The 72,089-nt window shown below is 41.3% G+C and overlaps 1 protein-coding gene across 1 annotated transcript; it reads left to right on the plus strand.

The window, feature by feature from the left end:
- Nucleotides 1–2,953: 2,953 nt before the first annotated feature.
- On the plus strand, nt 2,954–50,584 carry LOC132385316 (uncharacterized). Its single transcript, XM_059957335.1, has 9 exons — nt 2,954–3,082; nt 4,447–4,743; nt 6,419–6,748; nt 7,140–7,232; nt 29,805–29,832; nt 36,068–36,111; nt 45,716–45,775; nt 45,853–45,953; nt 49,712–50,584. Exons 2-9 carry the CDS (start codon nt 4,740–4,742, stop codon nt 49,847–49,849), a joined length of 798 nt encoding a protein of 265 aa, XP_059813318.1. The 5' UTR covers nt 2,954–3,082; nt 4,447–4,739; the 3' UTR covers nt 49,850–50,584.
- Nucleotides 50,585–72,089: the final 21,505 nt, after the last annotated feature.

Below are 72,089 nucleotides of genomic sequence, written 5' to 3' on the forward strand. Positions count from 1 at the left end.
AGGAAGTAGCCCAAGAAATAGTGGATGCATTAGTGATAATTTTTCAAAACTCCTTAGATTCTGGATTAGTTCCTGAGGATTGGAGGGTGGCTAATGTAACCCCACTTTTTAAAAAAGGAGGGAGAGAAACCGGGGAATTATAGACCGGTGAGTCTGACATCGGTGGTGGGGAAAATGCTAGAGTCGGTTATCAAAGATGTGATAACAGCACACTTGAAAAGCGGTGAAATCATTGGACAAAGTCAGCATGAATTTGTGAAAGGAAAATCATGTCTGACGAATCTTATAGAATTTTTTGAAGATGTAACTAGTAGAGTGAATAGGGGCAAGCCAGTGGATGTGGTATATTTAGATTTTCAAAAGGCTTTTGACAAGGTCCCACACAGGAGATGAGTGTGCAAACTTAAAGCACACTGTATTGAGGGTATGGTATTGATGTGGATAGAGAATTGGTTGGCAGACAGGAAGCAAAGAGTGGGAGTAAACGGGACCTTTTCAGAATGGCAGGCAGTGACTAGTGGGGTATCGCAAGGCTCAGTGCTGGGACCCCAGTTGTTTAAATATATATTAATGATTTAGATGAGGGAATTAAATGCAGCATCTCCAAGTTTGCGGATGACACAAAGCTGGGCAGCGATGTTAGCTGTGAGGAGGATGCTAAGAGGATGCAGGGTGACTTGGATAGGTTAGGTGAGTGGGCAAGTTCATGGCAGATGCAATTTAATGTGGATAAATGTAAGGTTATCCACTTTGGTTGCAAGAACAGGAGAACAGATTATTATCTGAAAGGTGGCCGATTAGGAAAAGGGGAGATGCAACGAGACCTGGGTGTCATTGTACATCAGTCATTGAAGGTGGGCATGCAGGTACAGCAGGCGGGGTGAAAAAGGCAAATGGTATGTTGGCATTCATGGCAAAAGGATTTGAGTACAGGAGCAGGGAGGTTCTACTGCAGTTGTACAAGGCCTTGGTGAGACCGCACCTAGAATATTGTGTGCAGTTTTGGTCCCCTAATCTGAGGAAAGACATTCTTGCCATAGAGGGAGTACGGAGAAGGTTCACCAGATTGATTCCTGGGATGGCAGGACTTACATATGAAGAAAGACTGGATCAACTAGGCTTATGCTCACTGGAATTTAGAAGATTGAGGGGGGATCTTATTGAAACGTATAAAATTCTAAAGGGATTGGACAGGCTACATGCAGGAAGATTATTTCCAATGTTGGGGAAGTCCAGAACGAGGGGTCACAGTTTACGGATAAAAGGGAAGCCTTTTAGGACCGAGGTGAGGAAAAACTTCTTCACACAGAGAGTGGCGAATCTGTGGAATTCTCTGCCACAGGAAACAGTTGAAGCCGGTTCATTGGCTATATTTAAGAGGAAGTTAGATATGGCCCTTGGGGCTAAAGGGATCGGGGGTATGGAGAGAAAGCAGGCACAGGGTTCTGAGTTGGATGATCAGCCATGATCATACTGAATGGCGGTGCAGGCTCGAAGGGCCGAATGGCCTACTCCTGCACCTATTTTCTACGTTTATATGTTTCTAAAACTGGACAGTGCTAGGATACAGAGCTGGGCTGAGAAGTGGCAGATGGAGCTGAATCCAGAAAAGTGTGAAATGATTCACTTAGGAAAGTCAAACTTGAAGGCAGAATAGGCAGCTTATGAATATGTAAACGGAATTGTTTATGCAGCTAATTCATAAGTTTTACTCATAAGTGCCACAGAAAGCGATGAGCTGCTGGTTGAATAAGGTAAAAAAAAACAGTTTATTCACACTGATTTTACTAGTGTAATTGCAGGAAATGAGATCTAAGTTTTGTGAGAGTTTTTCAAAGGTGAAAAAATTTTTTGATGCAAAACAATAATCCATCGGAACTGACCATAAAGGTCATTGAACACATACTGACGGAGCTGAAGTTAGTATAGATGTCGTGACTGGAATCGGTTCCACTTTATTTTCCCACATTTCATTTCCGTAGCATCTCACTGTTGGTTGAACTAAGAACATTTAAGAGTGGGGAGAGAGCGAAAAGCTTCACCTCGAACGTAACTTCCTCCGTTCAGTACATCCTCTGGTATTTCTCAGTCTCTGCTGATCTCCGCCTGGAATGTAGAAATTACTTGCGGGCAAAACATCCACATTCTTTACTGCAGCCCGAACATTTTGAGCTGGTTAAGGGGGCTGAGGGTTTAAACCGTACAGGGACCGTTCGAATCAGAAGGATGCAATTATTCCTGAAACTTCTTTTCCTCTTACAGGCATTAGTCCGAGGTAAGTTACTTTGAGCTGACGATTACACTCTAACAAAAACCTGTGACGAGAATCATAATTTTGGAACATTTCTGCATTTAAATGTTATTACGGAACGAATCTGTTATTGAGATAGCTAATCGATTAAAATTTCTACTCAAAGGTCTAGAAAACCTTCACAAGGTTTCGCCTCAATTAGATCTATATTTATTTAGGTTGAAAATGTTTTGCGTATTCGTTGAATCCAGACGCTAATTCGGTAACTTAAAATTGTATTTGAGGTAAACATTTGGTTAGTATAGCACCATCCTGGAACTTGAATCAAAGTTAATCTTGGCTACACCCTGAACTGCACCCTCACCACGCTGCACCGCTTTGCGAATGCTCAGTGCATTTAAACCAAGCTCAGGCAGAATGTTGGATACCAAATTAATATAAAATTTAGGACCAAATCTGACAAACTTTATTTCTTCCCATCAGGGGCTCCAGTGATCTTGGAGGTGAACCAGTCGCATCTCGTCAGTGTCTGGAGAGGGGATTCAGTCACGTTGAACTGCATATTTACTCATAATGTACCTGAGGCCGACTGGTTCACTGTTTCCTGGTATAGGAAATCACCAGGGACTACTGATGTTCGTTACAAAGGGAATAATACGCATTGTGTCCCTGACGTCTGTCTGCATGGATTCAAACGCTGTAATGCATCACTAAAGATTGAACATGTCTCCTTTAGTCACTCTGCTAATCGCTACACCTGTACCGTGAGGGTACCTAGTGTCTACCCACCAGTAGAGGCAAAAGGCCAAGGAACACTGCTACAGGTTTATGGTAAACGTTTTTTGTCATTCTACAAGTATAGTTTCTGCAATGTGAATCAGTGTCAGAATCAGGTTTATTATCAGTGACGTACGTAGTGCAATTTGTTGTTTTGTGGCACCAGCCATTATTCATAACAGGCCAAGAAGCACTGCTGCAGGTTTATGATAAAACATTTGTATCATTCTGCAAATATGCAATCTTTGCACTGAACGTTTATTTAATACAATAATGTTAAACACGGTGGCATTTGTACCAAGCCATATACTGAAACATTGGTTGTGCTTGTTATCATGTATATCAATGAGAAAGCTTACCTTTCATTATGTTTCAACCTCAGCAAATAGGGGTAAATCGGTGTTGGTGTTTTGAGCGAATTTTGCCAGATCTGATAGGTAATATGTGGTCTCATTTTAATAGAGGATCATAAATCAGCTATGAAGATCAAGTCTGAAATTGATATTATATTTCTTCTTTTACTATCTATTTAGAATCAGAATCAGGTTTATCATCATATGAGGAGAAATGCCCTGTTGCAGCAGTACAGTGCAAAGCCATAAAATTAAAGCCATAAAATTAAAGCCATAAAATTAAAGCCATAAATTTAAAGAATAATTTATACTCCAGTGCCAATCATTCTATTTAATATTCCAAATAGCCAACAGTTCTTTCATTTCCAATATATTAACAATCCAATGAAATGAAAATAAGTATTATAAATAAACACCAGGCAATGGTAAAGAAATATCCATTGTACACAGTTTGGAGTTTAGTGGCGACATCATGACGACAAAAAATGACTATGTGGCAGAGTCTGGAGCTCACCACCTGAATGGGTGATCAGAGGTGAAATTCTCAACATGTTTCTTAAGTGCCTGTAGAGCTTTGAACCTGAGAAATGAGATTAAAATCTATTTTGGCTCTTATATACACCAGGGGTCTCATTACATGCCATGATTTTTTGATTGCATTAACATTTACAAATAGAATAACTCAGAACCCCACCAATTTCCCACTGAATTGACTTATTGTGCATTAAGATGATCTTGTAATTAGTACAGACTATAGGGCTGCTGCATGTGAGTTTGATCCAACAATTGCTCTTGTGATATTTTGGTATATAATCCAATTTAAGCTTAAACATGGAGTAATATTATACTTTTCCAACATATGTTTGTTCCTTGACACTTCTCACCTAAAGAATAGGTTGTTTTATCATTTGATACTACTCTTTTAAATTAATATATTCTGTATCAAGCTAAAGCAAATTTACTCTGTGAATCAGCTTCACTAACATCAAAATATATTAGTGAAGCTTGTTGACAGATACAGTCTTTATATTTTAATACAGTATATTGTGCTTTATTCTCTTTTAGAATCTCCTAAAATTTCTGTTCTGGATGGTCCTTTGGTTGTTGATAAAGAATCCGTCCTCAACTGCTCAGGCAACAGTTTGTTCGCTGAGGACATCTTCTTTTCATTGGCATGCTCAGGAACAAACAATTTTACAGGAGTTGCTAGACTGTGGAAGAATAATAATGGCATTTCTGTTGCCACCAGCCAGTTTAAGCTGGTTCCAAGAGTGGAAGACCATGGGTCTGTTTGCAGCTGTGAGATTAATCATAACACCTTCAGACAACCAATTAAAAGTCATATCAAACTAAATGTTATGTGTAAGTATAATCTTTGTTTTGTATGCTAATCTTCAAACTCTTATTATATCGACATTATTCTCTGTTATGACTGAGATGTATTTTGCTGTCTGTGATACTGCAACTGAATTTCCTATGTATTTGCTGTTTGTGGACCCAATTCCACTACTTTGATCACCCATCCACTCTTCACAACACTTTTTCCTTTTGCACCTTGCCTTGCTGTATACTTCAGTGTTCTCCATTAAAGTTCCCATTCTCTAGAACAGAAAGTTGATCCTTTCTGTGACTCTTGACCCACTAATTACTACCTCTTCTATGCAGGGTGAATTCCAACATTGTAATACATTCTAGTGAGTGTGGCTTTCTCTACACGGTTCCATTTTGATCCATTAGATTTTAATCACAGCTCGAACACCTCGAACACCATCATGTATCATTACATGGCCTCTTCCTGTTTTTCACCTAACCTCCCCTATTGCTTACATTATCCAAAAAATATAAGGCTTCAGGCATGTGTCCTTACTTCACCACCACCTTCTACAATCTCTCCATTACATCTTTGCTCATAGACTGCCTGTCCAAGGTACAACCCTGGAAGATTTGCAATGATTAAACCTTGGGAAGACATTGTCTTTGGCTGCTGCTAAAGTTCAGTGTCCCTCATCTTATTCTAGTGACAAAGAATCATTGAGTCACATAGCACAGAAAAGGCCATTTGGCCAATCTGGTCCATGTTTCCCATCTAAGCTCACGCCATATTCCTGCATTTCCCCTATATCCCTTCAAGTCTTTCTTAACCATGTACCTGCCCAAGTACTTTTTAAATATTATTAATGTACCTGCCTCAATCACTGCCTCGTGCAGCTAATTCAATGTGCTGACTTTTCAATGTAATTTCAATCACATCATCACAGAGACTCCCTACATCCACTTTTTATCTCCTCTCTCCACCTTTACTTTGACTCAACTGCTAATCCAGTCTTTTGCTGCAATCCGACTTGATTTTCTGCTAGCTTGTATTAGTTCAAAGATAGATTCTCACTTGCACTTTAAAATGTACACTGAAATAGATCATCTGCGATCAACATGAAAATGTACAAGCTCCTTACAAACAGCGGTGGGAATTGAACCCCGATCAGTGATCACTGGCATTGTAAAGTGATTGCATTAACTTCTATGCTACTGTAAATAAAGAAAATATCCAAATCTTTTTCAATATGTATTAACACCACAGATTCCACTCTTATGCTTCTTCTGTAATTGAAACCTTTATTGTTTCCAAATCAACAATTTATTACTTTTGTACTATTAGCTTATGGGCAGATCCCTCTATGACCTACCCTCATGGTAAACCCCTCACAGCCCTATAACCCCCCTCAAGAATTCTACATTTTTCCAGCTGTAACCTTGTGGAATCTCAACTTCTTTCATGTGATTGCTGTGCTAAGCTCTTGAATTTACTCACCATCCATGTGTACATCCATAGGCAGGAAAATTATCTTTAACTAAACCGTAGTTGCAAAACTTTGTTTTGGTAGTGGTCTGAACTTTAACACATAGATCCCTTGGAATTGCTGACCTCTCAGATGTGCTCAGTTTGTTGGTGACCAGCTGCTTTTATTGTCCACTCATGCATCAATTGTATCTATATTGCTTCAATCTACAATAAAGTGTGTATTGTTTTTATTGTTAGATGGACCACATGATTCAATAGTAACATACAAGTTGAATACCATGGATAATTACCTTCCTATCAACCATAGTGAAATCAGTGCTGTCATCGGTTCATCCTTGTTACTGAATTGCTGTATGATGAGTAACCCCGCTTCCACTGTCATGTGGACAAAAGTCAAGGGAAGTCCAAATGGAACATTACAAAATGACATTGGATTAAACTGTGCAGAAATACAGATACATTTAAAATTTGAAGATGAGGGAATCTATTGCTGTGTGGCGTACAACAACTACGGTAGCAGAAACACAAGCATTCGGATTAAAGCAATTCATGAAACCAATTATAAATGTAAGTATGCATGTATGTACAGTACAGTACTTATTGAGTTTGACGCAATCTCAGGAAATGAGAGCTCAGAATAATTCTGTATCTTTTTTGGTCTTTGTATGGTTGATGATTGTTATATTTGTTTGCATTTTAAAATACACATTCAGTGCTATAAGCATCAAGCGCTTGTGATGTTTTTTCACTGTAGGGCAAATAACTTCTAAAAATTAAAATGCAATTTTGTTTATTAATCCTCTAGGACTGTTGGAAATATTGAACCTGCTTTCAAATTGAATAAAGCAACTGCATTTGTTTTATTTTTATCTCTCTCACATATATCTCCAAACATTTTATTTTGTGAAAATGTTGACACCTTGAATTTTTATTTTGTTACTTATTGTATTTTTCACAGATTATCAACTTTATTATGCTGTGGTCCCCGTAACTGCAGTCATCATTACGATGATAGTGTTTTTTTGCCTGATCTGCAAGAGGCAACGGAAAGGTAAATCTTGAAATAAATCATTGGTTGTAGGTGTTAACCTTACTATTGACATCAATAGTGAGCTGAAAACGATGTGGTTTTCAATAGCCTGCATGATTGTACATTGCTTTTCAATTTTGTGTGTTCAAATGTTCGGTTGTTTTTATGACAAAATCTTCCTCTGTTAAGTAAGCAAATCATTTGAAGTTAGAGGATCGTGGAAGATCTTGTTCAATGTTTGAAATTTTATTACTTGTGCTCTTGATATCACCATAAAATTTATGCTAAAATGAGTAAAGATAAAGATAAAAGTATTATTTTAGTCTTCACAGAAATTATGCTCTCATTTTCTGTTAGATACTAAGCGTTTAAAAGTCTTAATTGGATTAAGTTGAAGGAAGTGAATGAAAGGTGATTTAAATTTTGATTTCGGTGATATTGTTCAGCGTTTGACTGGAAATGATACTGAAAAACTGATTCAACAAATCAGAGGGAGATAATAAAACAGGCTGTGACCATTATTTTCCAGAAGTCTTTGGTAAAGAAACATGATGATGAGATTCACAAAACTGATTTTCTGCAAAAGAGGAGATAAACTAGATTTCAGTTTAATTTGCTTCCGATGTTAGCATAAAATTTGGAATGAAACTATTAACAGGAGATAGTAAGATTTACTGTTTTTAAAGGCAAGTTGTGCAGGTTGCAGTATTTTTTACACCAGAGAGAAGCTGCAGTGATTGTGAGTTTAAATATATTTTTGTGAAAAAATTTTAAAGTTGGATCTTTATGGTAAACAGATAGCACACATCTTTGGCAACAGAACACTAATAAGGAATAATATTGAAATGTAATTTCTTAAGAGAGAAATGGCTCAGTGACTAATGTGAACATAATAAATAGGGGCAAGAGATGGTTATCTGGCCCATTGAGCCTGCTCTGCCATTCAATCAGATCATAACTGCTCTGGCCATGAACTCATCTCTACCTACCTGCCTTTTCTACATACCCCTTAATTCCCCTACTACGCAAAAATCTATCCAACCTTGTCGTAAATATATTTACTGAGTTAGCCTTTACTGCATCATTGGGCAGAGAATTCCACAGATTCACCACTCTTTGGGAAAAGCAGTTCCTCCTCATCTCCTTCCTAAGTTTACTCCCCTGAACCTTGAGGCGATGTTCCCTAGTTCTAGTCTCACCTACCAGTAGAAACAACTTTCCTGCCTCTAACTTTCATAATTTTATACATTTCTATAAGATCTCCTTTCATTCTTCTGAATTCCAGTGAGGCCACTCAGGCAACTCAGTCTCTGCTCATAGGTTAACCCCTTCATCTCTGGAATCAACCTGGTGAACCTCCTCTGCACTGCCTCCAGAGCCAGTATATCCTTCCTCAAGTAACGAGACCAGAACTACACGCAGTACTCCAGGTGCGGCCTCACCAGGACCCTGCACAGTTGCAGCATAACCTCCTTACTCTTAAATTCAATCCTCTAGCAATGAAGATCAACTTTCCATTTTCCTTCTTGATAGCCCGCTGTGCATGCAAACCAACCCTCTGCGATTCATGCACAAGGACTCCCAAGTCCCTCTGCACAGCAGCATGTTGCAATATTTTACTTAAATAATAATCTGATCTTCCATTTTTATTTCCAAAGTGGATGACTTCACATTTACCAACATTGTACTAATACAATAGGACTAATGCTCCTATTTATGTTGGGTAATTTTATTTACTCTTTATTGATAAACAGTAAGATTGGAATGCTACCATCTACTGGTTCACCTGCAAGTCACACACCATCCTGGAAGTATATAGTCAGACCTTTATTATCACTACATCTAACTAGTGGAACTCGCTAACTAACAGCACAGTGTGAATAGCCTCTAAGAAGAACTGCAGTGGCTCATAAAGATGGTTAACCATCACCTTCTCCAGGACAGTTTGGAAAGGGCAATAAATGCAGGCTTAAATAAAGCATTTGTCAATTCATGAAATAATATAAAAAATGGTTAACCATGTGGAATTGGAAGATTTGCAAAATTAGAATCAGGACCTACATTATAAAAACGTAAGAAATAATATGACTAGCAATGTGGAAAATTCTGAGAAACTTTTCAAACTTTGGAAAATTTAAGTAAGACATTTTGTGGGAAATGTTCAGATTAAGAGTGGCTTTAATCTGTTTAATCCATGAGTAAATTAGGCCAAAGGATGGAACTGTTCAATATTGCCTTTGCAGGCATAAATTTTTTCATTAATTCACATGATGTAGGAGCCCCTGACATTTGTTGACCTTTGTAAAAGAAAAGGGAATGATTTTGAACTTATTTTACTTGCTGAAGTTAGAGCATTATATGCAGAGGAAATTCAGTAATGGAAAATTGCAACATGGATTCTCCAGAACGCTATCAGGATGTGGAGTTACTCTTAATAGGATTAAAAGAAAAGGCCTTTGTTTTAGTTCTCCTGCAGAGGTCAAATGTTGTCTAACAGGATTTATGGGCAATATGACTAATGAGAAATTGCTGCAATATCTCACAAGAAGTTTTTGAGATGAAAACAATTTGAAGCAAATTTCAAAAAAGAAACTATGATTCTCAGGTTGATGTTAGTATAGTTTATGATATGCTTGAGAAATAATTAGTTGTTTGAAGAAGCGAAGCCTTAAAATACAGGTCGGCCATTGAGAACAGCGGGAAGACTTTAAAAGTGGGCAGAGTTAAAAAGGTGATGGTTATTTCTTCAGCAGTTTGAACGGGGCACAACTGTGCAAGCGCGTGGAGGTCGGCCAGTGAGAACAGAGGGAAGAGTTTAAAAAGAAAACAGCTTTACGGAGCGGGCAAGTGAGTAGAGGTAGAGAGAGAGTAGAAAGGCTATGGCAACATGTGGCTTCGGCGATAAAGGGCCGAAGCGAGGTAGGTTATCTGACTAGAATACAGACAGAAAGAATGTGTGTGAAACCAGTTTTCTGTGCTCAATCTCGGGTGTAAGAGGTCCTGGAGTCTCCCAGCCTCCTGGACGGCCACATCTGCAGCAGGTGCGTCAAACTGCAGCTCCTTAGCAACCACGTTAGGGAACTGGAGAGGCAGCTTGATGACCTTTGTCTGGTCAGGGAGAGTAAGGATGTGACAGGGAGTAACTATAGGCAGGTAGTCACTCCGGGGCGTGGGGAAATAGATCAGTAGGTTACAGTCAGGAGAGGGAAGGGCAAGAAGCAGGTGCTAGAGAGTACCCCTGTGGCTGTTCCCCTTAACAGTAAGTACTCCTGTTTGAGTACAGTTGGGGGGGGGGGCAGCCTACCTGGGGGAAGCAACTGTGGTCGTCCCTCTGGCACAGAGTCTGGCCCTGTGGCTCAGAAGGGTAGGGAAAGGAAAAGGATGGCAGCAGTGATAGGAGACTCTATAGCCATGGGGTCAGATGGGTGCTTCTGTGGACACAGGAAAGAAATGTGGGTGGTAGTTTGACCTCCAGATGTCAGGGTCCAGGATGTTTCTGATCACGTCCACGATATCTTGAAGTGGGAAGGAGAACAGCCAGAGTTTGTGGTACGTATTGGTACTAACGACATGGGTAGGAAAAGGGAGGAGGAATTGAAAACAGACTACAGGGCATTAGGAAGGAAGTTGAGAAGCAGGACCTCAAACGTAGTAATCTCAGGATTACTGCCTGTGCCACCAGACAGTGAGTATAGGAATAAAATGAGGTGGAGGATAAATGCGTGGCTGAGGGATTGGAGCAGAGGGCAGGGATTTAGATTTCTGGATTATTGGGACCTCTTCTGGGGCAGGTGTGACCTGTACAAAAAGGATGGGTTGCACTTGAATCTGAGGGAGATCAATATCCTGGCGGAGAGGTTTGCTAAGGCTACTGGGGAGGGTTTAAACTAGAATTGCTGAGGGAAGGGAAATGAACTGAAGTGACAGAGGAAAGGGAGGTTGGCTCACAAATAGAGAAAGCTTAGAGACAGTGCGAAAGGGAGGATAGGCAGGTGATAGAGAAGGGATACACTCAGACCGATGGTTTGAGATGTGTCTATTTTCCTGTGAAGAGTATTAAGAACAAAGCGGCTGAGCTTAGGGCATGGATCAGCACTTGGAGCTATGATGTTGTGGCCATTACAGAGAATTGGATGGTACAGGGGCAGGAATGGCTACTTCAAGTGCCAGGCTTTAGATGTTTCAGAAAGGACAGGGAGGGAGGCAAAAGAGGTGGGGGCATGGCACTGTTGATCAGAGATAGTGTCATGGCTGCAGAAAAAGGAGGGGTTGTCTACAGAGTCTCTGTGGGTGGAGGTTAGGAACAGGAAGGGGTCAATAACTCTACTGGGTGTTTTTTACAGATGACCCAATAGTAACAGGGACATCGAAGAGCAGATAGGGAGAAAGATTCTGGGAAGGTGTAATAATAACAGGGTTGTTGTGGTGGGGGATTTTAATTTCCCAAGTATTGATTGGCATCTCCCTAGAGCAAGGGGTTTAGATGGGATGGAGTTTGTTAGGTGAGTTCAGGAAGGTTTCCTGACACAATATGTCGATAAGCCTACAAGAGGAGAGGCTGTACTTGATCTGGTATTGGGAAATGAACCTGGTCAGCTGTCAGGTCTCTCAGTGGGAGAGCAGTTCAGAGACAATGATCACAACTCTATCTCCTTTACCATAGCATTGGAGAGGGATAGGAACAGACAAGTTAGGGAAACATTTAATTGGAGTAAGGGGAAATATGAGACCATCAGGCAGGAATGTTGAAGCATAAATTGGAAACAGATGTTCTCAGGGAAATGTACGGAAGAAATGTGGCAAATGTTCAGGGGATATTTGTGTGTGATTCTGCGTAGATACGTTCCAATGAGACAGGGAAAGGATGGTAGGGTACAGGAACCATGGTGTACAAAAGCTGTTATAAATCTAGTCAAGAAGAAAAGAAGAGCTTACAAAAGGTTCAAAAAAGTAGGTAATGTTAGAGATCTATAAGATTATAAGGCTAGCAGGAAGGAGCTTAAGAATGAAATTAGGAGAACCAGAAGAGGCCATGAGAAGACCTTGGTGGACAGGATTAAGGAAAACCCCAAGGCATTCTACAAGTATGTGAAGAGCAAGAGGATAGGACATGAGAGAATAGGACCAATCAAGTGTGACAGTGGAAAAGAATGTATGGAAACAGAGGAGATAGCTGAGGTACTTAAATGATCTTTGCATCATCAATGGGGACCGGAGAGGTTCCAGAGGACTGGAGGGTTGCGGATGTTGTTCCTTTATTCAAGAAAGGAAGTAGGGATAGCCCAGGAAATTATAGACCAGTGAGTCTTACTTCAGTGGTTGGTACGTTGATGGAGAAGATCCTGAGAGGCAGGATTTATAAATATTTGGAGAGGCATAATATGTTTAGGGATAGTCAGCATGGCTTTGTCAAGAGCAGGTCGTGCCTTACGAGCCTGATTGAATTTTTTGAGGATGTGACTGAACACATTGATGAAGTTAGAGCAGTAGGTGAAGTGTATATGGATTTCAGCAAGGCATTTGATAAGGTACCCCATGCAAGGCTTATTCAGAAAGTAAGGAGGCATGGGATCCAAGGGGACCTTGCTCTGTGGATCCAGAACTGACTTGCCCACAGAAGACAAAGAGTGGTTGTAGACAGGTCATATTCTGCACGGAGGCCGGTGACCAGTGCTGTGCTTCAAGGATCTGTTCTGGGTCCCCTCTCTTCATGATTTTTATAAATGACCTGGATGAGGAAATGGAGGGATGGGTTAGTAAGTTTGCTGATGACACAAAGGATGGAGGTGTTGTGGATAGTGTGAAGGGCTGTCAGAGGTTACAGCAGGATATTGATAGGATGGAAAACTGGGCAGATGGCAGATGGAGTTCAACTCAGATAAGTGTGAGGTGGTTCATTTTGATAGGTCAAATATGATGGCAGAATATAGTATTAATGGTAAGACTCTTGGCAGTGTGATCAGAGAGATCTTGGGGTCAGAGTCCATAGGACACTCAAAGCAGCTGTGCAGGTTGACTCTGTGGTTAAGAAGGCATACGGTGTATTGGCCTTCATCAACTGTGGGATTGAGTTTAAGAGTCGAGAGGTAACATTGCAGCTATGTAAGACCCTGGTCTGACCCTACTTGGAGTACTGTGCTCAGTTCTGGTCGCCTCACTACAGGAAGGATGTGGAAGCCATTGAAAGGGTGCAGGGGAGATTTACAAGGATGTTGCCTGGACTGTGGAGCATGCCTTAAGAGAATAGGTTGAGTGAACTCGGCTTTTTCTCGTTGGAGTAACAGAGGATGAGAGGTGTACAAGATGATGAGAGGCGTTGATTGTGTGGATAGTCAGAGGCTTTTCCCCAGGGCTGAAATGGCTTGCACAGGAGGGCATAGTTTTAAGGTACTTGGAAGTAGTCACAGAGGAGACGTCAGGGGTCAGGTAAGTTTTTTTTTTTGTGTAGAGAGTGGTGAGTGCATGGAATGGGCTGCCGGCGACGGTGGTGGAGGCGGAAACGATAGGGTCTTTTAAGAGACTCCGAGATGGATACATGGAGCTTAGAAAAATAGAGGGCTATGGGTAACCCTAGGTAGTTCTAAGGTAGGAACATGTTTGGCACAGCTTTGTGGGCCGAAGGGCCTGTATTGTGCTGTAGGTTTTCTATGTTTCTACAGCAGAGTAGGAACAGATTAGATGGAGGAATGCCACAGATTTGATTGGACTTTTCTAAATAGGAATATATTATTCTTGATATAGAAGAACATACTGAGTGTCAGTCAGAATATTATATGTATATGTGAAATTGAAGCTTAAATTAACTAGATGACATTGGTGTATTTTTCCATTGTGCGTTGAGAGCGATTTAAATTTATGTTCTCATATGACTAATGTTTCATTATTAGTGTGCTGAATTTTCTCCCCTTGCTCCTCTTGGGTCCCAGTCCCCCATAACCCATGAGTTTCCTGTTCTAAGCTCCAAGGATGCAATGAAGTCACCAAAAATCCTCATGACTGGAAACCTTTGCCTTCCTCTGCAATGCAGATTGAGTGCAGTTTACAAGATTTTGTAACCAAAGCGTGATGTGATCTGACCACTAGTTCTGAGATTTCTCATCATCTTCTATGGTCTTTTCAAAATTAATATACTGCATTTTCTCAACTCATGTATGGTGCTATCTCAGCATCTAAAATTTAAATGCATTTAAATACATTTCATAAATTTGGGCCATAGCCAAAGTGAACGCATGCAGTCTTTAGTTGGACACTTTGGTTGGAGCAGTTTGGCTGGTGGGCCAGTTTCCATGATGTACTACTGTTTGCCATGGATTTCTTAAAAAATGATATTCTGTTCTGTGTGTTGTATAACAGGACCAAGGTTAGAGGAAATTTATCTGAATTACATCTACATCAATGTGGGAACGAATCCAGTGGTGTTTATCTATTAGATACATTGTGCAGCCCATGAAAAGACATTTTGAACATATACTGGGAATATATATCCTTAAAACTTCCATTTCTAATAGATACAGCTTACTCATTTGTAGTGTTTCCATTTTATATTAATATTGCCATACACACCCCTACCGAAAGAGAATAGAAACTAATTTTAATAAATGCTTTAAGCAAAATCAAAGGATATCTTGCATCTAAGTGTCCTTTCTCCGGTTTTCTGGACTGAATTTGAAACAGAGTTATTCTCTGTTCTTTGGCAGGATATTCCAAATTTTTGGCTTTTCAAGATTCTCTCTGAAAATTGTTATATCTTTCTGCTGTGAATTCCATACTGGATGAGTCCCCTGACAAATACATTAGGATTTGGTGACTAGTTGTATTCTCTGCCAAAGGGTTGCCCTTTCCATTTTGCATGGCTTGTTTTGTAGTTTATTTGGGGGCTGATAGACTGAAGGTCAGTGGATGGCTGCAACGGGTTTTAAGTCAACAACATAGGCACGACTTAGTGAAAAGGTAGAAAGCTACATGCAACAGTGACACCCAATGACAACCATCATGACAGACACACATGGACAAACTATTGACTAGGATTATCTTGTCAGAAGTGAAGACATTCCACCCATTTTTCACTAGAAGACAAGAGGAGTTTCTGCTCCAATGATTATCATACTCAGGGAAGATAAGCTTAGCTGAGTATTATCCTAAATGTAACAATGCCAAATTAAAATTGAAGCAAATTATGTAACAATTAAAAATGACTCAAACAACTTACATATTTGTGTTACTCTTCTAAATTAACAAAATACATATTCAGGATAATGGACACTGAACAACAAAAATATTTTCCGCTTCATTGTTAATTACTGAAGCAAATGAAGTAGGCTGTTTAATCTTAATAATAATGTAACCTGCTCCTTGATACAGTCTCTTCTGCTTAAAGAGTTTTGATTGAATTGAATGATCTTTATTGTCATTATACACAGGTACAATGAAACTCCATTTGGCTTCCTCTCAGGCAATCAAACAAAGTGGTAGATAAAAACAAGACAGTAATAGAAAAACGGTATTAAATAGATAAGTAGCAGTAATGCACAAAGTGCCGTTAGTGCAAGTATTTGAGTCCTTGCGTGTGCTCACAGTTTCAGTCACTGTTCTGTGGGAGTGATGTGATGGAGGGCATAGCTCTGGGGTAGAAGCTGTTCCTCAGTCTATTTGTTCTGGTTTTCAGTGTCCTGAACCTTTTGCTGGATGGCAGCAGGTCTAACAGAGAGTGGCCAGGGTGAGTGGTGTCTCTAGTTATGCTGATTGTTTTCCCCCTGAGTCTGCTGGAGTAGATGGTGTCCAGTCCTGGGAGCTCCATCCTGACAATTCGCTGGTCCGCCTTTACCACGCGATGTAGATCTTGTCGCTCAGTGGCTGTGCAGCTAGCATACCACACTGTGGGGTTGTTGGTCAGGATGGATTCAATTATGTTTCTGTAGAAGTTAAGCAACAGCTTTTGTGGGAGTTTGGCCTGTTTCAGCTTCCTGAGAAAGAAGTGTCTTCGTTGTGTCTTTTTTACAAGCAGCGAGGTGTTGGTTGTCCATGTCAGCTGTTTTGACAACATAACTCCAAGGAACTTCAGGTTTTCCACACATTCCACTACCTCTCCTTGTATATAGAGGGGGGTGTGTACTCTGATCTCCTGAAGTCAATGATCATCTCTTTTGTTTCAGAAGTTTTAGGGACCAGGTCGTTGTCCTTACACCACTCTGTCAGATGATCCACTTCGAGCCCTGTAGGGTGTTTCATCCTCGTCCGAGATCAGGCCAACCACTGTGGTATCGTCCGCAAATTTAATTATGGAACTGGAGGTGTAGATGAGGGTGCAGTCATGTGTGAAGAGTGTGTAGAGCATAGGGCTCAGCACACAGCCCTGCGGGTGCCTGTTTTTAAGATGAGGGTGGTGGAGGTGTGCTTACCAATTCTGACTTGCTGTGGTCGGTCTGTGAGAAAGTCCATGTCCCATGAGCACAGGGAGGACCAAGGCCAAGAATGTTCAGTTTGCTGACCAGTTTATGGGGGATGACTGTGTCAAATGCAGATCTGAAGTCCACAAATAACATCCTCACATAGGTGTTCAGTTTCTCTAAGTGAGTCAGAGCAATACAGAGGGCTGTTGTGATTGCATCCTCAGGGGAGCAATTTGCCCGGTAGGCAAACTGGTGTTTGTCCAGATCAGGTGGGATTATAGCCTTAACGTGTGAGAGCACAACTCTCTCAAAGCACTTCGTGGCAATGGGTGTCAGCGCTACAGGGCGATAGTCATTCAGGTACTTCACAGCTGATTTTTTGGGCACTGGGATGATGGTGGAGGTTTTAAGGCATGTTGGAACAGTGGCAGTTGGTATAATAGGACAGTACTTGAAAAGAACTGGTGTTCTATACATTAAATTGCCCTTGTGAAAGAACAGTAGAGATAAGAAGTCCATAGAACAATCGCAGCCGTCATATATTCAATCACATTTTGCTTCCTTGCAATGAACTGTTACGAGAAACCATAGAAAAAAACCAATGACTGGAAAAGTCACTTGCATTTGCATTTCAGCTTGCCCTGGTTTGGAGCCACAGTTCTATGACTTTAAGAAGTGTGGTTAACTGCAGCAATTGTAAGTGAGATGTGTGGTATGCAGCTGGGTATGCCTTTAGCATAGGCTTTGGTGACCACAGTAGAAAATTGTAAATCGCTATCAATTAATTGTCAAGCTGTCAATCGCTACACTTTGGAGCCACAAGAGACTGCAGATGTTGGAAATGTGGAACAAAAATCAAACTGCTGGAGGAACTCAGTGGGTCAAGCAACAGCTGTGCAATGTCTTTTCTTTCTTTTCAAATTTTTTATTAATATCAAAATAGTGGATATAACATAATATTGCTACACAATTATTGGGATTACATTGTTAATGGATGACATATTCAGTTAATACAAAAGTAATAGCCCTCCCAAAAATGTTCGAGTACAAATGTAGAATGTATAAAAAAAAAGAATTAACATATCCAAAAAGGAAAAAAGAAGAAAATATACCCCCCAAAAAACTAATCTAAACAAAAATAACCAAAAAAATTTAAAAAAAAAAGAACATGGGCTGTTTATAACATCGAAAAAAATGGATCATTAGTGTCATCAACTCTGAACCTCCCTGCATATATTAACACAAGAGAGTAGATTTGGAAAGAGGTCAGATCACATCATATGAAAGTGTTGAATAAAAGGCCTCCAAGTCTTCAAATTTTATAGATGGATCATATATAACACTTCTGATTTGGGAAAAAAAATTCTTCAATTTGTTAACTCATCCTCTATATGTGCTAAAATTCGTTGATACGGTCAAAGTAGTGCACACGGCCCATATGTCTAAGGATAAATTAGCTCGTTATTATTCTCATACAAGTCCAGTGTGTGATAGGTGACAGTCTGAGACAGCCTCTTTAACCCATATGTTTTGGTCATGTTCCTCTTTGGAAAAAATATTGGGAAGATACCTTTGACATTATTTCAACTGTTTTGAATATTGATTTACAACCTCATCCTATTACTGCAGTCTTTGGTTTACCAATGATAGAACCACACTACTTAACCTCTTCAGCATGTCGGATGATTGCATTTCTTACATTAATGGTTAAAAGATCTATTTTGATGAATTGGAAAGAGATTAATCCTCCCACCACATTTCATTGGTTCTTTCAAACTATGTTATGTTTAAACTTAGAAAAAATCAGAAGTGTTAACAGCTGTGCAATGCCAATTTGTCAAATTATTACATTTTTACCATTTTTATTTTGATTGCAAATAAAAGTTAACAAAAGTTCACCAAGCTTGTAAATGTGAAGATTAGAGGAATGTCTGGATTGAGATCTACAATTGTAGAAATCAATAGCATATAGTGTGCAAGTTATGGTTTTAAATAAGATAGCTTGAGAGGTAATATTTCATTCCAAAAATGAAGTGTTGCCCTGCCTTTGTTTATCGCAGCATGTCACCTATTATTACAGATCAATAACATTAAGAAATGCATTGTTACAAAAATCAGTTTATAATCAATCAAACCATATTATTAAAAAATCTTAAAGTAAGCTGGGAAAGATAAGATGTTACAATGAGGATGTCATTAGTTCCAGTCTTTGCAAAGATTATGTTCGGTTGGTTCAGGTTATGGTCTAATTCAAGTAGTCACAAATTTGATTGACTGTATGAAGGCTGCTGGTATTGTGCAATATTTTTTGTCGCTATTTGAGAACAAGGATAATTTACTGTGTGCAATATCACAAATTTTCAAATACGTTTTAATGGAAATGGTGAATTTATAGCAGTGGCTTTAGCAACTAAAAATTATTTGTGCATAAATGATTTCACAGTCCCCAAGCCAGTTAAGTAAATAACTGAATTTGTTGAGATAGTTGAATTTTTGTCAACACTCATACTCTTTCCAAAACAGGAATGAGAACACATAGGAGATAACTGATATTGGATCCTGTGCAATGCTGTTTTTGAAATGTGGATTGTGAATGCTTATGAATTGTAGGGTGACACTGTAATGATTACTGTAATGCTTTATATCTCCACCTGCATGTTCTCTCTGTGACTGCATAGGTTTCCTCCAGCAGCTCTGGTTCCACCCACATTCCAAAGATGTATGGTTTGGGGTTACTATGTTATGCTATGGGCATGTTATATTAGTCTTGGAAGCATGGCAACACCAGCGGACTGCCCCCAGCACATCCTATGACCGTGTTGGCCATTGATGCAAATGACACATTTCACTGTATGTTTCGATGCTTCAATGTTCATGTGACAAATAAAGCTAATCTTTAAGCTTTATCTCTTTAAATTGCTTGACTCCAATGAATTTCACAAGGAAGTCATCTCCTAAACTGGCCCAGCTCCATTATAGGTATCATACCAAAAGCTCCTCCTAGAGAACTTGTCCTGTTTCATTAAATATATTTTCCCTTCCTTCCATTTCAAAAAAAAATTGAGATCTGATGAAGGTTCTCAGCCTGAAACATTGACTATACTCTTTTCCATAGATGCTGCCTGGCCTGCTGAGTTCCTCCAACATTTTGTGTGTGTTGCTCAAAAATACTTCTGTTCATTAACCTGAATAATCATGTATTAGGAATGTTGCCAAATGTGTTACCATACCAATCTGAACATATTAAACAGTTCTATCCCCAGCCTATATTGATTAAGATCATTCCAATCATAAAATCAAGGTCTAATGTTTTCTTACATTTTAGTTTGTAATGTCCAATGTTTTTATTTGATTTTCACTCTTAAATCCTTGATTTTTGGAATACTTAATTTATATCTGTTCTCTTATATTTTAATGCTCTATTTAAAGCTTTTGTAGTTCCTCCTACCCCAATTTATTACTTAATCTTCCAATTGAAAGCTGACTTTCTAAACACAAGAGATTCTGCAGACGCTAGAAGTCATGAGCAGCACATGCAAAGTGCTGGAGGAATTCAGCAGGTCAGGAAGCAGAAATAGAGCAAAATATACAGTTGATGTATTGGCTTGAGATCCTGAATCAGATTACATCAGATAGACTTTCTAATCCTTATCTGATAATACTTTAGCACTGTCTATCATTTTTAATAGATTTTGTGAAACCACTTTAAATAAATATAGTTTTCTGAACATGTGTTTTCCCCATCTCCCCTCCATGGACTCTGTCTACGCTTATTGCTGCCTCAGTAACGCAGTCAGCATACTCAAAGACCTCACCCATCCCAGACCTCTCTTCTCCCCTTTTCCATCAGGCAGAAGATACAAAATCCTGAAAGCACATACCACCAAGCTCAAGGACAGCTTCTATCCCAGTATTGATCTGTTGAATGGAACCTTATTTCAACAAGATGGATACTTGACCTCATAATCTACCTCGTTATGATCTTGTACCTTATTGCCTACCTGTGCTGCACTTTCTCTGTAATCGTAACACTCTATTCTGCATTGTGTTGTTGTTTTACCTTGTCCTACCTTAATGCACTGTTGCAATAATTCATCCAAGTGAATGTACGAAAGACCAATTTTTTACTGTATCTCAGTATATGTGACAATGATAAGCCCATCAACAATTAATTATTGTGATCAACTCATAGATAGACATATTCACATTTTAATATATTAAGGTAATTATTGTCAATTAACTGACCAAAAGCACGATCTATTTAAATTGGTAAACTATGCTGCTGATCTCGTTATGAGTGCATGATCTTGGATTATGTCTGTAGTAAAAAATATGACTGTATATGTATTATTTCTGCTGATAACTTGTTTCTTTATCTTTATCTGTCTGAGCCATTATGCACATATTCCTCATGCTTGGCCTTAACAAAAAAGCCTTTTCATTTACAGATTTTATTTATTCTTCCATTTTATGAAGAAGTTAGTTGTTTTTAAATATTTCCCTTAGAGAAAATATCCATTTCATGTGTTTAATTTTGGTTGTGTTCTTGTCATCAGTACGGCTGCATTGCCACTTTCAAATATCTACACTATTACATTCTTCTTTCTTTTGCAATTTTTTATTAATATCAAAATAGTAAATATAACATAGTATTGCTACACAATTATTGGGATTACATAATTAATGGTTACATATATAAATATATAATCAGTTAATACGAGGGTAATAAACCTCCCAAAATTGTTCAAATACAAATATAGTATACATAAAAAGGAAGGGTTAACATAGCCAAAAAAAAAGAAAAATAAAAAAATATATACCCCAAAAAAACCTAATTTAAACAATACTACCAAAAGCTAAGCAAAAGAAAAGAACTTGGGCTGTTTATAACATCAAAAAAGAAAGAACAATTAGTGTCATCAACTCCGATCCTCTCTGCATGTATTAAAACAGAAGAATAGGTTTGGAAAAAGGTCAAATCACATCATATGAAAGTGTTGAACAAAAGGCCTCCAAGTCTTATTAAACTTAATGGATGGATCACATATAACACTTCTGATTTTTTCTAAGTTTAAGCATAACATAGTTTGAGAGAGCCAATGAAATGTGGTGGGAGGATTCATTTCTTTCCAATTCAGCAAAATAGATCTTTTAGCCATTAATGCAAGAAATGCAATCATCCGACATGCTGAAGAGGTTAAGTGATGTGGATCTATCATTGGTAAACCAAAAATTGCAGTAATAGGATGAGGTTGTAAGTCAATATTCAATACAGTTGAAATAATATCAAAGATATCTTCCCAATAATTTTTCAAAGAGGAACATGGCCAAGACATATGAATCAAATTATTTTAGCAAGTCCTATTATACCTAACTTTTTTTTTATCCCTCTATTATGGACCAAGCCTATTTGACTTGGAAAACTAAAGGTATATTACGATTTTGTGATTTATTTTTGGATAATTGTTTCATGTCCTTTGAACAATTAGCTAACAAATATAATTTACCTAGATCCCATTTCTTTAGATAATTACAGGTTAGAAACTTTTTAAATACTGTTCTTCCTACTTTCCCGAATCTATATTCTATGGATAGTTTGGAAAAATTTTTAGATTTAAATCCTTTTCAGAAAGGTGCAATAGCAACTATCTACAATATAATTATGAAAATCCATTTAGATGTATCTAATAAAATTAAAAATGATTGGGAAAGAAAACTTAAGCTATTGAAAAATGGGAAAAAAATTCTTCAATTAGTTAATTCATCCTCTATATGTGCTAAACATTCGTTGATACAGTTTAAAGTAGTGCATAGGGCCCATATGTCTAAGGATAAATTAGCTCGTTATTATTCTCATATGTCCAGTGTGTGATAGATGTCACTCTGAAACAGTCTCTTTAACACTATTACGTTCTTAATTATCTTTCAATTTAACACTTAAAAGAACACATTTTCTTTATGTGTGTTCGTCATACTTTTTAGCAATGTTGATTAATAGGTATCTTTGCCCTTGTTCATCTTGTATTGCTGTTGATGATATACTTTTATTTTGAACATAGCAGCAATCCACATAATGTTGGTTATTTGTATTAATACAATAATGGTAGGTCCTCTTTTTTAAAAAATTTAAAGTTTGCATGAAAATAATTGCAGAATATCTTTCACATAAAGATTACTATCAACCATACTATGAAACATTTCATTTGACCATTTACTCAATTGTCAATGTTTGGAAGATATAAATGAGATTTATAGCAGATATAAATATACCCTGGTGCATTTGCAGTAAATCGACATCCTGAACTGAATAACAAACACAAATTGATCAAATCCTTTGTTACAAGCTTTTGTCCATTTCTTCAAATTTTTGAGTAGCACTCCAAACACTTGGTGCTTTATGTGATGTAACGTATTGCTCAACATTTGTCCAAAAGTTGATGAATTTAGAGCACGTAAATTTCAGTAAATTCATCATAAAGCATAACTTTAACAAATCTTTAAAAGAAGCACAAAATTAAAGAGGTACAATTGTCACTTGTACCCAGTGAAAGGAACCAATAGAAAATAAATAACTTGTCCAAGAGTTGTGATCTAAACTCGAGCATAAGTTGGGCTGTGGGCTATCTTTCTAACTGAGGTACTTTAGTTACATTTTCTAAGACCTGAAAGGAGACATTTCAGCCATTTTCTGCTAGATTGATCAAAGCATTACACTGGCACTGGAAAATAACCTTGTAGTGAGTAACAAACAACTCATTTTCAAATCAAAAACTTAAGTATCAATCAGAATCACTTATCAGTAATTGTTTAAGTCAGATATCAGTGAGCTCAAAACATTTCAGGCCTTAAGCACTTAAAAAACCCTCATGGCATTCTCAGAATATTTCACAGCATTTTACAATGGGTGTTTTTTTCCCCAAATATACTGCTACACTTATTCACCATGGAAATGGGACAGATAATTAGCATCTAGCAAGATATTCAACTAAAGAATGACTGCATTGTTTGATTTTGCTCATGATGATTGAACGAGGAAACTTTGGGTAAGCATTGTAAAACACCTTTCTGTTAGCTAAGTGGTACCACATAATTTTTTGTCATTATCACAACAGGAAGACATCATGTAATGTAATCAACCCACCTGGCTTCTCCTATCACATTCTAGCTAGCCTCCTTCCCCTACCCTCCATCTTTTTATTCTGGGGTCTTCCCCTTCATTTTCAGTCCTGAAGAAGGGTCTTGGTCTGAAAGGTTGACTGTTTATTCATTTCTATAGGTGCCGAGTTCCTCCAGCATTTTGTGTGTGTTGCTTTGGATTTCCAGCATCTGCAGAATCCCTCGTGATTCGTGATCATGTAATGCTTCCTGTACTTAAGAATCAGATTCAGATTTCTTACCACTGATACGTATCATACAAAATATGTAATTTTTGTGGCAGCAGTACAGTGTGAAGCTTTAAATTACTATCAATTTAAAAAAAAATGTAAGAAAAAGGAAGTAATTAAGTAATGCTCAACGACTATTTAGAAATCTGAGTGGAAAGGGCAGAAGCTGTTTCTAATTGTTGGTTGTGGATCTTCAGGCTGATTCCTCCATCCTGATGGTAGAAACAAGATGAGGACATGTCCCAAATGTTGAAGATCCTTAATGATGTATTCAGCCTTCTTGAGGTACTGCCTCTTGAAGATCACCATGATGGTGGGGAGGGTTCTGCCCATGATATACCCCTCTTGCAATCCTGTGCATTGGGGTGTTCATACCAAGCTGTGATACAACCAGTCAGAATGCTCTCCACTGTATGTCTTTAGTAATTTGTAAAAGTCTTCAATGATATACCAAATCTATGGAGTAAAGCCACTGGTGTGCCTCCTTCATGATTGCATGAATGTGCTGAGCCCAGGATAGATTCCCAGAGACGTTGACACTCAGGAACTTGTAGCTGCTCATCCTTCCCAGCAATGACCCCTCAATGAGGACTGGTGTGTGTTCTTCTGACTGACTCTTACTGAAGTCCACAATCAATTTCTTGGTCTTCCTGTTGTTGAGTGAGAAGGTATTGTTCCAACATCATTCAACCAGCTGGTCTATTTCTCTTCTATACAATTCTTCATCATGAACTGAGATTCCACCCATAATGGTGGAGCCATCAGCAAATTTGTAGATGGTACTTGATCTGTCCTTATCCACACAGTCGTGAGTGTAGAGAGTAGAGCAGTGGGCTAAGCACACATCCATGAGGCAACAAAACAGCATCCACAGAATGACATTGAAGTATAAGCCATGGATATTTGGAGTCTTTTTCAAAAATTCAGCAAGATGGATAAAATGTGTCTCTGGGTAACAAAACATTTGTTATAGCAACACACACAAACTGCTGGAGGAACTCAGCAGGCCAGGGAGCATCTATGGAAGATAGTACAGTCGAATTTTGTACCGAAACCCTTCGGCAGGACTGGAGAAAAGAAAAAGATGAGGAGTAGATTTAAAAGGTGGGGGGATGGGAGAGAGAAACACAAGGTGATAGGTGAAACCTGGATGGGGAGGGATGAAGTAAAGAGCTGGGAAGTTGATTGGAGAGATGAGGTGAGAGAGGGAAAAAGGAGATGGGAAATGGAGAAGGGGGGTGGTGGGGGTCATTGCTGGAAGTTTGCGAAATCAATGTTCATGCCATCAGGTTGGAGGCTACCCAAATGGAATATAAGGTGTTGTTCCTCCAACCTGTGTTTAGCTTCATCACGACAGTGGAAGAGGCCATGGATGGACATCTCAGAATGGGAATGGGAAGTGGAATTGAAATGGGTGGCTACTGGGAGATCCTGCTTTCTCTGGCATAGAAGCTCAGCAAAGTGGTCTCCCAATCTATGGCGATTCTCACAGAGGTACAGGGTTTTGGCCTGAAACGTTGACTGTATTTTTTTTTTCATAGATACTGCGGGGCCTGTTGAGTTCGTTCAGCATTTTGTGTGTGTTGCTCGGATTTCCAGCTTCTGCAGATTTTATCTTGTTTGTGGTTTGAAAACATTTGTCATATTTGTGCTTATATTCAGTTCTGCACATTGCTTGACCACAAATGCATCAGGGTATATTTATATCAGATCTATCTAATTGTTCCAGGGCTGAGATTAATACTGAGCAAGCCAATTATGACTTACAATTAATAAGTAAAGAGGTATGCATAGTGTTGGTGGAGAGACTATGAAAGAACACTTGGCTTGCCTATTCCACAAATACAGGCGGTATTAAAGATCCAGTAGTAATATTTTAAAGTGCGCATATGTGTTGTCTGGTAGCCCCACACAGTCTTTCATCATCATTCACAATAAAATTGTTACTGACTGAATTTCTTGGTTTGGCTTGTGCACTCCTGCAACTAATCTGGGATACAGTACATAGAAAAGGCAGGAGGCCTTTAGAGTTAGAGTCAGAAGGCAGCTAAGCCAGTGATGATGCAGTCAGACAGTTATCAAGGATTCTTTGAGTAGAACATCCCTCCATGCTCTAGTTAACTGTAGCAGATGGTGGAAGCTTTGCCCACTCTCCAAGCCTGTTGGACTGATTGCTTCCTGATACTGTGAAGGACCCTTCACAATTCCATAATGGAATAAGTAATCTTACATATTCGTGGCAGTGTACTGGAAGAGAAATAATTTCATCAAATAGCCTTTTCATGTGTTAAACATGCCATTATGATTCATGCCTTATGTACTATAATTAATATCTTGAAGAGAAAAACATAGATTATTGCAGCCACTGCTTGAAAATCCAATACATGGACCTGTTTATAAAGTTCCAAAGTTGAGCCAGTAATCCTGAGCAGACCTTTAGAAGAGAGAATCTCACTCTGCTGATACAATGGTTTATACATCTTAAATATAAAAATAATGATAACTTCAGGTTCAATAGATAAAATCACCTACTTAACTTTAACATCTTGAATATAGTCAGGTAACTTTGCAGAATTACATATTTTAAATCACAACTAGCAAAACTTTGAACTTGGAATATTCAATACTGATTGTGTTTTTTTTCTGAAAGCCTCTGAGCACAAACTCTAGACACTCAAAATATACGCCTTTTTTATATAATGTTGATGGATGGCTCCTTGAATATAAAACTAGTCAGAATATTAAGTGATAAAACAAAACAGTGGCCTGAACTGCACATTAAGTCGTAGGGATACACCTTTAACAATGTGTTAGTACAAGAAATGGTCACTTAATGCCTTCCTGATCTCATTCTGAAGTTTTCCATGATCACCAATTCATTAGTTGTCTTCCCCTGCATAGATTTAAACGGGACAGAATTAGAATATCCCTATGGCCCTAACCCCATGATTGGTGCCATGGGCTACAAAATATCAGTGGAGGCTTGTGGACAGATTGTATTTCCTGGTTCTCATTTGAATTAATAACTCCTATAGTCACCTAATTCCATAAGTCCTGAATAAATCCCAACAGACTATAAAAATAATAAGCACTTTATGGTAATTAAAGTACACTTTGGAAGATTGAAACTAGCATCTGTATAATGGCATCTAAAAACCCAAAACATAAACATGCTTATGCTTATGCTTATGTTTACCTGCTGATTTTTTTTTTCAGATTTTTGCTCCGTTTTTTATTTTCGTAAATTTGAATCCCAATGTTCAACCATGCTGGGTCTGCATCCATGTTGGAGACTGTATTTTATAAATGTGGCAAATGGATTTCAATTTACACTAAGACAAAGTTATTGTTTTGTATCTGAATAACCTCAAATGGAGAACTTCCGATGAAGAAGAAAGTTGGGGCTTTATGTTCAGTAAGCTGTCACAATCGGGTACAGAAAGTAATCAAAAAGATGATTGGATGCAATTTTTTTATATGCAGAGTCCAGTGGGGTAGATGTTATGCCTCAACTATATAAATATGTGATTGGATACCAGGAGCACTTTGAACAGATCTTGGGGAACACTCCTAAATTTCCTTTGTGTAGTATGAGTTCTGGATAGATTCTTAACGTCCAACGAAGTCCATTTGCAGAACATGCAGATAAATGCCCATGGGACATAGAGAAATCAAGGTTTAACTTTTATTCAAGGATTCCTCAAGAGTTTCTCGCTGGAACTTAATATAGTTACCATTACAGCCCAGAGAGCTGTTAGTCACATGGTATAAAATTTAGTAATATTAAAATGACATATATTGCTCAGGATCAAAGATATGTACATTACAACATTAGATGAAATGACATGCAACTTTATCAGAATGGCATCTAAAACCCCTAGGTTTAAATTATGAGACGAGATTAATCATAACAAGTATTGCATTTACTGAAATTGTGAAGGCTAAAAATTGATTTCAGTTCTTAATGTAAGATGCAAAACTCAAAGAAGATATTAAAAGGAACGTGTGGCTGCCACTCAGGAAGTTACACAAAGTATATAGTTTAAAATCTTGATGCCATTTGTATTGATTGATTCATTGCTTTTTGAAATGCTTATTTATAAAAGATGCTTCAACAAAGATTTTGATTATCTCCATAATACTTTGAATCTGTCATTATGATGGAATTGCCTTCAGGCATGCCTTATGTAGGGCTAAGCTTCTAAAATAGTACACATCATCGATACTTTTTTCACAAATTTAATATCCAGAAAATATTCCAAACCACTTCTCAGGGATGTTATCAAGCGATGCTGTTACAGCTTGGGGCATTCCGGAGTTCAAAGTTCAATTCCGGCGCTGTTCTGTAAGGAGTCTCTGTATGTCCTCCCCGTGGAATGCATCAATTTTCCCAGGTTCTCCAGTTTCCTCCCACAGCCCAAGATATACTGAATAGGTTAATTGTTATGTTATTCCTCTCCACGCCTTGTGGCGCATCAGGTGGCAATCTCGCCATTTCTTCAGCATTTTGTCTTTTTTTATGAGGCCGAGTTGCTGGCTCAACCCAGCACCAGATTCGAACCCGAGACCACTTGCCTCCAAGTCTGGCGCTGATGCCACTGGTCGGCTGGAGTAAGTTAGTTGGTCATTGTAAATTGTCTTGTGATTAGGTTAGGATTAATTGGGGTTGTGGGTTTGCTCGGATAGCACAACATGATGGCCCAGTAGTCCTACTGCACGTTGTATCGCTAAATGTATAAAATAAAATTTGGCACTAAGGCACATTTGGACAGACACATAATGGCAAAGAGGTAGTGGTTATTAAATACCTTAAGAGAGCGACAACTATGTAGAGAGATTTAGGTGGGAACATTCAGAATTGAGGGACTTAGGGTGACCTAAAGGCATGCCTGTCATCGATGAAATAATTAAACTATTCCGGCCTGTTCAAGAGGTCAGAATGGAAGAGTTAAAAGAGAACTTAATTTTAGCATTGCTTATTATAGGGAGGAGCAATGTTTTCCAAACAGTTATGCTGGCGTCATTCAAGATACTCACAACTCCTAAATCTGAAGGATTTGATTATTGCATTCTCTGTTGGAATACTGAACCAGAACAGAATTTGAAGTGCTTTGACTTTAGCAAATACTGTAATTTTTCAGCTGGGTGCTGTAAGGGAGGGCTGCAAACCAAGTGATATTGTTTAATTAGAGAAGTATAGGAAGTGTTGCCTAACAAAACTTCAAACCGCTTTAGAACCAGTGAGGTACTTGTGAAATGTAGTCACAGGACAGGGCAGCTAATTTATTCACTGCAGGATCGCCCAAACAGCAAAGTGATATGAAGACATAAAATGCAGAGGATTCTCAACAAGGCAGGCTGCGTCTGTGAGGAGAGAAGCAGAGATGCAGTAAAGTGATAATGGCCAGTTAGTTTATATTTGATTGTGTTGAATGAAGAATAAACATGGTCAAGAGATCAAGAATACCTTTCCTTCTACATAAAAGAATGGTAAGTCCATATAAGTCAATAAAAGCAAGGGTCTAATGTAATGCTTCATCTGAAAGAAGGCACTCATTAGGTTGTGCACAGTTTTAGCATTGCACTAAAATGTCTGCCTAACCTCCTGTGCAAAGGTTTCTGGAAAGGGCTGCAAACCCACAATCTTCTGATTCAGAGTATTACAAACCATGCCAGGGTGGTGCTCTCTGCTGAGGGAGCAAACAATGTGTATTGACGGCATGCCAGTAATGAATGGTCTAATACTTACAACTGTTAAGATATGTATCAAAATCTGTGTTTGCTGGAAATTAAGAGATTCTGTATGTTTCTTTCTCCAGATCCGGTAAATGTATCGGCTGAGCTGAGGTATGAATTATTATGTAATGTGGTCATTGTATTTTATGAATTATTATGTAGTGTGGTCATGCTGACTGAAATTTTAACATGAGATGAAAATATATTAGAAAAATGCATTTTGACTAATATATTTGTAATGTATATCCAATTTGATTAATGCATTTCACATCCACCAAATCTCTCAAATGTTAATTTATGCCTTTTCCAAGATCCCAAATTCTAATTGAAGTATTGTAACTGAGGAGTTGATCTTAATCATTGTGTCTTGAGAATTACTGCAAAACTTCCTGAAACTGGTATCGGCATATTTCTGCTGCGCTTACCTCAGAAATAAAAGCTCAGTTATAACAAATTGAGCTCCAAGAGAAAAAACCTCAAACTTGAACCATATACATTCACCAAGTAGGATGCACAAAAGAGATGTCAAATATGTATGCACATTATCGATAAAAAGTATAAATACATGCCATCCCTGGGTGATGAATGTGGTCCGTTTCTATAGAAGTCCTTAAGTCAATTTGTCCATTAGTCAGAAAATATACAAAAATCACTTGATATGGTAATTACCTCCAAAATATTGTAACGTATTGCATAAAATCATGTATCACTGACAAAGAAAGAACAATTTCTAAAAGAGGACAGAATAGGGAAACTAGTTCTGTTGTTTGTAGGCATGAACGTATGTATATTCATTGTCCTAGTCATTTGATAATATTATGGGAGCTTATTTGCATGTACCAGTGCCTGTAAATTGGGTCTTTGTAACCTGGGGATAGCCTGAAAATGTAATTGAGGACTTTCCAATTCTCAAAGGGAACAGTGTCACCATCTTATTTGAATATGTGACAATGAGATGTATATTTCCCCGTTACTGACACCGAGTTAATGATTTTAAGTGGAACTGGAGCAGGAACCAAAGATGTTGTAAAGGTTTGGTGTTTTGTTGGAGACACAGTGAGTTACATTAGTACAATGCTGGGACAAATAAGAAAAGAAAATGGGGAAAAAAAGCTGCTGAACTAATATTATGTGCGAGGTCTTGATACCCCCAGATGTCTTTTCTGGTTTCATCTAATCTCACTGGCCATATCTGTTGATCTGCAATGAATGTTTGAGGAGGCTCCACCTTCAACAAACCCCTTGCGGCTTTGACGGTCATCTTAGCTCTTGATTTTGTCAGCCATTACAACTGTGGGAGATTTTCATTCATTTTTAAATGCCCCTGGAATTAAAACATATCTCAAAACTATTAAAATCAAGTAACTAAATTAATAAGTTAAAGTTAAGAGAATTGTTTTGTAGATAAGTATTTAAACAAAAACAAGCTAAAAGCACATAAATAATTGACATTGAAGCAAACAAGTTATGCAGAAGAAGTCCTTGTCATCCCATTCTACCTCCAAATCAGAATCCTGCAATTTCCGCTGATGCTGCACAAGGTCTAACACTGGAGGGTCACAACAAGACCAAACTGTTGCTCTGAGATGGTCAGCAAGATGAAATAGCAGACTTGGCATTCCCAATCCATAAGTGCAGGTCTTCGATGTTTGGCAGTACATCTTAATGAAAACAATAGCACATTTTAAAATAAAGCTTTGCAGAAAGTAGTGATCTATTTAAGTACCGATATGCCAGGGGTTCCATTTGGAGTGCAGTAGTCAGTGAGGTTTAGTTTCTAAAACCAAGCTTATTTTCAGCCAATTAAAATTATTGATGAAAAAAAATACTGTAGTTAAAAGCTTTGGGTGATTTTATAACTTTAGAGCTGCTACCTTCATTTCTTATTGTAAAAATTAAACAGAAGAGCTGGAGAATTATATGAATTCTTGAATTGAAATATCATCATGTTATTAACATGGACTCAGAGTACTGCACTGACAAATTGCAAAGGACATATGAACAGAGTAGAAGGTCCTGCTGTGATAATCCTTTGATATGTTGTAGCCTCGTTCAATAAAGATCCATTAACAAAGTCACACAATTACTAGCAGATCATTTTTCATTCAAATCACACTTTCAGAATAAAATAGTTAATATATAATTAATGACATTTTCAAGTGAACCAACAAATACAATTGGATTGCCTAAATATATATGTCTTTGCGTAGTGATAACAATGTGGTTATTACCACCGTTGTTTAACCAAGCTTCTTTCATCTTGAGCAACACACACAAAATGTTGGAGGAACTCAGCAGGCCAGGCAGCATCTATGATAATGAATAAACAGTCAACATTTTGGGCCGGGATGCTTCTTCAGGACTGAAAAGGAAGGGGGAAAGACACCCAAATAAAAAAGTGAGGGGAATGGAAGGTGGACAAGCTAGAAGGTGATAAGTGAAGCCATGTGGGTGGGGAAAGGTCAAGGGCTGGATCATCGTGCCCTCTTTCTTTACCAGCCCAGACAAAAGTTACAGCATGTTCCTGTCTGTAGAAAGTTCCTCAGTTAACCGTTGAGAATGGATTCATACATCTCACAGCTTCATGTTCATAAGTTTGCTTTATGTTAGTAACTTTCTTCCAGTTTGTTGTATTGGCTGAATTAGGAGAGGAACCCTAGTTTTGTTGATCTCAATTTATCTAACTTTTAAACTTATATTTTATAACAATAACAAAAATAATGTTTGCAGATTACCTAGAGCAGGGGTGGGCAAACTTTTTGACTTGTGGGCCACAAAGGGTTCTAAAATTTGACAGGGGGGTCGGACCAGGAGCAGATGGACGGAGTGTTTTGGTAATACACCTCATAAGAGAAAATAAAATATCATGGGATATGTAGAAAACATGTGCTTTAACTTCAATTGAAAATGAACAAATGCATTACAACAAAATATCTGTCTTTGAAGCCCCATGGTATTTAGCTATTTATTGAAATGACTTTTAAAACACTGAAAACTAAATGAATAAAATACAGTTTTTTTAATAGTACCAGTTATTATTTTAAAGCACTGAAAATTCTGTTATCCTTCAAGATATTATCATCATCACTCTCCTCCTGACTGTCTTTATTTCAAAAACGGTAGGAGATGCAGGTCTACTTGTCCTGCTCCTTCTTAATCAATTGTCCCCTGTGCCAAAACTCAACAACGACCAGCACAAAGACAGAACAGTGACAGGGCACCAGTATGCGGAGCGCGTTATTTGATCTGGAGCGCATTTTTTTATTTTGAGAACGTACGTGCACCTGCACACTACTCATGTCCATCACTTAACAGAAATGACATGTAACATGTAAGGCTTATTGAAAAAAATATTTTCAAATGCATTTTTTACATAACACAACAAAGAAACTTATTTTTAATTTCAGTGGGAACAGTGTTGTTGGTCTCCCTTTTTAGCCAGCGCATCAAAGTCTGGATTTAGTTTTGTTGTGGCGATTCTCAGGATGGATCTGAGGTGTTGGTCAGTTAACTTGGATCTGTGTCTGGCTTAGTTGATGTTCATGACGCTGAACGCGTGTTCACACAAATAGGTCGAGCCGAACAAAGAGTAAAGCGCAAATGTGGAGTAATACGCTGCACCTCAACAAAGGTCAATGTATATAGAGTGCGTCATCTATTGGGAAAACGCCAGAATTGCGGGGAAAAAACGTTAATAAGGTTTATTAATATAATTTCATCAAGTTCTGCGGGCCGGATTAAAAAGCTTAACGGGCTGCATATGGCCCGCAGGCCGTAGTTTGCCCATGCCTGACCTAGAGTATCAGCTTAGTAAGTGTAATTGCGGGCAAATTAATAGATACTGAAAATACTCAGCAGGTCAGGCAGCACCTGTGGAGTCAATTTTCCAGATTGATATTCTTTTACTAGTTTCCCTGATTTTTTTCCAGCAGTTCTGGTTTTATTTCAGATTTCCACAACCTGCAGATTTAAAAAAATATATATATTTTAGGCTTAAGATAGGATTTGAGATATTTGTGAGAGGATTCCTTCCAAATGAACACATAAAAAGTTTGGCTGGGTAAACTTGCCATTCAGCAGGGATAATCTTCATGACTTATTACAATACATTCAGTGATCAGATGGGCACTTTATTCCAACTGGCGAAATACCCAGCAGTGCTGAGAAATGTAAATGACACTCAGATAGCCTTGTGGGCTCCAGAAATAGCCCCAGCATGTTTGAGAACAGAAAGATGCTGACAAGGCTGCAGTCATCCAATGTTAAGTGTGTTTTCCAGCAAGAAAGCTCCAACAAAGTAACAAAGCCTTCCTTTAGTGTGCTATATGCCATCTCCATGGTTACCAACTTAAGAATTGTTGTTTGGACCAGAGGGAAGGTTGCTGCTGTGCATTCCTGGAAGGGGAAAAAGAACATGAACATGTTTGCTTCATATTTTAACACTTTAACATGAATGGTCCTTCAGAAGATAACAAAGGATGCGGAAAAGAAGCTCAAGGAGGAGAAAGTGGTGGCACATTGGTGTAGCATTTAGTGGAATGCCTTACAGCACCAGCGATCAGTGTTCAGTTCCACCGCTGTCTGTAAGGAGTTTGCACATTCTCCCCGTGACAGCATGGATTTCCTCCGGGTGCTTCCATTTTCTCCCACAGTCCAAAGACTTATGGGTTAGTGAGTTGTAGGCATGCTGTGTTGGCACTGGAAGCATGTTGTCATTTGTGGACTGCTCCCAGCACATCCTTGGACTGTCTTGGTTGTTGACGCAAATAAACATACTTCACGATATGTTTTGATGTTTTTGATGTACATGCAACAATAAAGCTAATCTTCACAGTGGATTTATGAAAAGGTTCCCTTAGAATTTGCAACCCCTGGATTGTCGAGACGCTGCATTGGGACTGAAAGGGAACAGGGAGAATTGCCAGTGTGGAGGTTGAAGCTCTTTGATGACAGGTTAAACCGGATGGGGAGAGAATGTTGAGTAGATGGAACCACATGGGGAGAAGGGATTGGAGGGATGAACAAATGGAGAAGAAAACTAGGTGGAGAGCTGGAGTGCTGTGTGTGGGAAGAGCGTACCAGGGGTGTGAGTTACTTGAGACAGGAAAATGCATTATTCATGCCATAGATTGTAAACTACACAAGCAAAACATAGAACTAGATTGCAGAGACACAAGAAACGACAGATGCTAGAAACTGAAGCAGCAAACATTCTGCTGGAGGATCTCAGCAGATTGAGCAGAATCTGAGAGGGGGGTGGGGGGGAGGAGAAATTGTTGACGTTTCGGATCAAGACCCGACATCAGGACCTGATCATTTCTTCCAGTAGATTGTTTTTTGTAGTAGATCATAGAATTTCTGTGTATCATTTGACTAACAAGAGTCTTGAAATGGTGTCACTATCTGATCATTGCAAGAGAAGCATTATAGGAATCAGTAATGTCAGCCAGATGACATGCATTTAAGGTGAGAGGGAGTCCAATCAGAGGAGATGTGAGGGGCAAATTTTGATACAGAATGGTAGGTGCCTGGAATCTGCTGCCTAGTATATTGGTGAAGGAAAATATGATAGAGGCATTCAAGAAGCTCTTAAATAGGCATGTGAATGTGCAGAACATGGAAAGATACGGGCACAAGAGATTCTGTAGGTGCTGGAAATCCAGAGTAACACACAGGAAATGCCAGAGGAACAATGCAGATGAATAAAAAGTCAAAGTGTGGATAGTCAGAGGCTTTTTCCCAGGTCTGAAATGGCTAACACAAGAGGGCACAGTTTTAAGGTACTTGGAAGTAGGTACAGAGGAGATGTCAGGGGTAAGTTTTTTATGCTGAGAGTGGTGTGTGTGTGGAATGGGCTGCCGGCAACGGTGGTGGAGGTGGATACAATAGGGTCTTTTAAGAGACTTTTAGATAGGTACATAGAGCTTAGAAAAATAGAGGGCTATGGGTAACCCTAGGTAATTTCTAAAGTAAGTACATGTTTGACACAGCATCGTGGGCCGAAGGGCTTGTATTGTGCTGTAGGCTTTATATATTTCTATGTTTTGGGGTGAAACCTTTCATCAGGACTGGAAAGGCTTCTCCCAATAAGGATCTCAGCTTGAAATGTTGACTCTTTATTCCTCTCTATAGAAGGATATGGACATTTGTTCTATACATCATGATATTAGTAGATAAGTTAATACAAGGCATAAAGCATACAGAGATGTGGTGTACCATTATGTAAATCATTAAACAGTACTTAAGATGGTGACTGTTTAAGACCATTATCATGAATGAAGTGAGGCTAATAATGTTTTCTTGAAATACTTTGTATTGATTTTGTTTTATTTCTATCTATTCAAAGTTCAAGAACCATGGGCAGGAGTGAAAATTGCAGCCATGAGATAGGTAAGTCCATCATATGCAACCACTACTTAGGTGTTTCTGTAGAACTTTGAAAATGCCACATTGTAGGACATTAACATTCATGTACTCTAGCTATGGCTAGATGTTTGTGCTTGGTGGACCAGTTTTAATTCCAAGCTGAAGATTGTCATGGAAAGATACTGCTGGCACGTCATGACCGGAAAGTGCTGGCACATATTGGGCATGCGGTGGTATCAGATAGAGTGTACCACCTATTTGGGCGAAGTCTTGCTTTACATATGAGATCCATAAGAGCAATGAATTAGTTCAGTTTCAGTTCATTTAGAAACCACAAATGCAATGCAATGAAAAAAATGAGACCAACGTTCTCCAGAATGATATTAATGTATGAGTTTATTGGCACTACCAAAGGATTTACTTTATATGAATCATTATCCAAAAGTCTAAGGCATCCAATGTCCCCCAGGTAGATACCTTTGTTAATTTTCCATCATACCTATTTCTCCTAACTTCTGTGCCCACCTCTTCTGCCAATGTCTTCAAAAACCATGGCATCCTGATCATTAGCCCAGAACCTTTTCCCCTGCAGCATCGCAGTGCCACCCCTGCACTATCCAACTAAATCAACAGCATGATATATTGGCATATAATCTGTCCAATACAAGAATAAATTTAAAAGGTACACATGATAGGTGCAGAATTCTTGAGAGAAAGTGGGTGACTATGGACATATAGTCAGTCTTGCACTCTAATATAGTGGCTTTCCTCAGACTTCTTCTGTAGTTGTGACAGGATTTATTTCTCTGATTGATCAATAACACTGTATGTGGCAAGTACAGTTGTTAAAAGGGAAATCTATTCCAACTGCTACCATCCGGGAAATGATATCGCAGCAGAAAAGCCAGGACGAACAGGCTCTGGGACAGCTTCTTCCACCAGGCCATCAGACTGATAAACTGATTTGAGTGTATTCTATGTCAGAATGCTCTCAATTGTGCCCCCATGGGCCTTGGTCTTTTGTCTTCCAATAATTCCTTCCTCCCTGTAATGGTGTAATGCAGTGGTTCTCAACTTGGGCCATATGGTCCCTCCAGGGGGGTCACGCCAGATTTCATGGGGGCCTCAAGTAAAAAAACAAGAAACTGGGGACCACAGGAGTTTCTGAGTGGGCCACTATAATTTTTTTGTTTATAGGAAATATTACTATAATATATAAACAAAAAGTAATCAAATCAAATCAACTTTAATTGTCATTCAAACCATACATAGATACAGCCAAACGAGACAACATTCCTCTGGGGCTAAGATGCAAAAACATACACATGCATTCAAAACAGTGAGAAAGGAAAAAATCTTGAACACTCCAGTCCAACAGCCCGACTTGAACCGTCGGCCGGCTATTACAACATTCTGGCTGGCTGCGCTGAACAATAAGCAGCTCACTGATGCAGTAGATCTGCTAAACATGTAGTTATTGGAGTCAAGAGTAGTCCTACTATGTATAAAAACACATTTAACAAAGCAAAAAAAACACCTTTGGTTGGCCCCTGAGAGGCTGCTGCGTGTATGCGTGCCACCATCTTTCACATGAATATGAATGTTTGCAATTTAATTTGGGGTGAATGTGACTGATGTTGACGCCACATTACAAGAATGTCTTATTGAGCTGCAGAGTGATATAACAACTCAAGCAAAATTCAATTGATAGCTAATAAAATTCAAATGAGCTTCCACAGCTCTGGGGAAAGAAAAGTTGTTTTAAATTGCATTTCCCTCCACTTCATATACATGAGGAGTAAAAACCTTTATGCTATGTCGCCGTCTAAATGTGCAATTTATAGTAATTTGTAATGAATAATATGTACAACAGGACAGTCAATATAGCATAGAAATACAATTGTATCAGCATGAATTAATGATGGCCTGGTAGAAGAAGCTGTCCCGGAGACTGTTGGTCCTGGCTTTTATGCTGCGGTACCTTTTCCCAGATGGTAGCAGCTGGAGCAGTTTGTGGTTGGGGTGACTCGGGTCCCCAATGATCCTTCGGGCCCTTTTTACATAGTTGTCTGTGTAAGTGTCCTGAATAGTGGGAAGTTCACATCTACAGATGTGCTGGGCTCTCTGCAGAGTCCTGCGATGGAGGGAGGTACAGTTCCCATATCAGGCAGTGATGCAGCCAGTCAGAATGCTCTCAATTGTGCCCCTGTAGAAAGTCCTTAGGATTTGGGGGCCCATATCAAACTTCCTCAACCGTCTGAGGTGAAAGAGGCGCTGTTGTGCCTTTTTCACCACACAGCTGGTGTGTACAGACCGCGTGAGGTTCTCGCTGACGTGGTTGCTGAGGAACTTAAAGCTGTTCACCCTCTCAACCCCAGATCCATTGATGTCAATAGGGGTTGGCCCGTCTCCATTCCTCCTGTAATCTACAAACAGCTCCTTTGTTTTTGCGACATTGCGGGAGAGGATGTTTCCTTGACACCACTGTGTCAGGGTGATGACTTCCTCTCTGTAGGCTGCCTTGTTATTATTTGGGATTAGTGTAGTGTCGTCACAAAATTTAATTAGCAGATTGGAACTGTGGGTGGTGACACAGTCATGGGTATGTAGGGAGTAAAGGAGGGGTCTTAGGACACAACCCTGAGGGGCACCTGTGTTGAGGGTCTGAGGGACAGAGGTGAGGGAGCCCACTCTTACAACCTACCGGCATTCTGAATCCAGTTGAATGTGATTTTAGTCAAGCTCTTCACCTGCTATCAAAAGCTCGCAACTGTCTTGATGTTGTGAAAAGAGGTGGTCTTCGATTATCTTAAACCAAGTTACAACTAGATATTCAAAAACTCGATAATTTGCATCAGAATCAATCAGATTTAATATCACCGGCATATGTCATGAAATTGGTTGTGTGGCGGCAGTACAATACAATACATAAAAATAAAAGAAATGTAAATTATACTAAGTATATATACTGTGTGCATGTATGTGTATGCATGTATGTATATACATATATTTCTTAAAAATGTTAAATAAATAGTGCAAAAACAGAGGGGAGAAAAGTAGTGAGGTGGTGTACATGGGCTCAATGTCCATTCAGAAATCAATGGCAGAGGGGCAGAGGTTATTCCTGAATTGTCGAGTATGTCCCCTCAGGTTCCTGTACCTCCTCCCTATTAGTAGCAATGAGAGGAGTGCATGTCCTAGGTGACAGACGCCGCCTTTTTGAGGCGTCATTCCTTGAAGATGTCCTGGATGCTGGGGAGGCTCGTGCCCATGATGGAGCTGGCTGAGTTCACAGCTTTCTACAGCTTATTTTGATCCTGTGCAGTGGCCATGCTATACCACACAGTGATGAAGACAGTCAGAATGCTCTCCATGGTACATTTGGTGAAATTTGCTAGTTTCTTTTGTGGCATACCAAACCTCCTCAAACTCCTAATGAAATATATCCACTTCCGTGCCTTCTTTGCAACTGCATTGATGTGCTGGGTCCAGGGTAGATCCTCAGAGATGTTGACACCCAGAAGCTTGAAATTGCTCCCTTTCCACTTCTGATCCCTGTATTAGGACTGGTATGTCTTTCCTTGTCTTACCTTTCTGAAGTCCGTAATCAATTCTGTGGTCTTACTGACACTGAGTGCAAGGCTGTTGTTGTGATACCAGCTAACCAGCTGATCTATCTTGCTCCTGCATGCCTTATTGTCACCATCTGAAATTCTGTCAACAATCGTTAAATCAGCAAATTTATAGATGGCATCTAAGCTGTGTCTAGCCACACAGTCACAAGTGTAGAAAGGATAGGACAGTGGGCTTAGCACACATTCTTGAGGTGCACCAGTATTGATTATCATCAAGATGGAGATGTTATTTATGTTCTGCACAGACTGTGGTCTCCCAGTGAGGAAGTCAAGGCTCCAGTTGCAGAGGGAGGTACAGAGGCCCATGTTTTGGAGCTTTTTGATCAGGACTATAGGAAGAATTGTGTTAAACACTGAGTTGTAGTCAATGAACAGCATCCTGACATGAGTACAAGTATTGTCCAGGTGATTCAAGGCCATGTGAAGAGCCAACGAGAACATATCCACTGTAGACCTATTGTGGTAATGATCAGTTCCAAAGATCTCACTAAACACCCAAAGGAACAAAATTAACTGCTTTTTCGTTGCTGATTGGAAGAATATTATATAAATAGAAAGCTTTGGAACAGTTTTATTTTTCATATACATCTGTAACATTACTGTATATTTAACATGTAATCATCTAACCTGTTAAAACATAAATATTGACTATATATTAGAATAATTAGTACAGTTGACCAAAAAATAACTTCAGCAACTTATGGAGAGGATGGGGGGTCAGGGGCCACAGAGGTAAATGAAAGACATAAGTGGACCACGAACAGAAAAAGTTTGAGAACTACTGGTACAGTGTAAAAGCTGGTCATGGCTAAAGCGGTGCTGAGTGTTCTTCAGGAAAATAGGACTCTCCTCAGTTCATCATGTTGAAGCTTCTGTCCAGGATGCTGTGTCTCACTTCAAAGATTACATGTCCAGAGCATCTGTGTTTACAGCAAAGAGTAGAATATTTCAGGCAGTGTTTGGCCTGACACATTAACTTGCCCTCCCCATAGATGCTACCTGGCCCACTGACTGTTTGCATCTCTTTCTATTTTATCCCATTAACTCAGTGATTAAAATCAGCCCACATCCCTTAAAGGGGAGATGGGCTGTAAGTGGAGCCAGTGATGGAAATTATTCTGATGGCCACTGCAGTTTATCGAAAGAAATTGCAGGAAAAGGATGAAGGCGGGGAACAGATTGATCAGGACAGTACTGAATGCCTCGGTTGACAAAGTGAGGAAAACATAATGGGACCTCTGTCATTTGGAGGTGAGGGGATCTTCCAATCACACAGTAATGTGGCAGTAATCTCAGAGGGAAGCAACATGGATGTGATTGGAAGGAGTTAGACTCCAAGGGCCTGACTGCAGCACATTGTAGAAAATTCTTTGAACTCATATGTTCGACCAAGGTCAATTGAAACCATCGTTAAATCATGAGCTCACAAACTAACCAGTTGCATGGTTGGGTTTTAATACAGCTGCATGCACCATCAGCTTCACTTACCGGCTCACAAGTGTAATCTTTATCCAGACCACACGATTTACCATTACACCAGTTCTCAAATGCAAAAATATCGACTTTCACACATTGCTAGTATCTCGGTCCTGGCAGGTATTGACATTGAGCAATATTCGCTAAGTTATCTCCCACCCTTGTCTGAAGAGCTGCAAAACTCGCACCACCTTCTAGCTTGCCTCCCAGTTACTGTTTATCGAGTCTCTGAATTCTGAAGCGACACCTTACAGCCACAGAATTACTTGAGGTCACCCTGCAAGATTATCTGCAACAGTCAGTGTTGGGTGAGCAACCTTTCACTATTCATGCTATAGACTCGGGGGGAGAACATGGTGGACTATTCAAACAACCAACGGCAAGAGGAAAATAGGCATATAGGGGATGCACAAAGTTCAAAATTCGAAGTGAATTTATTATCCAAATACATATGTGTCGCCAGGTCCTGAGGCCCTTGCACTGCCTTCTTGATGGCAGCAGTGAGAAGAGAGCATGGCCTGGATAGTGGGGTCCCTGATAATGGATGCTGCTTTCTTGTGGAGCGCTCCTTGTCGATGCGCTCAGTGATGGGGAAGGCTGTAGCTGTGACGAACTGAGATGTATACTCAACTTTTTGTAGGCTTTTCTGTTCTTAGGCATTGGTTTTTCCATATCAGGACATATGCAACCAGTCATGATAGTCTGCACTATGCATCTTTAGAAGTTTCTCAAAGATTTTGATGACATGCTGAATCTTCAGACTTCTAAGAAAACAGAGGCTCTGCCATGCCTTCTTTGTAATGGCACCTGTACGCTAGTCCAGGACACCAAAGAATTTAAAGTTGCTGACCCTTTCTATCTCCCTCCAATACCCTGATGAGGACTGGCTCATGGACATCCAGTTTTCTGCTCCTGTAGTCAATAATTAGCTCTTTGGTTTTGTTGACATTGAGAGAGAAGTTGTTGTTGTGGCATCATTCAATCTCCATCCCTTATGCTGATTCATCACCACCTTTTATCTGGCCAACATCAGTGGTGTTATCAGTTGTACTGAGCCTCACAGTCAGAAGTATAAAATGAGTAGAGCAGGGGGCTAACTACACAGCCTTGTGATGCACCTGTGCTGATGGAGATTGTGGAGGAGACGTTGTTGCAAATCTGAACTGACTGGGGTCTACAAGTGAGGAAATCGAGGATCCAGTTGCACAAGGAGATATCAAGGCCTAGGTCTTAGAGCATATTGATTAGTTTTGATAGAATGATAGTGTTGAATGCAGAGCTGTAGTCAATGAAGAGTAACACATACAAAAGGCTTGAGAATATCAGCTGGTCAGGCAGCATCTATGTAAATGAATAAACAGTTGATATTTTAGGCCAAGACCCTTCATCAGGACTGAAAAGGAAGTAGCCAAAGTAAGAAGGTGGGGGAGGGGAAGGAGTACAGACAAGAAGATGACAGGTGAAGTTGGGTGGATGGGGGAGGGTTGATGAAGTAAGAAGCTGGGAGGTGAAAAGGTAAATAGTTGGAGATGAAGGAATCTGATAAGAGAGGAGAAGAAAGGAAGGGAGGAGGGGCATCAGGGAGGCAATAGGGAGGTGATAAAAAGAGAAGAGGTAAGAGTGGGGCCAGATTGGGGAATTGAAGAAGAGAGAAGAGGAAGGGAAAATTATCGGAAGCTAAAGTAATCGATGTTCATGAGATCAAGTTAGAGGCTACACAGATGAAATATGAGGTGATGCTCCTCCAACATGAAAGTGGCCTCATCATGACAGTAGAGGATGCCATAGACAGTTCTGTCAGAATGGGAATGGGATTTGATTTAAAATGGTTAGCCACCAGAAAATCTTGCTTCTTGCGGATGGAGTGAGATGCTTGACAAAGCGGTTCCCCAATCTATGTTGGGTCTTACCAATGTAGAGGAGGCCAAATCAGGAGCACCACATACAGTAGAAGACCCCAACAGATTCGAAGGTGAAGTGTTGCATCAGTGGGAAGGACTGTTTGAGGCCCTGTATGGTGGTAAGGAAGGAGGTGAATGGGCAGGTGTGGCACTTCTTCTGTTTGCAGGGATAAGTGCCAGGAGAGAGATTAGTAGATAAGTGGGGAGGGACGAACAGACAATAGAATATTAGAGGGAGTAATCTCTGCAGAAATTGGGTAGTGTGGAGGGGGTGGTGGTAGGGGGAGGTGGGGAGTAAAGATGTGTTTGGGAGGAGGATCGTGGTGAAGATTGCAGAAATTGTGGAGCATGATGTGTTGGATGTGGAGGCTCATCGGGTGGTAGGTGAGGACAAGAGCAACTCTATCCCTGTTAAGGTGGTGAGAAGATGGGGTGAGGGCAGTGTTAATGGTGGAGGAAGGGGAACTCTGTTTTTTTCTTTGGTAACAGAGGGCATCTCTGATCTTCTAGAAAGGAAAGCCTCATCCTAGGAACAGATGTGGCAGAGATATGGAACTGAGAAAAGGGAATGAGATTTTTACAGGAGATAGGGTGGGAAGAAGTATAGTCAAGATAGCTGTGGGAGTCAGTAGTTTTGTTAAAAGTACGAATGTCAATGAAGAGCATCCTGATGTATGCAGCTTCTCTGTCCAGATGTTCCAGGGCTGAGTGAAATGGCATCTGCTGGTGACCTGTTGTGATGGTAGGCAAATTGGAGCAGGTCCAAGTCACTCCTCAGGCAGGAGTTGATATGTTTCATGACCAACCTCTCAAAGCACTTCATCACAGTGTATGTAAGTGCTACTGGAGAATAATCATTGAGGCCGGTTACTACATTCTTCTTGGGCAACAGTGTGATTGAAGCCTCCTTGAAGCAGGTGGGTACTTCATACTGCTGAAGAGAGAGGTTAGAGATGTCAGTAAACAGTCCAGCCAGTTGTTTAGCACAGGTCTTCAGTACTCAGCCAGGTACACTGTCTAGGCTGGATGCTTTCCTTGGGTTCACCCTCCTGAAGGATGCGCTCAGGTCTGCTTCAGAAACCAAAATCACAGGGCTGTCAGGGGCTGTGGGAGTTTGTAAATTTTTCTTCAAGTTCTGGCGGTCAAAGCGAAAATAGTTAAAGCACAAGAATAGTTAATGGATATTTTTATTTTGCAGCAGCTCAATGTATACATGTGGTCTTAAATGTTCATTATGAACTTGCTTCAAATTCACATTGAGTGCAGTCAAAGGCAACTATATAATAAGCTCAAATCATTATAAGGATGAAAACTCCTGCTGGCCAGTACTTCGTGCCTAGGTAGAATGAGATGAATTATGCAGTCTATGGCCAGCTTAAATAAATAAAATTCAAGAAAGTAATTTAAGAAAGTAAATTCAAGAAAGTAATTCCTACTCCAGCTTGGAAACTTAAAAGCTAATGGACACACTCCTATCCCCCACCTTCCCTCACACCCCCAGCAACCTTTGGTGTGTTTCTTCCTCGATTTACCTCTCTGACCTGCAATACAAATTGACCCAAATTTCTCAATTAATCATGAAATTCCAGAGTTAAAGTTTTGTGCACGAAATGTTTTCAGACAAATTCTAATTGTACGTTGTCTCATCAGCGATAGAATATTTACATCCACAAAACACGTGTTTGTTTCGATGCCCTCAGCAGTTACTACCCTTGTATTTTTTACTGCTCCCTCAGAACAAAAAAAGTTGTTCATGTAAATGCCAGGATCTCTTTGCTAAGAAAACTAGAATGCTTTATAATAAAATAAATTACTTTCATTTCTAAAAAATACTTTCTTTACAAGGCACCAAACTTGCTTTTTTAACCACCTGCTTTTTTCAGATATCAGCCCTAAACTAACGTAAACAGATGAGACTTCAGTCAGAAAATCAGGAAGTTAAGCTCTCAGGCATGATAACAAACAAGATTAAGACATGATGGTTATAAACAAGTTACGCTGGAGCTACATTCAATTTTCAATACCATTTGCTGTTAACAAAAACATATGCCACCGCCTGCTAAGAAATGTTACTAAATCATGCAGCTTTAGGAACAAAAAGGGTATGACAGGAAAGCGTAGTGGTTGATGCTGACTATTCACAGCTGGGCTAGGCAGAGTGCAGATCAGCTCACAACAGCATTGATCTAGGAGAGACAAAGTTTAATACTCAGAGTTTGTGCTCCTACCTTAGTCGTACCACACAGAAACAGTCTCTTCGTCCTACAATATCTGTTCTTGCCACATATATATTTATACTTGTCCCCATGTACTAGTGTTTGCTCAGTTATTTTTGGCAGTAAAATCAAAAGTTAACATAAGTTTGGGGAAATCAGATACAAGGACACATAGCACATGTGCTACTCCTACAAAACTGGGCCAAATCATGCTTCTGACTAAAGATGAATTTCTAGACAGCCATGAAAAGGATTGCGTAGAGCTTACAGAACTAAAACAGCCCAGCTGATCTTTGGTGTAATTTATTCTCCACACAAGGCTTCTCCAATCTAATGTGTTAGAATGTTAGATGAGTTTATTATTATCTCTGATATTCGTATATTCTGATTCATTTGACAGATACAGTATATGCAGTAGTCAGGAAAAAGAGCCAGCCAAACAACAGACAGTATCCAACAGGTAAAAAAAAGTTCAAACACTTAAACTTCTTCCACATATTCCAATAAATGTTTCACATATTCATTTTTCCCCTACAGAAGCTACCTTTGTTGATGAAGGTAATAGTGAAGAAGAAGAAGTCTCCTATGCAGACATTGTTATTCATAGTCCAAAACGTCTCTATAACCAAAAGCTCAAGGTATTAATATTACACAACTGTTTATCTATCTTTTATGCATCTTAAATGCATCTGCATTTATTGGATAGGCATGTCAATTTCTTGTTTGAACAATTGTATCTAATGAAGTACTCTGCCCTTGATTTATTGAATACACCTTCTTTGCCAAGAAAGCTCTGAATGCAGCTGGGCTTACAGAGAGGGAAAGGTGGCAAAGCAGAGAGACAGGGAGGGGGAGGGAGGATCGATCTCCTGTCCCTGACCTGAAAGAGGATGGTTATTCTCCAAAGTTAGGTAAAGGAGACTAGGTGTGTTGGTAGAATTCATTGTGTGGATGATACACGTTCCACACACATTTCCATTTGCTGCCTCTTTGTTATCATCTGAGACTTTGGATTGAAATTGTGACATTTGCAAATGTTTGTAAATTTTGGGCTCATAGTAGGTGGAGAGGCAAAAAATGGAAAGCCTGTAGTATGACATTGTCATAGTGCAATCACATAGAAAGGGAGCTGACCTAGTTGAGACTGTCTTTATATTTAAATTCATATTAAGTAGTTATGGTAATGTTTTAACATCTGTGAAATCTCAATGTCTGAGAAATTAGACTGGTCATTCATCGTGACATTTATGAATTTGCACAGTGTTCATGTCAAGTTTACTGGTGCAATGAGCCAATGTATTGCGACCTATGACCTTCATTTTCCAGTCCCAATACAACAAAGAGCAAATCCTCCAACAAGTCACCAACTAGACATGAATTAAAATATTCCCAATGAGGCAGCAATGGTTTGATATACCTTACTGCTTGATCTCTGCATTAGATGTTTTGGAGATCATTTGTGATCGACAGGAAGCATGTAGGAGCTTTCTGCTGCAAAGTTCAATGCTGTATGTCTCAGGCCACTCACAGCAAAAGAATCAATCCACTGGGATTGAATGTGGCCACAGACACTGGAAATACACTTGGTGGCCCCTTTATTATTTACACCTGTACACCTGCTCATGAATGCAAATACCTAATGCAACTTAATACATAAAAGTATTAAGGTCAAGAGGTTCAGTTGTTGTTCAGATCAAACATCAGAATGGGGAAGAAATGTGATCTAGATGACTTTGACCATGGCATAATTAGTGTTGCCAGACAGGGTGGCTTGAGTATCTCAGAAACTGCTGATCTTTTGGGATTTTCACACACAACAGTCTCTACAACTTACATAGAATGGTGCGAGAAACAAAAAAAATCTAGTGAGCGGCAGTTCTGTGGGTGAAAATGAGAGGGGTCAGAGGAATGGGCAACGTTTCAAGTTGACATGAAGGTGACAGTAACTCAAATAACCATGCATTGCAACAGTGGTGTGCAGCAGAGCGTCTCTGAATGTACAACACTTTGATGTGGATAGACTGAATATACGCTCAGTGTCCACTTTATTAGGTATAGGAAGCCGTTGAGTGTAAAATGTTACAGTAATGTTGGCACCTTCACTAGGTTGATCAGTTTTAACTTGCTGTGCTGTTTTGATTTGAAGCACACGGAGAAGCTTGTCCTGAAAATATTGATACAATAAAAAGGTACGGTTGCCAGACAGGCTTCATAGAGAAGGGAAGATAGTATCTTCTAATTGAGCATGAAAGTACAGAACTTGCAGTCTGATTTACTCCCCACCAAAAGAGGCTGTGCTACAACAAGAACTTACCAATATACTTTACTCTGAAAGAAATAACAGCGGGTTGAATGAACAGCTCTCCCACTAGTAACAGACCATGCTAGAGGAAATTAGGGCTAATGCATTCATAAATTTTCAACCATTTGATAAGTAATAAATGCGCAAAAAAAATCTACAACTTTGAAAAGAAAAAGATCAATATTTGGTTACTGAAGTTTTTCTTGAACTCCATCTCTCTTTGAACTTTCTGACCACATTGGGTTCCACTGCTATGCCTAATGAAGTGGCCACTGAGTGTATGTATTCACCTCTTTCCACCTCCATGCCTCTTTTCCTTTTTCTTTTCTTTTTCTTTTCCTGCTTAATAGCAGCTTTTATGCTCCCGTACCAGGACTACTATGGAGTGTGTACTTTAAGGTCAGATTCATAACTCCGAATTCCATATGGAAAAGATATAGTAGCTGCAAGCTCTGCATATCGCTGGCATCAGGAAACAGACAAAATGTACATGTGAGAAATAGAACTAATCTTTATCTTTTAATCTACTAATCCATACATTCTTGGAATGTAGGAGGAAAGCTTTCTCCTTTAAGCACCTATCCGAATGCCTTTTCAAAGTATTTTACATAGATCATGCTGGAGGAACTTAGCAGGTCAAGCAGAAAGAGAGTTAGACAGTAGACATTTAGGTTTGAGAACCTTCATGCAGATGAAAGTTCTTGACCTGAAATGTTGGTTGTCCATTTCTCACACAGATTCAAAGTACATTTTTTGTCAAGTTTGTTTCTCGTATACAACCATGAGATTAGTCTTCCCACCGGCAGCCACAAACTAAAGGAACACCATGAAAGAGAACACCATGCGCAAAAAAAAAAGAACAAATCGTGCCAAAGGCAAAAAATGAGCAAATAGCTCACAGAATATAAAACTTCAAACCACAGAGTCATTAAAACAGTCTAGGAATGTTCAGTTTAGTTCAGTTGAACTCAATTTAGCGCTATGCCATTCATTGACTGCAGGCCGCAGAGCTAGTCCGCTTCAAAGTGCTCCGATCAAAATCGCGCAAAATAGCAATAAAAAAACAGAGTAATCAGAAACCAGAAACACATAAAGCATGAGCTGCAGAGTCCTCTTAAAAATGAGTCCAATCCACAAACTTAGCTAATCAATCCTTGCCCAAGGCCCAAGACTCCTGCACCTTCCTCCGGCAGCAGTGAGTGAGAGGGAGACCAGTGAAACACGCGCAGACAGCGCTGAACACCCGCTCACCTTCTGCTCTTGTCCTCCTTGGTTTCAATCTTGCTCGGCGCTTTAATCGGTGAGTAATGGAGGCGATCATGGGTATATGCTCTGCGCATTAGGCCGCACACTCCATTTTCAACCTCGCTCGCAACCATGCCAAATTCCCTTGGAGACAGCAAAAGCGCCAGGTCACTCAGTCGGCCCAAAAACAGATCATCAAAATGTAAATTACAGGCTGCAATTGCACACAGATTAAAAGCAGAAGTATATTTTTAAAAAGGAAGAGAAGACGAAGTGGCTTTGTGTACTGTCTGCAGGACATCGCCATTAGTCGTGTCGATTGCTGGCACCATCTTGATGCTGCCTAACCTTCTGAGTTCCTCGAGCATTTTATTTTTCCCTTCAGTTTCCTCCATCTGCAGTTTATTCATTTATAGGTATTGCAAGCAACAATGGTTCCAGCACTAATCCCTTCTAGTCAGCAATATACCCCTTAACTATTATCCTCTTTCAATCTAGGAAAGATAGTAAATTTACAGATTATAATATTACTATACTATATAACATTACATAATATATAATATTATAACATTATTGCAGTAGCCACTACTAAAATCCAAACAGGCACAATTAACCAGAGTGTGAATGAGCAGAAAAATCTCAGAGAAAATGTGCCAACTACACTGTGTGTTTCATATTGGTAAACTGAAGTAAAAATTATATTTTTCAGATATTTTATTCTTTTAGCTTTCTCTTTCCACGGTTATTGCCTGGCCTAAAAAACATCAGTGATTTTAGTGTTATTCCACTTAAAAAAAAAACGTCCTAAGGATATGATACTGATTATTTATAATTTTATGCTAATTCCAGCAAGCTGCTGATGTAACAGAGAAAAATACCAAACAGGAGCTCCAATATTTTTATGGTTCATCTCCTCGCCATCAAGTTGATGATACTTCTGAATATTCAGCAGTACGAGTTTCACGCCAGGATTTGATAACTGCATGACTGCAGAACCCTGAGTTTATCTTTCAGCCATTTTACAGTATCTTGAATAAACTGACCATCAGTGGCTACACAGAGCAACAGGCAGAATGATTTATTAATGGAGTGAGAATCTACAATCAATGCAAACGCCAAATGGAAAGGATTCAACAAAAGACTGGATCACTTTATAGTTGTTACTGGTGTTATGTTAAGCATCCATTGTTCAATTTTTTCAGGTCTTGGAAGTCTGTTAAGAGTCAAAAATTTCATAAGGTGCTTTTTAGCCCCAGTTTTTCTCTTGTAAAAGACAAAATGATTTGGAGGCTGAACTTCCTTAGGTGCTGGCAACTCCATGAGTAACTCAACAAATTGGCTATTTTCTGTAAGAGTCTTAAAATGCAGCCGCTCAGGAGCCGAAATGCAGATCTTCCATTAACTACAAGGCAATGGCAAACTGTTCTTACCCATTGTCCTTGGAGTTTACGTGACGAGGCATCGGGTGTTCCTCTGACTTTTCCACTCTATCCAGTCCTGGAGCCAAAAACAGTGGTCAATGACCTCCCATTGAGGGTCAGTACTGGAACACTTCGACCCAAGTGGTTCAGCACTGTGCTGGACTGTGTAACAGCAGCGGGCTAGTGAGAGATTTAAACACAGTCAAGCAGCTGATTCAGCGGCAAAATTATTTGCATGGAGTGTACTTAAACACTTGCAAAAATATGTGAACATGAATGAGATTCACAGATAAAGCATAAAAATACAATCGGATTATCTGTATATAAATATTGTGAATAGGAACTTTAGCTCCAAGGAGTGTACATTGTGAAAATTTATATTTTGCTCCAATGCTTAGCCCAAATCAGACTGGATTCTCTAATGCTGCTGCAATTAAAGTTCCTTGTGTGAAAATACTTTTTGTGTTAAAATTATTCTTCGACTAATTTGCAAGATGCAGAAGCTTAGAAAATTTATACGCACTCATCTTATTTTCTGGAAGGAAAAGTAAACTGTTAAACAATATTAGTAAATTAAGTATAGTCAAAACAGTGACAAATGGATTTCAGTGTAAGAAAATAGGCTTGAAAAGGTAGTCTTTTATAAGACTAAAAAGCTAAAAAGTAAGTTGGGAAGCTAAAAGTAAGGAGGTCCTAATTAGGATGGCACGGTAGAGTATTGGTTAGCACAATGCTTCACAATACAGGTGACCTGGGTTCAATTCCTGGCACTGCCTGTAAGGAGTTTGTGTGTTCTCCCTGTGACTACGTGAGTTTCTTCTGGGTGCTCCAGTTTCCTCCCACAGTCTAAGGACATGCCGATTAGTCGGTTAATTGGTCATTGTAAATTGTCCTGTGATTAGCCTAGAGTTAAATCGGGAAGGCTGTGCAGTGTGGCTCCAAGGGCCTATTCCGTGCTGTTCAATAGATAAATAAATAATTTGTTATCAAGTTATTTGAGTCCATTATTAACATTTGGTAAGTAACAACAGAAAACACTTCCCAATAAGGATGTATGGAAAAATATATTGAAGAGCATTTTAGATTAGCCATGGAATGGCAAAAATGGCTGAATGGGTAAATTAGCCATTCCTTTTCCAATACTCTGACATTTTAAGTAGGCAAACATTAGACTGAAAATGCTGTATAAACTCAGAAATGCAGTAAAAAGAATTAATACACATAAAATGCTGCAGGAACACAGCAGGTCAGCAATGTCTATGGAGAGGAATAAACAGTTGATATTTTGGGCCAGGACCCTTCATCAGGACTGGAAAGGAATGGAGAAGAAACTTGAATGAGAAGGTGGGGGGAGGGGAAGGAGTACATCTGGCAGGTGATAGGTGAGACCAGATGAGGGGGAAGGTGTTGGATGGGGGATAAAGTGAGAAGCTGGGAGGTGATAGGTGGAAAAGGTATGGGACTGAAGAAGGAGGAATCTGATAGGAGATGAGAGTGGACCATAGAAGAGAGGGAAGGAGGAGGGGCACCAGAGGGAGTTGATAGGCAGGTGAGATGAAGAGAAGGGGTAAGAGGAGAGCCAAAAAGAGGAATGGAGAAAGAATTAACACCATTTTAACTGGTATTTCACAATGAATAATTACTATTCCATGCAACTTGTAAAAGTTCATCTTTTTGAAAGTTTATGTTCTCACTTATAGAACCACCTATAAATCCAGCCCTCAGTTTCTGCCGCAGCCATTCACATGCTGTGAAAAATTGGAGTAGAAGACATAAGGTGTGGAGGCAGTCCGGCTCCCAAAGTGCACTTGTTGTGAGATCACGAGATCTAGAAAGGTTGTGATGGCCCATGATCACAGAGAAGCAGGAGCTTTCAGGGAATAATGATAAGTTGTAAAATCCAGTAAAGGAAGAAAAAAGAACTTGGAGTCAAAGGGAACTCTAGGAAAAGCTGTGGGGCTAGAGTCCAGCAGTAATGGAAGATTGACAATCAGCTGTCTTTGAGCTTTTTTCTGGACTATTTCAACTAGCATCCCTTTGTTTTTTGTTGCTTGATGCTTTTCTATCCCATCAATCATCAAATCAGGTTCATTATCAGTGACATATGTTGTGAAATTTGTTGTTTTGTGCAATAGTACAGTGCAAGACATAAAAACTGCCGTAAGTTACAAACGTAAAATAAGTAAACAGCGCAAAAGAAGATTAGCGAGGTAGTGTTCATGAGTCCATGGACCATTCAGAAATCCAATGGTGAAGGGAAAGAAGCTGTTCCTAAAATTTTGAGTGTGGGTCTTCATGCTCCTGTACCTCCTCCTTGATGATAGTAATAACAAGAGCTCATGTCCCGGATAGTAGAGGTTCTTTATGAGGAACTGCCTTGTAAAGATGTCCTTGATAGTGGGGAGGCTTTTGCCCATGGTGGAGCTGGCTGCGTCAACAACCTTCTACAGCCTCTTTTGATCCTATGCATTGGAGCCTCCATACCAGGTGATGATGCAGCCAGCCAGCATACTCGCTGCCATACATTTGCAGAAATTTGCTTGTCTTTGGTAACATAATAAATCTTAATCTCCAAATAAAGTATAGCCACTGGTGTGCCTCCTTTGTGATTGCATCAGTACATTGAGCTTTTGGGCTGTCTAGCAGACCTGTCCCCACTCATACTATTTAATTGAACTTTAACCACTCTGCCCTGCCTTTCAATGTACAAGTAAAAATACTGAAAGTGAACATCTTTCTTAAAAGGGGGGTAATTTAGAATTAAACTGAAGATGTGTAAGCTTAATTCAGCTGCTACTGAGGGTGTACCCGACTCAACATTGAAACAAGCTGAAATCTTTCCAGCATCGACTAATAATTTAATTGGTTTGGCACAACAATGTCTGCTCCTGTGCTGTACTATCCTATGTTCTATTTTCTCCTGGAGAACAAGAATAGATGACAGGGTATCAACAAATTAAACCATACCTGTGATTAATTTAACTGTAGATGGGTGAGTCTTGTTCATTTAAGGAAGGTGAAGCGTCTCACAGAGTCTCTCCTTTCCAAGTATAGTGATTGCTGCAGAACCTCTGTTTGGCTTGCCATATGATATGGTTTCTGATATGGCTTCTTCTACACTACTGTGCCCATGGTGACCAGTTTCCCACTGAGTTTTCTATGTCAAGGCACAACCGAGCATCCAGCAGTATAACTGGGTGGGCAGGCTGGGCTCATCAGCCTTGGTTGCCAGTCAGCCTAGGAGAAGGACAACTCCAATTCCAAACCCGGGTAGGTGGGACTCGTTAGCCTTGCCAGGTACTCTGTCTAGGAGAAGGAAATCCTCAAAACTCAACCTACACCCTTCTGGTTGCTGCAGCTGCCGGAGCTTGCTGTGCCATTGTGGAACGTCCCCCAGCCTCAAGAGTGGAATCGGTCTGTGTGCACCGATCCTCGCTATAAACCTGCGCAGCACAGATGGGAAGAAAGGTCCTGCAATGACGGAGAAGGGGGTGAAACGACATGTGTTAGATAGCACAGGAAGTCTCCCTACTGCTCCAGAGTTTGCAGATCCAGAATTGCCCGCTACAGTCACCAACAATCGTGCTGTCGCTCTTGAAGACTCTTCTTCCCTCCTGATCTTCGTAAGTGAAGAACCAGCCATCATCAGATAATACCAGGGGTGATGGTGTTGTGAATGGTGGTGATGAGTGTGAGTGGGGTTGTTAGGGTTCTGAGCCTTCAATGCTTGGTCACTGTGTGTGCCATTCTGACAGACAGTGCTCAATACAACCTCTCCTCTTTGTAGCTATTTACCCACTTGCAGTCCAGCACTTCCCCACCACCTTCCTCTTCAGCCATTCCCATGGATGCCTGCTATCGACCTAACCACAGGTCCTTGTCTTATTTCCCTCTTGGTCTTCCCTGGTCTGAGTTGTTGTAATTTTGTAATACTGTAGTTGTTCTGCATTTTTCTTTCTTTCTCTCTCTCTCTCTCTCTCCCCCCCCCCACTCTCTCTCTCTCTCTCTCCCCCCCCCCACTCTCTCTCTCTCTCTCTCCCCCCCCCCACTCTCTCTCTCTCGCTCTGTTCCAGCTGATCCTCCAGTCTGTCTAGCTCTACGTGTGCACTGTTCCACTATCGTTATTCATGTCTTTCTTTCTCTAGCTCTACAATTTATACACCATGTGACTCCTGATCCTTCGTTTTCTCCTGCAAGTACACTTGCTATAAAGTGACTTCCACTTCATCTTCCTTCCTCTTTGATTCCCTTTTACATCATTGCTAATGTTTGTATGGGCAGGTCTTAACCCAACCAGCAATAAGAGAAGCCAGCAAAATAAGTGACAAAATATCTTAGCTGGTGTCTGTTTTGAGGCAGGGCAATTAACAATAAGCCCAGCGTCTGATACATATGTGAACACCTCATGATCATGCCACTTTACAAACCACATCTCTTGAGAAACTTGCCTTCTCGTGTGGGTTTGTGGCCTGTGCTCTGTGCGCAGAATAGTTCACTTATGTAACTGATGTTTCAGTTTCAAACTGATTTGAATGGACAGGAGCCTCAGGACTTACTCCACCAAGTTCGATAACAGTTACTGATGCACCATCAATAACTCTCGGAGATGGGAGGCGAACAATAGGCTTTTATTAGCTGCAAGAGACCACACTTAGCAGAAAGAGACTACCACACAACATCCTGGAGACTGAGGGGGGAGCAGTGCCTCCAATCGCCTTTATACAGGGGTCTGTGGGAGGAGCCACAGGAGCAGTCAGTAGGGGGCGTGTCCAGACAGGTATATGTAGTTCACCACAGTTACTATCCCTCAACCATCAGCCTCTTGAACCAAAGGGGACAACTTCTCTTCCCTCTCACTGAACTGTTCCCACAACCTATGGACTCACTTTTTAGGACTCTTCATCTCATGTTCTTGATACTTATTGCTTATTTATTTATCTATCTATTTAGTTCTTTACATATTAATTCCATTTTTTCTTTCTTTTTGTATTTGCACAGTATGTTGTCTTTCTGTTGGTGCGGTCTTTCATTATGGTTTCTATTATGGTTATTGGATTTATTGAGTATGCCCACAGGAAAATGAATCTCAAGTTTGAATATGTTGACATATATTTACTTTAATAATAAATGTGCTTTAAACTTTGAACTTAAGCTGTTTTTTTCGAAGACTTGTTAACGCTTAATCCCCTTTTTCTGTAATCCCAAGATGTCCCATGTCTTATAACTCTCTGAAAGTACAGAGCAGAAGGAAGCCACTTGATACATTGTACTTGTGGTAAGTCACTTAAAGAACACTTACTTAGTTCTTTTTCACATTTCACATTATCAGGTTCTGCAATCTGCAGTTATTTGTCTCTGCTCATCCCCTCTGTTACCAACTGCACCCTTCCTTTCCCATTTGACTGTTTGTTGGATACATCTCAGCATTCAGCACTATCAATCTATCCAAATTCATCATCAAGCTTCAAGACCTCAGCTAGCTTCTGTACCTCCCTCTGCAACTGGATCCTTAACCTCCTCATTGACAGACCCCAGTTAGTAATGGTTGGTAACAACATCTCCTCCTCACTGACCATCAGTGCAGGTTCTCCTCAAGGCTGCATGGTTAGTCCCCTGCTCTCCTCCCCATACATCCATGATTGTGTAGTTAAGCACAAGCTCCAGTGAAATATATAAATTTGCCAATGACACCACAGTTGTTGGACAAATCACAGATGGTGATGGGTCAATGTTCAGGAATGAGAAAGGGCATCTGGCTGAGTGGTGACACTACAAACACTTCTTGCTCAGTGTCAGTAAAACTTAAGAGCTGATTTTTCTTTTCATGAAGATGAAGGAGGGCTAACGTGACATAGATGCAATCATAAGGAATGTGCGGCAGCCTCTTTACTTTCTTAGAATGTAAAGGAAGATCAGATTGTCACCAAGCACTCTAACAAACCTTTACAAATGTAGTTTTGAAAGTATCCTGTGTGGCTGAATCATTGGTAGGGTATTCAAATGTGCATGAATGCAAGAATCTGTAGAGAGTGGTGTACTCATTCCAGTACATCTCCCCCCAGGAACATCTATCATCAAAAACCCCCCATCCGGGCAATTCCATCTTCGCCCAGCTAACATATAGTAGGAAGAAGAAAAGTCCAAAGTCCAACACTCACCAAGTCCTTGAACAACTACTTCTCTTCAGCCAATTGGTTTTTGAAACAACTTGCACAATCCTAATCCTAATCACTCCCTCAGTGTAGCAACACTATGACCACTTTGCACTACAATGGACTACTTTTTCTTCTAACTGTGATCTGTCTTATAAAAGTTATTTATAACTGATGTTTAATTGATGTTTTTCTTGTGAACGATGATTATCTGATACTATGTGCCACTGATACTGCTGCAAGTAAGTTTTTCATTGCACCTGTGCATATGTGTACATATGATAATAAACTTGACTTTGTATTTGACACATATCTATCTTGCAGCCTGAACCAACAACCATAAAATGAGCGGTCAAATTTACTGATTCTCTGAATGTTTTTAAATGAGGAGAGCCCAATCTGGGGTCCACTGACCCCTCAGTTAATGATAATTCTCCACGACGTACAAAGAGGTTGAGAACCCCTGTTTTATAGTCACAAACATCCAAAAATGGAAGACAAAAGAGTATGTAAAATAGAGTACTGATTGATAGCATTCAATATGGTATAAGCACTAAAATTATTGAAGATAATGAACAAATGAATTTTTTTTAAAAAATCTACTTCTTCTCCCGATAGCTAATTTCCTCTCAGCCTCCTCACCCCTTCTTTGAATGGAGACAACTGTGATTGTGCCATCTTTAACCTGGTTTAACCTACTTCCTAATGAGGAAGGCACAATAAGTAGTGGTAGGCTAGAAGATTTTAACACCAATCTAGGCCACACCAGCTTTGGGAATCATGGACTTCCAGGCCAACATCTGCTGGATTCTGGACAAAAGCTCTGCCACAGTTTCATATTCACTAATCTATATATATGACAAAAAGGAAGTAACAAGACCTAGGACCCCACTTCGTGTTTTTAAAGAAAGCTGCCAAAGCTGCCCTATCTTCCTGTTACTGTCCTGGATCCAATTATCTTTTAGATTCCATGTGTTTTTAGTATTGTGTCTAACCTGCCAAATGTGACTTTGTCAATGGCCCTGCTCAAATCTACTTTGCATATATAAAATATATTGTCCTCATTGACCTTCTCATCTGCTTCCTCAGAATGTACATTCAGACATGACCTTCTTTTAACAAATAGATGAGGACATTTCATGATTAATTTGTGCCTGTCTAAATATTTCTGATCATGTCCACTATATCCTGAAGTCGGAACATGAACAGTCAGAGGTTGTGGTACATATTGGTACCGACGACATAGGCTGGAAAAGGGAGGAAGTCCTGAAAGCAGACTACAGGGAGTTAGGAAGGAAGTTGGCAGCAGGACCTCAAAGGTAGTAATCTCAGGATTACTGCCTGTGCCACGTGACAGTGAGTACAGGAATAGAATGAGGTGGAGGATAAATGCGTGGCTGAGGGATTGGAGTGGGGGCAGGGATTCAGATTTGTGGATCATTAGGACTTCTTCTGGGGCAGGTATGACCTGTACAAAAAGGACGTGTTGCACTTGAATCCAAGGGGGGACCAATACCTTGACAGGGAGGTTTGCTAAGGCTACTGGGGAGAGTTTAAACTAGAATTGCTGGGGAGTGGGAACCAAACCAAAGAGACAGAGGAAGGGGCTGTTGGCTCACAAATAGAGAAAGCTTGGAGACGGTGCAAGAGGGAGGATAAACAGATGATAGAGAAGGGACTCGCTCAGACCAATGGTTTGAGATGTGTCTATTTTAATGCAAGAAGCATCATGAACAAAGCAGATGAGCTCAGAGTGTGGATCAGTACTTGGGGCTATGATGTTGTGGTCATTACAGAGACTTGGATGGCTCAGGGTCAGGAATGGTTACTTCAAGTGCCAGGGAGGGAGGCAAAAGAGATGGGGTCATGGCACTGTTGATTAGAGGTAGTGTCACAGCTGCAGAAAAGGAGGAAGTCATGGAGGGATTGTCTGCGGAGTCTCTGTGGGTGGAAGTTAGAAAGAAGGGGTCAATAACTCTACTGGGTGTTTTTTACAGATGACCCAATAGTAACAGGGACATCGAAGAGCAGATAGGGAGAAAGATTCTGGGAAGGTGTAAGAATAACAGGGTTGTTGTGGTGGGGGATTTTAATTTCCCAAGTATTGATTGGCATCTCCCTAGAGCAAGGGGTTTAGATGGGATGGAGTTTGTTAGGTGTGTTCAGGAAGGTTTCTTGACACAATATGTAGATAGGCCTACAAGAGGAAAGGCTGTACTTGATGTGGTATTGGGAAATGAACCTGGTCAGGTGTCAGATCTCTCAGTGGGAGAGCATTCTGGAGGTAGTGATCATAATTCTATCACCTTTACCATAGCATTGGAGAGGGATAGGAACAGACAAGTTAGGAAAGTGTTTAATTAGAATAAGGGAAAATATAAAGCTATCAGGCAGGAACTTGGAGGCAAAAATTGGGAACATATGTTCTCAGGGAAAAGTATGGCAGAAAGGTGGCAAATGTTCAGGGGATATTTGTGTGTGATTCTGCATAGGTACAATCCAATGAGACAGGGAAAGGATGGTAGGGTACAGGAACTGTGGTGTACAAAGGCTGTTGAAAATCTAGTCAGGAAGAAAAGAAAAGCTTACAAAAGGTTCAAAAAACTAGGTAATGATAGAAATCTATAAGATTATAAGGCTAGCAGGAAGGAGCTCACGAATGAAATTAGGAGAGCCAGTAGGGGCCATGAGAAGACCTTGGTGAACAGGATTAAGGAAAACCCCAAGGCATTCTACATGTATGTGAAGAGCAAGAGGATAGGACATGAGAGAATAGGACCAATCAAGTGTGACAGTGGAAAAGTGTGTATGGAAACAGAGGAGATAGCGGCAGTACTTAATGAATACTTTGCTTCAGTATTCACTATGGAAAAGGACTTTGGCGATTGTAGGGTTGACTTACAGGGGAATGAAGCTTAAGCATATTGACATTAAAAAAGAGGATGTGCTGAAGCTCTTGGAAAGCATCAAGTTGGATAGGTCACTGGGACTGGACGAGATATACCCCAGGCTACTGTGGGAGGAGAGAGAGGAGATTGCTGAGCCTCTGGTGATGATCTTTGCATCATCAATGGGGACGGGAGAGGTTCCGGAGGATTGGAGGGTTGCAGTTGTTGTTCCTTTATACAAGAAAGGGAGTAGTGATAGCCCAGGAAATTATAGACCAGTGAGTCTTACCTCAGTGGTTGGTAAGTTGATGGAGAAGCAGGATTTATGAACGTTTGTAGAGGAATAATATGATTAGGAATAGTCAGCATGGCTTTGTCAAAGGAAGGTCGTGCTTTACGAGCCTGATTGAATTTTTTGAGGATGTAACTAAACACGTTGATGAAGGTAGAACAGTAGATTTAGTATATGTATATGGATTTCAACAAGGCATTTGATAAAGTATCCCATCCAAGGCTTATTGAGAAAGTAAGGAGGCATGGGATCCAAGGGGACATTGTTTTGTGGATCCAGAATTGACTTGCCCACAGAAGGCAAAGAGTGGTTGTAGATGGGTCATATTCTGCATGGAGGTCTGTGACCAGTGGGGTGCCTCAGGGATCTGTTCTGGGACCCTTACTCTTTGTGATTTTTATAAATGACCTGGATGAAGAAGTGGAGGGATGGGTTAGTAAGTTTGCTGATGACACAAAGGTTGGGGGTGTTGTGGATAGTGGGGAGGGCTGTCAGAGGTTACAGTGGGACATTGATAGGATGCAGAACTGGGCCAAGAAGTGACAGATGGAGTTCAACCCAGATAATTGTGAGGTGGTTCATTTTGGTAGGTCAAATATGATGGCAGAATATAGTATTAATGAAAAGACTCTTGGCAGTGTGGAGGATCAGAGGGATCTTGGGGTCTGAGTCCATAGGACGCTCAAAGCTGCTCCACAGGTTGACTCTGTGGTTAAGAAGGTGTATGGTGCATTGGTCTTCATCAACCGTGGAGTTCAGTTTAAGAGCCAAGAGGAAATATTACAGCTATATAGGACCCTGGTCAGGCCCCACTTGGAGTACTGTGCACAGTTCTAGTCACCTGACTACAGGAAGGATGTGGAAACTATAGAAAGGGTGCAGAGGAGATCTACAAGGATGTTGCCTGGATTAGGGAACATGCCTTATGAGAACAGATTCAGATTCAGTTTATTGTCATTTAGAAACCACAAATGCAATGCAGTTAAAAAATGAGACAACGTTCCCCCAGAATGATATCACAAAAGCATATGACAAAACAGACTACACCAGAAAATCCACGTAACGTTTGGCAATCCCCAATCCAGAGCCCGGAGAGGCTGCTGCGTATTAATATTGTGCTACCATCTAGCGCGTTCCCCAGAAAGGAGCTCCAAATCCACCAGACAAACAAGACCAAAAACTAAAGCTACAAGACCTGCACAAAACCACATAATTCCAACATATAGTTACAACAGTGCAAACAATAACATAATTGATAAAAAAAACAGACTATGGGCACAGTAAAAATAGCCCAAGATGTTAAAGGACTGTAAGATCAAAAGAAATCACCACAGTTTCCACAAGTCCCCAGGGTCCCGACAGACTTGCCATCCCACGCCGGTGACAGAAGGGGATACCCTGCTATCGACTTCCAAGGCGCTGCCCGACTCAGCCTCGCAGATGCAGCACACAATGGAAGCTCAATGGAACAACAGGTTGAGTGAACTTGGCCTTTTCTCCTTGGAGTGAGATAGGATGAGAGGTGACCTGATAGAGGTGTATAAGATGATGAGAGGCATTGATTGTGTGGATAGTCAGAGGCTTTTTCCCAGGGCTGAAGTGGCTAACATGAGGAGGCACAGTTTTAAGGTGCTTGGAAGTAGGTACAGAGGAGATGTCAGGGGTAAGTTTTTTATGCAGAGAGTGATGAATGTGTGGAATGGGCTGCCAGCAGCGGTGGTGGAGGTGGATATGATAGGGTCTTTTAAGAGACTCCTGGACAGGTACATGGAGCTTAGAAAAATAGAGGGCTTTGGGTAACCCTAGGTAATTTCTAAAGTATGTACATGCTTTGCACAGCATTGTGTATTGTGCTGAGGGTTTACTATGCTTCTCTGAAGCCTGCTGATATCCAACTAAGACCTAAGAAAAGATAACTCTTGTGGGAATGATATTTGTAACAGTGAATTACACAACCATCAAGCCATGTTGGGCTTGTATGTGGTAAAAACAGAAGGGCCAGCATTGTGGAAGCATGACTGGCTGTGACATCTGCAGCTTGATTGTCGGCCCATCCACCATTTGCATGCCACATCCCCTGCAATAGAGTCAACTAAGAGCAAATTACGAAACGTAATGGATGATGCCTTAGCTGTGTTCAAGGATGGAATTGGAAAACTCAAACATATCAAGAGTAAAAGAGTAAAATAATTTTAAATGAAAATGCCAAACCCTAGCTTTATAATGCCTGTCCAGTTCATTATATCAGCTGTGATAGAGTAGCCAGTGAGCAAGATCACACAGAGGCTGACGGATTTTATTCCAAGGTTGAGTGGAGCCCATGGGCAATGCCAGTGGTCCCAGTGGCCAAGAAGAATGAGTCTGTCAGGATCTGTGATGATTTTAAGGTCACCGTCAATCCAGTACTGAAAGTAGATCAATGCCCTCTGCCCAGGATAGAGGATATCTTTGCAAACCTTTCTGAAGGAAAACACTGCAGCAAAGTGGACTTTGTGGAATTCAGCAAGTTTTACACAGGTGGTGCTGTGAAAATTCAAGCAGTGGTGGATATCCGAAGGCCAAATGATGTGTCGCAGTTGTGGTCCTTTTAGGATTTGTCAAATCTATATCAGGTAACCTGACAACTGTGCTCCACTCCTTTAACTCACTACTATAAATTACTCGGCGAAATGGCAATGGCAATGGAAATGGCAGTGTGGGGTGCCTTGCAAAAAGGTAAAGGAAATGGTGACATCAGACATTGTACTGACACATTATGGTCTACATCGTCCAGGGAAGCTTGCTTGTGATGCCTCACCTTATGGTATAAGTGTTATCATGTCACATGTTATGAGTGATAGAAGTGAACGCCCCATAGCCCTTGCATCACATTCCCTTACCACTGCAGAGAAAACCTATGCACAAGTTGACAGAGAGGCCTTGTGTCTGAGTTAGGGTGTAAAATATTTCAACCAGTACTCATGCGGGAGAGAGTTTACCCTCATCACAGATCATCAATCATGAGTGTATCCTTTTTCAACCCACAGAAGGGTGTTCTGCTAACGGCAGCAGCACGAATGCAGAGATGGGCTCTGTTTCTTGGAGGACACAATTACAAGATCGAATTCAAGAGGACAACTGATCCTGGAAATGCTGATGGATTGTCCTGCTTATCCTTGGAAATGGAAATAACTGAAGAATTTACAAAAGAGGACACTCCTCTTGATTTATTATCCATTATGCAAATCGAAATCTCCCTATTATGGCAGAAATCATCCAAACGGAAACCAGAAAAGACCTCACACTGTCTCAGGCCTACATGGCAACCCAGAATGCCTGGAATGTGCAGCAGAAAATCCATTTTCCCCATTTTTACCAAAGCTAGCCAAAGCTAGGATAAACTTGCCCTTGATAGGGGTTGTGGTTGTTGTACCATCCAAGCTGAGCTAATGTGTTGGAAGAGCTACATGCCAGTCACCTAGGCGTGGTCAAAATGGAAGTGTTGGCCCAAGCTTTGTCTGGTGGCCTGGGATATATCAGCAGATCACACCACTTGCCGTGTACTGTTCGGGACACCCATACATACGGAAGATGCCAAGGGCAGCGCCTCTCCATCCCTGTGTTGCCCTGGCAGAGTATTCATGTGGTTTTTGCCTGACCATTCATGGGCAGAAATTTCTTGGTAGTAGAGGATGCAGGCCTGAAGTGTTCCCAATAGCCTCCACTACCGTCTCACACATTGTTAATGAGATGAGAAGCCTCTTCTCAAGGACTGTTGTTCCAGAACACTGAGTCGCTGACAATGGACCACAGTTTGCTGCAGAACAGTTTCAGTTATTCTTGAAAATGAATGGAATAAGACATATTACATCTGCACTGTATCACCCAGCTACACATGCCAGAAAGATTTGTCCAGGGTCTAAAGAAAGTATTGCGAGCAAAGTCAGCAGAACACACTACACGGACACTGAATCAGAAGCTCACCACTTTCCTCCTTGCATATCCCATGCTGCACACTCCACAACCAACAAATCACCGGCTATGCTGTTCCTCGGTCGTCTCTTGTGTTCACGCTTGGATCTCCTCAAATCCAATCTCAGAATCAGTATGCAGGGCAAACAGCTGAGATAAATTGAGGGCTCCTCCAGCAAGGAGTCTCAATGTTTCACTCCTGGAAAAGCAGTCCTGTTAAGGGACTACAGAGGTGATCAAAAGTGGGTACTTGGAAAGACGACTCTCCTGCGTGGTGGAGATTGCATCTGATACCATCTGGGCATGACACATCGAATATTTGAGGAGAGTAATGTAAAATAAAAGTGCCCAGAGCTGTCAGAATCACTTCCTAGGTCCCAGAGTCAACTCCCATAACCACCACAAAGGAAGCCCAAGAACCTGAGATTGTTTCATCACCACAAGTCTCACCTGCCAAGCAGAGTGACTCCCCCTTGTCAGGAAATACATTACCCCACTAGAATGAGAAATTGCTCTGCAGCAATTATATCTCTAGGCCAGAATGGAACAATTTAAAATTTACTATGCTATAGATATTTCTATATAGTAATTGTATTACGTAGTATACTGTGTATATAGTTGAGATGCATTCTACATTGAGTTGGAGTTTATAGCAAAGCAGGAAGGAGTGTTGTGTATTTAATATTTCAGTAATATTTGAGTAATGTTGTAAGTATATTGTTTAATTAAGCATTTCTGTTCATTACCTAATTCATTATGGGGTATCTATAAGAAGTAAGCAAATGACATACATCATAACATGACCATGTCGTATGTGCACACCTTACTTAAAGTAAACCGAAGGAGAACCACGTTATCCCCGGCTCTGTGTTTTGCTTTTGATTTGTTTTATGTTGTGGAATTACAAAACATAACAAGGGCATATAATACAGCAAAACTTAGTGGGAAGGTAGAGGATAGCTTACAAAAACCAACAGAGGCAAATGAAAAATCCATAAAGTAAGAACAGTTGAACTATGAAGTTAAGCTAACCAATAATATAAAAGAAGATAGAATAAGCTTTTTTCAGACATATAATGAGTAAAAGTGATGTGAGAGTGAATATCAGACCACTGGAAAATTATGCTGAAGAGGTATTAATGGGGGACAAAGAAATGGCAGACGAACTTATTTTGTATCATAGTCTTCACTGTGGAAGACATTGGCAGAATGGCAGAAATGCGGGAGTGTCAGGGAGCAGAAGTAAGTGTTGTTGCTATTACTAAGGAGAATTTGCTTGAGAAGCTGAAAAGTCTGAAGCTAGATAAGTCACCTAGACGAGATGGACGACACCTCAGGGTTCTAAAAGAGGTCGCTGAAGAGATTGTGGAGGCATTAGTCAAAATCCCTAGATTCTGGAATGGTTCCGAAGAGCTGGAAAATTGCAAATGTCACTCCATTCTTTGAGAAGGGAGGGAGGCAGAAGGAAGGAAATTATAGACCAGATAGCCTGACTTCAATGGTTGGAAAGATGTTGGTGTCCAGTATTAAGGATAATGTTTTGGGCACTTGGAGGCACATGACAAAATAGGCCAAGTCAGCAAGGTTTCCTTCAGGGGAAATAATTCCTGACAAATCTATTAGAATTCTTCGAGGAAATAACAAGCAGGATAGACAAACAAAAGACAGTGGATGTTGCTTACTTGGATTTCAGAAGGTCTTTGTCAAGGTGCCGCACTATGAGGCTGGTGTAACACCCATGGTGTTACAGGAAAGGGGCTGGCATGGATAGAAGATTAGTTGACTAACAGGAGGAAAAGAATGGCAATAAGGGGGCCTTTTTCTGGTTGGCTGCCAGCGACTAGTGTGTCATGCAGGGCTCGGTGTTGGAACCGCTCCTTTTCTCATTTTATGTCAATGAATTGGAGGATGGAATTAATGACTTTGTGGCCAAGTTTGCCGATGATACAAAAATAGATGGAGGTGCAGTTAGTGTTGTGGAAGCACTGTGTCTGTGGAAGGACTTAGACAGATTGGAAGAATGGGCAAAGAAGTGGCAGAGAGAATGTAATGTTGAGAAGCACATGGCCATGCACTTTTGTAGAAGAATAAAGGCATAGACTCTTTTTTAAATGTGGAGAAAAGTCAAAAGTCAGTTGTGCAAAGTGTCTTGGAAGTCTTCATGCTAGATTCCTTAAAGATTAACTTGCAGGTTGAGTCGGTGGTGAGGAAGGCAAATGCATAGCTAGCACTTATTTTGAGAGGACTAGAATACAAAAGTAAGGATATACTGCTAAGACTTTATAAGGCATTTATCAGACCACACTTGGAGTATTGTGAGCAGTTTTTGTCCCCTTATTTAAGAAAAGATGTGCTGGCATTGGAGAGGATCCAGAGGGGGGTCACGAGAGTTATTCTGGGAATGAAAGGGTTAATATAATAGTGTAGCGGTGTGCTACACGCAGCGCTAAAATTACGACACGGAGTCGGTAACTGCATTCGAAGGAAAAAACGTTATTCGAAATCCTCAGCCTCACTTTTAAGCCTCCCTCAACCGGCCCCCCATGGCGCAGAGGCTCCAAAGCTCTGTGCTCGCAAACCCCCGTAGGCTATCTAATTGTGAGCCGGTTCGGATGTGCCAGGAAATGGGTCGCCACATAACCCACCCCCCCCCCCCCCCAGAACCGGCGATACGCCCCCCAATGTCCACAGTCTGGGCCAGAACCTGCTTGGGAGGTCGGCCTCTGCGCCGAGGTGCCGGAAACTCGGCCGGTTGCGCCAGGTCCACATGGGCCGGTTTGAGGCGGTCCACCGTGAAAACCTCCTCTTTCCCCCCAACGTCCAGCACGAACGTGGACCCGTTGTTCCGGAGCACCATAAATGGCCCCTCGTATGGCCGCTGCAGCGGTGGCCGATGCCCGCCCCTTCGTACAAACACAAACTTACAGTTCTGCAGGTCTTTGGGTACGCAGGTCGGGTGCCGCCCGTGCTGTGAAGTGGGTATGGGGGCCAGGTTACCGAGCTTCTCACATAGTCTGCCCAGGACTGCTGCGGGATCTTCCTCTTGCCCCCGTGGGGCTGGTAGGAACTCCCCGGGGACGACCAGGGGCGCGCCGTATACCAACTCGGCCGACGAGGCGTGCAGGTCGTCCTTGGGCGCTGTGCGGATGCCGAGTAGGACCCAGGGAAGCTCGTCCGCCCAGTTGGCTCCTCGCAGGCAGGCCATGAGGGCCGACTTCAGGTGACGGTGGAAACGCTCCACTAACCCGTTCGACTGTGGGTGGTAGGCAGTTGTGTGGTGCAGCTGAGTCCCCAAAAGGCTGGCCATAGCTGACCACAGGCTGGAAGTGAACTGGGTGCCTCTGTCGGAGGTAATGTGGGCCGGTACACCAAAGCAAGATATCCAGGTGGTGATCAGGGCTCGGGCGCAAGATTAGGAGGTGGTGTCGGTGAGCGGGACCGCCTCTGGCCATCTTGTGAACCGGTCCACGATAGTCAGGAGGTGCTGCGCTCCACGTGACACTGGCAGGGGGCCCACGATATCCACATGAATGTGGTCGAAACGCCGGTGGGCGGGGTGGAACTGCTGCGGTGGGGCTTTGGTGTGCCGCTGCACCTTGGCCGTCTGGCAGTGCATGCACGTTTTGGCCCATTCACTGACCTGTTTGCGGAGTCCGTGCCAAACGAACCTGCTGGAAACCATCCGGACAGTTGTCCGGATGGAGGGATGCGCCAAGTTATGAATGGAGTCGAAAACACGGCGCCGCCAGGCTGTCGGGACGACGGGACAGGGCTGGCCGGTGGCGACGTCACAGAGTAGGGTCCTCTCACCCGGGCCTACGGGGAGGTCCTGGAGCTGCAAACCGGAGACTGCGGTTCTGTAACTCAGAATCTCCTCATCTGCGCCTCTGCCAGTGCCTCAAAGTCTACCCCTTGGGAAAGGGCATGAACGGTAGGGCGAGAGAGCACATCTGCCACGACATTGTCCTTACCCGAGACGTGCCGGACATCCGTCGTGTATTCAGAGATGTAGGACAGGTGGCGTTGCTGGCGGGACAACCAGGGGTCGGACGCTTTCGTAAACGCAAAGGTAAGCGGTTTGTGATCCGTGAACGCGGTGAAGGGCCGACCTTCTAGGAAGTACCTGAAATGCCGGATTGCCAGGTAGAGCGCCAACAGTTCCCGGTCTTGAGCTCGGGTGGCCGCAGGTGTTTGCTGAAAAACGCCAGGGGTTGCCAGCGACCTGCGATGAGTTGCTCCAGCACCCCACCGACTGCCGTGTTAGATGCGTCCACTGTGAGGGCGGTAGGGGTGTCCATTCTGGGATGTACTAGCATTGCGGCGTTCGCCAAAGCTTCCTTCGTTTGAACAAAAGCAGCGGCGGACTCCTCGTCTCAGGTAATGTCCTTGCTCGAACCCGACATCAGGGCAAACAGGGGGCGCATGATCCGGGCAGCTGAAGGGAGGAAGCGGCGGTAGAAATTGACCATACCTACGAATTCCTGAAGGCCTTTGATCGTGGTGGGTCGGGGGAAGTGGCGGACCGCATCTACCTTAGCGGGCAGAGGGGTTGCCCCGTCTTTAGTAATCCTGTGGCCCAGGAAGTCAATGGTATCGTCCGAACTGGCATTTGGCCGGGTTGATTGTAAGACCGTACTCACTCAGTCGGGCGCAGAGTTGACGGAGGTGGGACAGATGCTCCTGACGACTGCTGCTGGCTATGAGGATGTCGTCCAAATAGATGAACGCGAAGTCCAGGTCCCGTCCCACCGCGTCCATTAACCGCCGGAACGTCTGTGCGGCATTCTTCAGGCCGAACGGCATGCGGAGGAACTCGAAAAGGCCAAACGGGGTGTTGAGAGCCATTTTGGGGACGTCGTCAGGATGCATCGGGATTTGATGGTACCCTCGGACGAGGTCTACCTTGGAGAAGATCCGTGCGCCGTGCAGGTTTGCTGCAAAGTCCTGAATGTGCGGCACAGGGTAGCGGTCCGGTGTGGTAGCCTCGTTCAGCCTGCGGTAGTCGCTGCACGGTCTCCAGCCTCCCGTCGCTTTGGGCACCATGTGCAGGGGGGAGGCCCATGGGCTGTCGGACCGCCGGATGATCCCCAATTCCTCCATCCTCTGGAACTCCTCCTTCGCCAGTCGGAGCTTGTCCTGGGGAAGCCGCCGAGCGCGGGCGTGGAGGGGTGGTCCCTGGGTCGGGATGTGGTGCTGTACACCGTGTCGGGGCATGGCCGCTGTGAACTGCGGTGCCAGAACCGATGGGAAATCCGCCAGGACCCTGGTGAAGTCGTTGTCGGACAGCGTGATGGAGCCGAGGTGAGGGGCTGGCAACTGGGCTGCACCCAGGGAGAACATCTGAAAGGTCTTGGCGTGTACCAGTCTCTTCCTGGGCAGGTCGACCAGTAGGTTGTGAGCCCGCAAAAAATCCGCACCCAGAAGCGGTTGGGCTACGGCGGCCAGTGTAAAGACCCACATGAACTGGCTGGAGCCAAACTGTAGCTGCACCTGACGGGTGCCATAGGTCCTTACTGTGCTGCCATTCACGGCCCTCGGGGGGGACCCGGTGCCCTGCTGCGGGTGTCGTAACTCGTCGGAGGTAAAACGCTGATCTCGGCACCAGTATCGGCCAAAAACCGGCGTCCCGACCTTCTATCCCACACATACAGGAGGCTATCCCGATGGCCAGCCACCATAGCCATCAGTGGCGGCTGGCCCTGGCGTTTCCCGGGAACTTGCAGGGCGGGTGACAACGGCGGGCTTCTGCGCCCCACCGCTGGTGGTAGAAGCACCAGTGTTCCTTGGGCCGGGGGTTGGCGGGCTCTGCGGCCAGGCCTGGACTGGTTTGCTGCTGGGAGCGTGGCTGGGAGATCTGTGCGATGGACGCCCCGCTCACCTTTTTGGCATTCCACAGCAAGTCCGCCCGGGCTGCCACCTTCCGGGGGTCACTGAAATCCGCGTCGGACAGCAGCAGGCGTATGTCCTCGGGCAGCTGCCCCAGGAATGCCTGCTCAAACATGAGGCCTGTGTGTCCCTCGGCCAGAGACAACATCTCATTCATTAAAGCCAATGGAGGTCTGTCGCCCAAGCCATCCAGGTGCAGTAAACGGGCAGCTCGCTCGCGCCGTGAGAGTCCGAAAGTCCTGAGGAGCAGGGCTTTGAATTCCGTGTACTTGCCGTCTGCCGGGGGCGACTGTACGAACTCCGCGACCTGGGCCGCTGTGTCCTGGTCGAGGGAGCTCACCACGTAGTAGTAGCGGGTGTCTTCTGAGGTGATCCGGCGAACGTGGAATTGGGCTTCGGCTTGCTGGAACCATAGGTTCGGTCGCTGTGTCCAGAAACCTGGCAGTTTCAACTAAACCGCATGAACAGAGGCGGTGTCGGTCATTTCTGGTCCAAAAATCGTTTGGACCGTCGGGGTCACCAATTGTAGCGGCGTGCTACACGCAGCGCTAAAATTACGACACGGAGTCGGTAACTGCAGTCGCAGGAAAAAACTTTATTCGAAATCCTCAGCCTCACTTTTAAGCCTCCCTCAACCTGCCCCCCGTGGCACAGAGGCTCCAAAGCTCTGTGCTCGCAAACCCACGTAGGCTATCTAATTGTGAGCCGGTTCGGATGTGCCAGGAAATGGGTCGCCACAATAGGAGCATTGGATGTCTCTGGGCCTGAACTCACTGGAGTTTAGAATTGGGGGAATATTGAAAGACCTAGATAGAGTGGATTTGAAGAAATCCACTCTATCTATTCCTGTTGTGGGGGAGTCTAGGACCAGAGGGCACAGCTTCAGAATAGAGGGACATCCATTTAGATCAGAGATGATGAACAATTTCTTTAGCCAGAGGGGGGTGAATCTGTGGAATTCATTGCCACAGACAGCTGTGCAGGCCAGGTCACTGGGTATCTTTAAGGCAGAGGTTGATAGTTTCTTGATTAACCAGAGTGTGAAAGATTATGGAAAGCAGGCAGGGGAATGGGATTGAGAGGGATAATAAACACACCGCCAGGTTCAGAAACAGTTATTACCCCAGCTATCAGGCTCTTGAACCAGTGGGTGTAACTTCACTCAACTTCACTTACCCCATCACTGAACTGTTCCTGCAACTTAGGAACTCACTTCTATGAACTCTTTATCACAGGTTCTTGATATTTATTGCCTATTTATTATTATTATTAATTTTGTTTCTTCTGTATTTGCACCGTTTGTTTACTTTTGTTGTCTGCCTTGTTGGTTATGGTCTTTCATTGATGGTTATTGTATTTACTGTGATTGCCCATAAAAAAGTGAATCTCAGGACTGTATATGGTGACATATATGTACTTTGATGTGATAATAAATCTACTTTCAACTTTGAAATCAGCCATGATGGAATGGCAGAGCAGACTCGATGGTCTGATTGGCTTAATTATGTTCCAATGTCTTATGATTTTATGAAAATGTATCTGCTTTCAAAAATGCTATACCTCTGAACACTTCCTCTCTTATTAATCTATTCCATCCAAAATTTTAACTCCACAATATTCCCTGACCACAAAGAATTAATTAACAAGTTCACCCAGCAACCTCACAAAGATTAACGTTTGCCTTCCCCAAAAGGCCCCTACTCTTTCCTTAAATACCTTACACCTGTCATGCATTATAACACACATATAATTTTTTACTAAAGTTTTATAATTATAAAACACTTCTGGATTTTTTTTTTACTTTATTTAACAGCATTTTCTTACTTGTCTGTTTTTCTGGTTTTATGACTTCCCTTCTAGCTTCACCCTACATTTCTTTTGTACTCTCTGTGAATTTTGGAAGTCTTGAATTTTGAATTCTTAGTATTTTAATTTCCCTTTTTATGCTATCTCACTGACCAGATTGCACAGAATCTTGTGGGAACATATTTACCCTGAATTCTTTGCATCACTTTCAAGAATGAGTCCCACTTCTCTATTAATGTATGTCACAACTAAGTGCTGTCACCCAGTTTGTAACCTTAACTCCTATTTCATTTTTAAACTTTTCCGTTATGATGACAAAACATTGATTGCTACCACAAAGGTGCTTCACCACAGTTACTGGACTACTGCAGATAACTTGTAGGGGTTTAGAGTTCAGGGATTGATTTTAAGGCTAAACTGTAGAAAAAATTGAAAAGTAGAATGAAAATATTGAATCTAAGGATCCAGGCCAGGATTATCAGTGACCACAAAGGTCATAGGAGAATGGTTCTTGCTGCAGGTTAAAACATAGTGAGTAAAATCTCAGACAACAATGTGGACATTATAAATAAGGAGGCCAATTAAGAATGTGTTAGTCAAATGTGAAGATGACAGAAGTGTAGTTTAAAGATTAAAGAGATTAGCTTAATTTGTCATTTGTACATCCAACATCGAAACATGTGGTGAAATATGTCTTTTGCGTTAACGGCCAACACAGTCTGAGCTGTGCTGGAGCCAGCCCACAAGTGAAAGAAAGGGAAGGGGGAAGTGCACCAGAGGGAGATGATAAGCAGGTAAGGAGATAAGGTGAGAGAGGGAAACAGGAGTGGG

The sequence above is a fragment of the Hypanus sabinus genome, chromosome X2, assembly GCF_030144855.1.
Source record: "Hypanus sabinus isolate sHypSab1 chromosome X2, sHypSab1.hap1, whole genome shotgun sequence".
In the NCBI taxonomy this organism is placed as follows: domain Eukaryota; kingdom Metazoa; phylum Chordata; class Chondrichthyes; order Myliobatiformes; family Dasyatidae; genus Hypanus; species Hypanus sabinus.

Coding starts and splice junctions, on each gene's coding strand:
- LOC132385316 (XM_059957335.1), top strand. Junction 29,833..36,067: donor AATGTATCGGCTGAGCTGAG/GTATGAATTATT, acceptor ATCTATTCAAAG/TTCAAGAACCATGGGCAGGA. Junction 45,776..45,852: donor CAACAGACAGTATCCAACAG/GTAAAAAAAAGT, acceptor TTTCCCCTACAG/AAGCTACCTTTGTTGATGAA.